This window comes from Arachis hypogaea, chromosome 13, assembly GCF_003086295.3.
Source record: "Arachis hypogaea cultivar Tifrunner chromosome 13, arahy.Tifrunner.gnm2.J5K5, whole genome shotgun sequence".
Lineage (NCBI taxonomy): Eukaryota > Viridiplantae > Streptophyta > Magnoliopsida > Fabales > Fabaceae > Arachis > Arachis hypogaea.
The window spans coordinates 99,997,574-100,069,662 of NC_092048.1; the positions used below are offsets into that span (position 1 = coordinate 99,997,574).

The 72,089-nt window shown below is 36.8% G+C and overlaps 1 protein-coding gene and 1 non-coding gene across 2 annotated transcripts; both read right to left on the reverse strand.

Annotated features, from left to right (window-relative positions):
- Window positions 1–10,469: 10,469 nt before the first annotated feature.
- LOC112732429 (UDP-glucose 4-epimerase GEPI48) lies at window positions 10,470–13,976 on the reverse strand. Its single transcript, XM_025781152.3, has 9 exons — window positions 13,622–13,976; window positions 12,901–12,950; window positions 12,626–12,761; window positions 12,358–12,459; window positions 11,921–12,148; window positions 11,689–11,767; window positions 11,427–11,509; window positions 10,985–11,076; window positions 10,470–10,899 (listed from the first exon to the last, which is right to left on the reverse strand). The coding sequence occupies exons 1-9, from the start codon at window positions 13,805–13,807 to the stop codon at window positions 10,806–10,808; spliced, it is 1,050 nt and encodes a 349-aa protein (XP_025636937.1). The 5' UTR covers window positions 13,808–13,976; the 3' UTR covers window positions 10,470–10,805.
- Window positions 13,977–47,887: 33,911 nt separating this feature from the next.
- On the reverse strand, window positions 47,888–47,991 carry LOC112739942 (small nucleolar RNA R71). The gene has a single exon (XR_003170875.1). It is a non-coding gene; the product is annotated as a small nucleolar RNA R71 (small nucleolar RNA).
- Window positions 47,992–72,089: the final 24,098 nt, after the last annotated feature.

Below are 72,089 nucleotides of genomic sequence, written 5' to 3' on the forward strand. Positions count from 1 at the left end.
CACACCTGGTGGGACAGTTTTAAATCGAAGTGTGTCAAATAAATATTTTTCCAGTAATTTTTAGTGTATGCGATTGCAAAGTGGGAAAATCATTCACATGGCTGATGAATTATTGGGTAGGGCTAAATGTTGATTTTATGAATCAACCTCATTTTGTGTCTACTTTTCCCCAAGTAGTTCAAATGGAAGAAGTACCAAGAGGGGTAAAGAATCCGGAAATAACCACAAAATTTGCTGGAGAAGTTGGAGAATCAACTACTGAACATGTTGCTCGATATTTGGTCGAGATCGGGAATTTAGCTAATGATGAAAATTTAAAAATAAAAATTTTCCCTTCGTCATTAACGAAGAATGCATTTACTTGGTTCTCGAATCTTAGACCAAATTTGATCACAACATCGAATCAGTTAGAAACTGCTTTTCACGCTCAATTTTATCGAGGTGAAATGAATGTAGCAGTTACTGATTTGGTGGCTTTGAAACGTGAAGATAGTAAAACCATTGATGATTATTCAATACGTTTCAAAAACGCTAGAAGTAGATGCTATGTGTCATTACCTGAGAATGAGATAGTGAAAATAGCAACTATGGGGTTGGGATTCTATATGCGTAGAAAACTACTTAATGTGCATATTCCCGATTTAGCCTATCTGGCTGAAAAAGTTCGACAGACTGAACTTATGAAAAAAGAAAAAGAAAAATATAGGAGTGAACAGAGGTCGAAGAGTAAACCATTTACTCGTAAAGAAAAGGTGGCATATGTAACTATGGAATCCTCAGAAGAGGAATTCGACTTCGAAACAGAAGTCGATTTGGCTGAACTTAAGAAAGGTCCTCCATATATTTGCTCTTTACTGAAAAAACTTCCTAGTAATGAAAAGTCGAATGATTCAAAACTTAAAAGTGGAAAGAAGTATAGTTTTGATATCTCAAAATCTAATCAGATTTTCGACGTATTGCTTAAGGATAAATAATTAGTTTTGCCTGAGGGTAGAAATTTACTTTCCATAAAAGATTTGAAAGGAAAGCCTTATTGTAAATTTCATCAAGCAACTAGTCATTAGACTAACAGTTGTGTACGTTTCAGGGATTTGATTCAAGAGGCAATCATGGAAGGACGTTTGAAATTTGATGATGGTAAAAAGGAGATGAAGGTTGATGTAGATCTTTTCGAGGTTGATGCCAGTTGTGTTGAACCCTACTTGGGGGTGAATATGGTCGAAATGGCTTATGATTTCGATGTGGCTCTTGATGATTTTGAGTCACAGGTAAGGTTTGTATACCCCAGAACGGGAGATGGCTTGCTGGACTTTTTGGTTCAGCAGAAGATAAAAGACTGGGACGTATCTCTGTGTTTGTAGTGTAATGTTGTGTTTGATGCTGAAGTGGCAGCAATCTTTGAGAAGGAAAGGATGAAAAAAGAATTGGCTCAAAGGGAGGAGCAAGCACGCCAAAGACAGCCAATTCGATGTGTCGAAGGTTCTAGTTCAAAAATCTCTCAACATGATGTCACTGCACCTTTAAGTCGATCCCAGGCTGTAGGTGTTCAGTGGATTAGAAACTGTCAAGAATTCCAAAGGCGTGATCATATGTATCGACGTAACCCTCAGTTGGGGCATCAGGCACCTTCTCAGAATCAGTATGCCTTCTATCGGGGTCGAACCAGAGGTTATCCAAGAGGCAGAGGTGGAGGAAGAAGTTTCAATCGGAATAAAAAACTTCAAATGGAGACAGGAAAAGAGGTGAAAAAGGGGAAAACGCCTTCTGTGCATTCACGGATTGTCTTTCCTTCTGATGGAGAGACTTACCCTAAGGAAATTCCATCACCAGCAAAGATGGAAAAGGGTAAGGCAGTGGCTCAATCCTCTGGAATCGACAAACATAAGGACGTTGATGTTGATGAGGAATGTTTTGATGAAGGAGATGATGATATGGTAGGAACGATTTCGATCATTCCGACTTAGTACCTTGGGGAATGCGAGAGTAATTCGGATGACGATTATGATCAAGAAGATGAAGGGACTTTCTCTTTCATTCTCATGGAAGATGAGCCAGGTTTCTTTCCTCGTCCTACTGAAAGACAGATGTCTCATCTGCATCCCTTTCATGTTATTGCAATATTGAATGGATTTAAAATAAACAAGGTGTTGATTGACAGTGGGGCAGCAATTAGTCTTTTGCTCGAAAGGATGTTGGGAAAAATAGGAAAGCATCTTGATGATCTGGTCCCTACAAATATCGCTGTGACTGACTTTAGTGGGGCTTTTACACCAGCGAGAGGGCTGGTTACTTTGACTGTAAAAGTGGGGTCTTCAGAGAGACACTCTGTGTTTGTAGTGGTGCCATCGAAGGCTAGTTATAATGCCTTACTGGGGAGAGATTGGATTCATGGTGTAGGTGTTGTACCCTCAACAGTGCATCAGAGCGTGCTTCTATGGACTAAGGAAGGCAAACCTGAAATTGTCAAAGCAGATTCGAGTCTATATGTCGAACACATGCATGTCGATTTTCGGATTTATAATCAAAAATTAAAGCCTTTAAATGTTGATCGATCTCTAAATCCTTATAATTGTGAAGGTTTTTATTTGACTTCAGAAGGCCTTTCGGTAAAGTTGCGTTATCCAGACGTGGGTTTCGAACCGACTGGTTGGGACTGTCTTTCTTGAAGACTTTGAAGACTGCACTATGAGTCAGGGTGATGGGGTTCCTGATTATCTGGTAACATTACATAATTATTTAAATAATTTTCTGTTTTTAGAAAATAAAGATGATTCTTCTGATGAAGTTGAATCGGATAGGGTTAGTAAAATTGTTGATGGTAGTATGTTTTATTCGACGCTTCCAATCGAATTTAGTAATGATTTCCCTACTTCTTGTAATGAAACTAATGATGTGAGCCAGAATGCTGATTTAATAGCAGAGGCCCATTGTGTAGAAAATAAAATTAGTAATGATTTAGTCGAAAATCAAGTTTCTTCTATTTCTCATGATTCTATTGATTTTACTTTCGATTGTATTTACGATTTGGAGCCTTTAGGGATTTGAAAAATATTCAATAAAAGAGGATGATCACTATAAAGGGTTCGAATCTCAAGATCCTTTAGAAGAAATTAATTTGGGGACTCATGATGATGTTCAAATTACATATATATGTAAAGATCTTGTTGATTCTTTTCGAACTGACCTTTTCAATTTGTTGCATGAGTTTAAAGATTGCTTTGCGTGGGATTACCATGAGATGCCTGGTCTCGATCGTTCATTAATAGAACATCGATTAGTATTAAAGCCCAACGCTTGACCTGTGAAGCAAACCCCAAGACGTTTTGCTCCTAAAATCAATGTCAAAATAAAAGAAGAAATAGAACGTTTGATCAAAGCAAAATTTATTCGAACTACACGTTATGTGGAGTGGGTGTCGAATATTGTCCCTGTGATAAAGAAAAATGGGAAGTTAAGGGTGTGTATCGATTTTCAAGATTTAAATAATGTCACCCCAAAGGATGAATATTTTATGCCGATCGCAGACATGTTAATCGATTTTGCAGCAGGAAATGAAGTTCTTAGCTTTATGGACGGTTATTCTAGATATAACCACATCTTTATTGCGGAAGATGACGTGGCAAAAACTGCTTTTCGTTGTCCTGGGACGTTAGGTACGTATGAGTGGGTGGTTATGCCTTTCGGCTTGAAGAATGCTGGGGTGACATATCAGCGTGCCATGAATGCTATTTTTCATGAGTTTATTGGGAAGTTTATGGAGGTGTATATCGATGATGTAATGGTAAAATCGATTTCTGTGAGTCAGCATATAGACTATTTAAGAAAAGCATTCCTCACTATGAGGAAGAAAGGATTAAAAATGAATCCTTTGAAATGTGCTTTCTGGGTATCGGCTGGAAACTTCTTAGGCTTTGTTGTTCATAAAAAGGGGATAGCTATTGATAAAAATAAAACAGATGCGATATTAGCATTATCTGCACCCAAAACAAAGAAAGAAGTGCAATCGTTTTTGGGAAAAGTAAATTACCTTCGAAGATTCATCTCGAATCTTTCATATCGAACTAGGGTATTCGCGCCTTTGGTGAAATTAAAAAATGGTTCAAAATTCGAATGGACTACAGAACATCAATCGGCGTTTGATTCGATTTAATTATATTCATTAAAAGCTCCAATTATGGCGACTGTTTGCCCATCTGAACCTTTAAAAGGTACACAATTATGAGTTTAAGATTTATTTTTAAACTAAGAAAGAAGTGGTTAGTGATGAATGTGTTACCTGAGTAATTCTAGATCTTAGTATTAATTGAGTGCTGGGATCAGAATCGGCTGCATCTTTCGATTGAGAGGAAGCAGCAAGAGAATCCTTGTTGGTTGGTTCACTTTCATCAGCACTTTCACTTGATGATTGCAAAACTAGCTATTAAAAGTCCAGGATCAATTATGTTTCAAAAATGTATAACAGTGATATTCGAAGGATATTTCAAATTTGGAAATAGAGTTATGAATAAGGGAAATTACTCTGCGATAAGTTCTAGTAGGAGTCCTTCTGATCTTATGCGGTGGTGGCCGAGCAGCTTCAATTTTCCTTTTGTGTGTCCTTTTTGGAGAGCTTTCAGTAACAACTGCTCGAATAGCAGTTTGATGGATTTCTTCTAAGGTATGGGTATACTTTGAGTAATAAGCAAGTCACCATTCGAGACAGGATTTGGTGATAAATGAACTGCGTTCATAAATCAAGAAGTTGAAGCGGTCTCTTCGTTTTTTATTTTTTAAGAGACAAGTATTGAAATCTTCTTGTGAGGTTAGAGTAATTTGACAGAATGGTTCACTGTGTCGAGGTTGAGAAGTTGGGATAGCCTGAGAGAATCCCAATTGTCTTGCAATCAAATGAGGGGCGTACAAGGTTATTTTGACCTTTCCTTCTTATATTATGGCAGCCCTATTGGTATTACTTGAACAGCCAATAAGTGAGCCCAAGTTCGATTTGTAAGTTCTCTTTCCTCATTAATGTTAGGAAAGAGCAAACGATCGAGCCAGGCAGGACCGCAGTTGCGACGCAAAAAAGGAGTGAAATTGAGTTGATCATTATTAAAATTTCTGCAAGAATGGAAAAGAGAAAAAATAGTCCAAAATTTGTCTTCATCCGATTGGGCGTTTGGAAAGTTGGGTTTGTAATTAGACAAACGAAAATCCTCGATGTGCTGTTTATCAGTGTGGCCCCCTACAGGTTTTATCATGTAGTTTTCGAAAATGGCATTCAGCCATAATTGAAGAAGCCAAAGTGGACCTCCTATGTTGATTATTTTGTTGTCCCGGAGGTCAGAGACAAGTAGGCTAAGTTCTTCGAAAATGTGTCTGAGAAGAAGCTTGGCCAAGTTGAAAATTTTTCTCTCATGTAAAAGAGCAACTAGGGGAAGGAAAAGTTTTGACATCTGTACGCTTCGGGAACAGAACAGAACTGCATTTAGCCAGTAAAACAAGAAGGCAACATGTTCATCATCGGTGATTTCTGTACCATTTGCACCCATGTTATGGGCAATGAAGTCACTGTATGGGGTGTTGAAGGTGATGTTGTATTGATGCTGAGACTGCATGTCAGGGGTATAGTCTGGAGAATTTATGAGGAGCCCTGTAATAGCAGCTACGTCAATGGGAGACATTCCGATCATTTCACAGGGAAGGTAGAAGTTATTGGTAGTCCTGTTCTAGAAACAGGTCACTGCTCCAATCATCCAAAGATGTGTAGTGAGTGAAAAGTGGGAGAGTCTTAACAGTTCATGTATTCCTAGGGCTCCCCAAGTAGCACCCTTTGTAGGTTCGAGGCGTTGGTACCAAGTTGTAAAATCAAACCCTCGAGGTTTAATTTTTGGATTGTTTCGAAAAGGTTTTTGGTTGATGAAGTGAGAAATGTTAAAATTTTGGTTTATCAATAAATCTTTTGTTTGCCCTTTCAAGAGTTTCAATCGGCCCAAGGAAGCAATGTGTATCTGCACCGATTGTGAAGGGAATTAGAATCCTGGTATCATTGACTTGTAGATGGGGGTCATAAATGATTTTATCATTGATTTGATTAAGAATGCGAAGAGCTGGTGGAGATGGTGGTGCTGTTGCATGACCTTTACCCTTATCTTGAGTAACGGCACGAGAGGAAGAACCAGCCATTGTCAAGGAAAATTGAAGGTTGGGGATTTTGTGGGGAATTATTGATGCGAAGGGAGTTCAGAGAATGAGGAGTTCAAGAGATTCGAATAAAGAAGAAAGGGTGAAATTTAAAAGTATCACTGTAGCTGTTACTGTGAAAGGAATGCAAATAGAGGTAACTTCGTAAAGAAGATGAAGTGGTAAAAAGAGAAAGCGCAAGTCTCGGGAGACGTGTTGAGTAGCTTAGTGGTAATGGGGAGTCTTAAATGACAATTATTACTGGTTTTGAAAAGTAATGTCTTTTGGATTAAGTGTTTTATTGTTCGATAATAATATCGAAAGCAACCATATTAATCCAAGGGGGCAATTTGTTGATCGAAAAAATATTTTCGATAACAGTGAGTTGAATCAAAATGAGTATAGTATGGTTTCTCGAGAAGGTACGCTTGTAAGTCTGAAGTTGGAGGTAATCAGTGTTGATGTGGATTTTGATTATTTTGTTGATCGAGTAAGCCAAATCGAGTAGGAGATTCGATTCGAAGAATTGAGTTAGGCTTTTCGAAAGAGCTGATCGATTAGTTGTGGAAGTGGAAAGTTAATGGCTTTTATTGCACGAGGAGATCATGGAGAATATCTTCAATTATGCGGCGGGAACGGTTACCAAGAGAGACTGCGTTTCAAAATTTGAAATGCCATATTTAATTATAATTAATTGTAAATTAATGAGCAGTTATGTAAGATTAGCCTATAAATATTAGGAAATCTTAGTGAATAAGGGTTGGAACTTTTACTCAGAAAAAACACTCTAGCACTCTCACATCCCAGCGAATTTCTGAGTTTGCAATCGAGTTACATTTTCTTTAAGGTTTCTTTCATCTTCTTCTTTCTTTCAATTTATTCTTTCTGTAAACTTATCATTTCAATTAATTTTACTTTTACTCATCAAGTGTTCTTTATTTTCTTTAATCAATTTATCCTTCTGCCCTTTAAATCTTTTATGTTGAAGTCGTTGAATCAAATTAAAGGCATTTTTATTGTGTCTCTTTAATTTCACTGCAAACCTTTCTATTTGTTATCTATTTGGTTTTCGAAACTTCAATTTCTAAGTCATATTTATTAATTTACAGATTTACTTTATTTTTATTTTCAAATTTGGTCTAATCGAAAACGCTTTTGATGCACTTCTAGAAAACTGGTACTTGCACAGAGGAATAGGTTTCGCTCCCAGACCACTAGATATCGAACCACCATCGATTTGCTAAAAATTGACAAAACACATGGACAAACAATAACACTCTAAGTAGACTGAATAATTGCATTCAAATTTCAAACTTAAGAACTATTAATAGATCTTGAACCATATGTATAATATTCTGAACAATCAGAAACACACATTTACTTGATTATCCAACTATAGCCACAATCATAAAAAAATAGAATAAAAATCATGAGACAACAAACTGAAACAATTAAAAAATATTGCAATTAGTAATAGCCTGATAACAAACAAATGAACAAATTAAGCTTTCAAACCCTAAAATCATTTATTCTCTAATCTCAAATGGTTCTAATTATGATGATTCCTTTCTAACATAATAATCAGAAGTATGCATCAAGCTCCAATTGAATAAAGAAGGGGGAACTGACTTGGAAAATAGGGAAAGTCGATGCCATCTACTTCATGCTCCTTTTTTTCTACTTGCTTGACCTTCTTCTTGTTCCATCCTAAGTCGGTTCTGGATCTGGTTGCAGTGAAGGTACGGGAGCTGGCGGACGCAATGAAGGCGCAAGGACGACGTGATGCGAACGGAAGTGACAAACATGGAAGCGACAATATTGAAGCTGAAGGCGCAGGAGCTGGTGGATGCAGACGAGCCGCCAATGAGACGACGACCATGCAATGAGAGGGAGAATGTTGAGGCGCTCTGTTCTCTCCTTTGCTCATTTTAGACTTCAGAGTAGAAAAGTGACAAAGTGAGAGAGTGGGTTGGGGAGGGGATCCTTCAGTTTTGAAGGGTGGTTATAAAAAAATGGAACTAGTCTGGATTTTTTAAACCTGTCGGTTTGTATCAAAATCGGTCGGGTCAAACTTTTACTATTTCTTCTCCTTATCTGGTCCTATGCTCTATTCGGACCGGTCTCTTAGCCGGTTCACTAATTTTTTATCCGACCGACCGAGAGTGTCTGGTTTTTACAACTATGAATGAGAAATAGGGGAAGGTGTTGTTTTTTCCTCATGGGTTGGGCCTTCTGGTGTGGAATTTACAATCCACAACTTACCTGCAAGTGCACCGGATCGTACCAAATAATACCTCAGGTGAGTGAAGGTCGATCCCACGAGAATTGATGGACCAAGCAACAATAATTGAATTATTTACTTGGTCAAACAAGTACAAAGGAGTGTTTTGGGTTCAAATGCATTAAACAGTACTCAGAGAAATTAAAAAAGCAAACAGTAAACGGGTTGTGGAGATTATATGGGGAAACAGTTATGGTTTTAGAGATATTTATTTCTCCGGATTAACAATTCTTACCAACTACTTTAATCATGCAAGATTTAATTCATGGCAAGCTTTAATTGATTAAACCCTAATTTCTTAGTAATTTAATCTCCTCTAACCTAACCAACCGCCAATTCCTTGGTTACTTAATTTAGATTAAAGGTTTAAATTAGCCACACAAACCCTAAATACCCGAAGATAAGGTGATTATATGTCACATATCACGTTGAGTCCAATTAATTAGAGAATTATGATGAGTTCATTTCAAGCTGTTATTCAAGTGAGTTAACTTTTCCAAGATTCAATAAGAATTCAAGTAGAAAAAAGAGTTATCTTCTAATATACTCTAATTCCTAGGATGAAGAACGAAAGTAATCCTTGCATTTAAATCAATACATTAATCAAAATAGAATGACAATAATGTTAATCCATCAAAATAAACAGAACTCCTAACCTTAATAGAGGAGGTTTAGTTGCTCATGACTCAGAAAAAAGCTAGGGTTTCAAAAGTGTGTAAAGTGTGGAATTAGGAAGAGAGAGAAGAGAAAAGCCCAAAGGGTTGAATCTTTTCTCCTTTTATATCTAACCTAATTGATTTAAAAATAAAATAATAAAATCTAAACCCTAAAAGTTTGTGTTTTGTTTTAATAATAATAAAAAGAAAAGAAAAGAAAATAAATAATAACTAAAGCTAAGCTAACAAATCCCTTCTGTGTAATCCAAATATGCGCTACTAGCACTAAACATTAGGCTCGGCGTTTAGCGCCGCTGAGGCTGAGAAGAATTGTGCGGTTTCTGATTTTCTGATGCTAAACGCCAAGCTCGGCATTTAGGGCCACTAGCATGTGGTCTTGACATATTTTACGAAGCACCTGGCGCTAAACGCCAACTCAACAAAAGGCTTGCACAGCACAAGGTGCATGGCGCTAAACGCTAGGTAGCGGCATTTGGCGCCAGCTCATCAGAGTCAAATTTTCTCATTTTTCTTCTGCACGAACTCTGTCAAACTAGCCTAAATTTTTTTCTGAAATAAATAAAACCACAATGTGCCTCAAAGGTTGAAAACGACCCCGAGGTTGGCGCACAACAGACGCACGACGGGGAGGACTTGCCGTTCGCAATGATAGTTGCCGGGAGAGTGGCGCGAAAACAGCGGCAGCAGTGTTGGGCTGAGCGCCAAAAAGCGAGGCACGTCAGGTTGACCGGCGGAGGTGGAGGCAGTGTCGACGGGAGGCTGCGTCGGTATGGCTGGCGGGGAGTGTAGCAGCACGAGGTGAGGACCGGAGAAGATGACGGCGAGTTTTTTAGACGTGTATTGGAGGTTATGGTGATATTTTTAGATGTAGTGTGAATGAATTTAAATGCTAATCCTAATTTTTCAAATTTTAAAATTTAAAATTAAATAATTAATTAATGATCTGATTTTTAATTTTAATTTTACCTTTTTTTTAATTTATTGTTCACATTATTCATTAGCATTATTTTTCCATATTTTTCTCTATTGTTCACATTGTCCATGAACTTGTTTCCCATACTTTCTCTTAGTTTTATTTGCATGACCGCAAATGTAACTATGGAATGAATTACCTATCAATCATATGCGACTGTCGGCGGGTACATGGATTTTAGATTTACTGAAATTCAACATTTTTGGAATGATAATGCTCAATTATTAGTAATTGATTCCATTATATTCATCCTGACTGAATTTAAAATGGAGAGTACCGAATTGTGAGATTGTCTTCTTCGCGCACCGACGGCTTAAAGGAAATCAGAGAGAAACATAAAGGGAAGGTGATTCGAAACATACGATGCTCTCAGAATAACTTTAGAATGAAATAATGAGGTAAGATTAAATTATAGCTTGTTAGTCACACTTTAAAATGTGTGGTTTAGATTTACAAAAAGATTAAAAAAAAAGGATGCAATCACGCTGAAGGACATGAGAGAATCCTCAATCAATAAATGCCTGTAAGCCGGAACCTATAGAAACTTTAAATTATTGTGAAATAAACCACTACTTATTTACTACGCAACTAGAAATTATATTTATGAATGTACTTTCCACCTTTATAATGGCTATGGGAAAAGGAAAAAAAATTATTATGAAAAAAAAAGCTGAATTAGGCAGGGTCCTATGGTGTCACAGGGTTCGCAATAGGATCAATTCTTAGAGTCTGCAGATCCGTATCCATAAGGATTTTTGCTAGCCCAATTCCATTGATCACGGCACATCTCGTCAATGCCATATTTTGCCCTGCACGGGAAATATATTTGTTAGAGAAGTAATATATTTTTTAAAAAAATGTTACTCATAGAGAGGCTTAAAATAAAATACTTACTTCCAATTGAGTTCTTTTGATGCTTTATCTGTTGATGCATAAACGATTTCAGCATCACCAGGTCTCCGATCAGCCATTTTAAGTGGAATTTTCTGAACAGTAAGACAACAATTATTTTAGTCATGCAAGTCAAGGTCTCAAGGATTCGCCATATAATCCAAACAAATTTATTTCAGCAATGCATCAAGGATATTGGATATATATGCATGACAAGGCAATCAATGAAGCTACCAAGTTGCAGCGTTATTCACAGGTTTTTCATTTCCTGCATCTTATGAATGTGCTTGTTTTTGAGATCCCAAACACCGAAGGGAGAAAATGATTAAATAAATGAGCATGCACCGCTCAGTGGCACCGAATTCAAGTTGGAAATTTCACAAGACAAAAAGAGTAACAAGTTAACAACAGATCATAGAGGAGAAACAGAACAATAGCCTGTTACCTTTCCAGAGGCATTTTCAAAAGCTTTGACCATCTCCAAAACCGACGTCCCCTTTCCAGTTCCCAAGTTATAAACTTCACAACCTGTGAATGCACGGTAAAAAATTTAACCACAATCCACGGTATCATTTCATAAAATGAAAATATAATAAATAAATAAAACTGGATTCTAGTGAAGATCAGTTCCCAACCATTGCTACTGGCAGAGTTTAACAAAGCCAATACACTTAATATAGAACCAAATGATGAAACAAGAAAAGTACCTATTTTAGGATCCTCTAGTTTATTCAATGCAGCTATGTGGCCATCTGCTAAATCAACAACATGAATGTAATCGCGAACCTGAGAAAAAGATACGATCAATATGTAAGATCCTAGGAAGAAATCAAAGGGCAGGAATGGAAATGCATGCCTAACAGGCCTCATGCAATGAGCTCTGCTCGCAATTTTCAAGGGAGAAGATTAGTAAAACAAGCCAAAGATAGTGAGACATACTCCAGTGCCATCGCTTGTTTTATAGTCAGTTCCAAAAATTGTCAGTGCAGGGCGTCTGCCGACAGCTACTTGCTGAACAAATGGCATGAGATTGTTTGGAATTCCACGAGGATCCTCACCAATATTTCCACTAGGATGTGCACCCACTGGGTTGAAGTATCTCAACAATATTATTTTCCATCCATGATCTGATTGATAGAGATCACGGCAAATTTCTTCGATCATAAGCTGAAAGACAAAACTCTTATCAGATATCATTGCTCAATTCCAAGCCAACACTACTATCAGTACTGTAAAGCAAATTACAAACATGTTTTGTACAAGACCCTGGCATAAAAGTTAAATTTAAATCAAAATCAATTTTTTCCCAAGCTTCCCATATTTCCAGTATCACTACTAACAAATGCCTTAACACTTTCTGAGCCAGTTAGCTATACCTTGGTTCGTCCATATGGATTCGCTGCTGACAAAGGGAACTCTTCTGTACATGGGACCTGCTTTGGCCAACCATATACAGTGGCTGAAGATGAGAACACGAGCTGGAACCATTCAAGAAAGAAAAAATCAGTATATAATCACTTTGCCCTGTTCATCTTGAACTAAATTAATGGCTTGATACTTTCTCATTAACAGGACTAAACAAGGTGGCTATAATTCATGTCCCTTCACAGAGTTGAAGCCAATAATTAAAGACCAAAAGCTTACCTTCTTGCATCCATGGGCAGCCATGACTTCAAGTAGCACAATTGTCCCAATCAAGTTGTTATTAAAGTAGTACAGTGGTTTCTCCACACTTTCACCTACTGCTTTCAGTCCAGCAAAATGTATCACAGCATCAAACCTGAAGAAATAGATATCAATACCAGAAACAGTTAAAAGTGTAGGATAAGTGATCAAGTAAATCAATAAGAGAACATGAAGCACAGAATGAAGGAGTAAATAAAATTCTTATACTGGAGAAAATTTAAAAAGGTCCTTACTTTGTGGAAGCAAAAATTTTCTCAAGTCCTTCTCTGTCCCGGAGGTCTAACTGCAGTGAGAAAAATAATTGAAATTTATTTTTATCATAATCATAACGAACTAGATACGAAATTGCCCATATAAACCACCCACGCACACCGAACTTTATTTATGTGTAATATCTCAGAACCAGTGTCTACAACTTCAGAGGGATAAAAAAAAAAGAGTAAAGATAGCTCAACAAAGAAAAAGTTCATGACTGGAATTGGATATAAAAGAGAAAGAGGGGGGAGGGGGAATAAAATCAAAATTGAATAGTGTTTGTAAATAAAATTGGACGTAATAGAAAGCAACAGAGTATGACGGGATCCAATAACGAAATAAACAAAAGTACATCATGAAATTCAATTGTGAAACAGACTTGGGACAAGTTATTCCAAAATAAACACATAATTTCGAAAATTCGAAGCTGTCACCGTCCTTCTATCTACTAAGGCACGGAATAAAGCACCAAAACAAACTTTTTCACTTTTAATTTCCCAGTCGGACCCACCACAATTTTCAAGGTGAAATATGCTCGGCATCTAACATAAAACCAAAATAAACAAATCCAAACCCAAAAAAATTAATAAATAAAAAACACCCCAAAACCAGAATTATCGTCCCCTGGGAAACACAATGCAACAAGAAATCAAAAGTCAGAGCAACCAATCAGAGAGAAAGAGTGGCGGCGGCGAAAACCTTATGGCATGAGAGGTTGGAGGCGAATTGTCCAGCTAGTCCCTTGACCCTCTCGACGGCGATTTCGGAAGAATTGTCGTAGTTGTCGACGATGACGGCCTTGAAACCGCCATTGAGGAGCTGGAGAACGGTGTGGCTGCCGATGTAGCCAGCCCCACCGGTGACGAGGATGGTTTTGGCGGCCATTATGGCGAGATGAGAGAAAAGAGAGGAGAAGAAGCGAAAGCGTAAGCTTTAATGATAGTAATGAAATCGTAACAGAAAGCAGAAAGGGAAGGGAGAGTTATATAGGGTGCCACTGCCAACACCCCGAAAGTTTGTTACGCGCCCTGGACGTTTTCTCGGCAAAGGGCCAAAGGCCTAATTTTTGTGACACGTTCGTTAATGATAAACTTTTTTTTTTCTTTTACTAACTTTAGATTTTAGAATATTAAAGAATCATTATTTTATATTTGAAAAAATATATAGAATAATAAAGAAGATTATTTTTATATTTGGAAAAAATCTAAAATTTTAAAATTTTTATTTTATATTTTTTTAAAAATTAAAAATTTAATTTTAACATAAGATCAGTATAAATTAATTTTATATATGTATTTATTTACGTAATATTACATCATAAAAAATAATTAATTTTATATTAATTACATAAATAATTTTTTTAAAGGACGTTGTAATTAAATATTTATATAGACAGTGTATTAAAATTAAATTCTTTTAAATATAAAAGTTTTTATTCACTTTAAAATAAAAAAAATTAACGAATAAATTAAATGTATAATCATTTTTTTATTTTATCTCGATATAAAATTTTATTAATTTCTTTTATTTAAAATTTTTAATAAATTTTTTTTAAAATAATATTTATATATTAAATTAATTACTAAAATTAGTTATTAATATAAAATATATATTAAAATATAAAATATTTATTTAAGATAAATTAAATAAATATATTTATACAGAAATATATAATGATTTATTTTAGTTATTAATTTTGATGCATGCGTAAGATATTTTTCTTTTCTTTTCACGAAGTAAAATAGAGATCTCTAATTAAGAAACTAAAACACATTTTAAACCGGCAAATTGAATATTCGCTTTTAAATTCTATTTTATTTGTTTTGGGATTAAATTAAAGTTTGCTTTATTTGGAGAAGCTTAATGTTTTCATTGAATATTTATAGTGGGAAACTACAGATCATCCACGTGGATTTCCAGTGCGTATGGTTCTGAAGAATTCTTTGGCATTTTCTTATTCTTTCCACGGTAGTCACATAATTTCCAATGATTTCTATATAATTTTTTTAAGGGACAATTTACTGGTTCAATGATTGGCTGATTAAAAAAAAAGTTTATGACAGTTACACTTACTGGAGTGTGTCTTGGAGTTTTGTGTTTGTTGGTTGGGTGGTTACGGCTAAAAAAGTTTATTCAGCTTGTGAGCTGTTTCTCTTGTCTCTATTAAATAATTATTATCATAGTTTTAGTATCTTACCATAATTTTTAGTACTATATTGGTAATGGTAATAAAAATATTAGATACACACTAAAAATTAATTATTAACTTAATAATTATATATATATATATATATAATTCATATATTTTATTTAATTAAATAATTAGATATTAAAATAATTAAATATATTGTAATAAAATAATTAATCAAACCTAAAATAAATTAATAATCAAATTTATATTATTTACAAATATTTATATATGATAAATAGTTAGTGACTAATTTTTTATATAGATAATTATACGTAACATTATTAGTATGTTAAATCATTTTATTTTAAATTTAAAAATCTTGTTTAACTCTTATTTTTTATCCAAATATCTGACTAGCCAGCAAAATATATATATATATATATATATATATAAAAGCAAGTGTGAAATAAAGTTTATCAATTATATTTTTGCTAAAGTAAAGTTGTTAGACATCTAAACTTTTTGTTTGTTCGGATCAATTTGAATCGAAACACATTTTCTTAACAATAATTTTTTTTTTTAGTTAAGAGATTAAACAAATATTAATTTTAATTAATTATATATTATTATATACTAATGCGCATTTTTTTTACTCTGTTGAGTAGATAATGTATACCCTGCATCATTATACATACTTTATGTGAAATAATTAAAAAATATTATATATATATATATATATATATATATATATATATATATATATATATATATACTAAAAATTAACTATAAAATTAGTTATAATGGTATATGTGTCATTTTATATATTTTTAATATGTATTTTATATTTTAATATATATTTTATATAATAGACTGAATTAGTAGTTGACTTTTGTATATATATAACATGATTAAATAATTAATTGATATCATTTTTATAATAAGAATATCCCTTCTAAGTGGCAATGGAAGAGAATAATGAATTATCCTTTGTAATGAGATTGGAAAATTATTCATTCAAAATAGGGGTTGCAAGTGGGGAAGCTCATCCCGTCCTGCCCCATCCCGTCAGAAGCTCGTTCTTTGACGGGCTGACTCGTTCCGCTTCATCTAGTGAGGCGATTTCAGAATCTCAGTCCATCCCTCTTAACGGCGGGTTAAACCCGCCAAATATTCTCTTTTTTTTTTATTTTTAACTATTAAATAATATATATAAAGGTATAAAAAAATTTCTTCTATTTTTTATTTTTAACTATTATAATTTCTAAAAGTATAAATAAATTATAATTTTTATATTCACAAACATTAAAATCTTTGTAATTATAAATATCTAATAAACATAATTATAAACCAAGTTTTCATTCAAAACATAATTATAAATATTGTTCCCAAAGCAAAATAAACATAATCCAAAACATAATTATAAATATTGTCTCTAAAACAAAATAAACATAATCCAAAACACTCAATTTTCTTCTTCATTCTTTTGTAAGTTGGGTTGGGGAAGTTGGATTTTGGCAAAAAAAAATTATAAAAATATCCTTTGTCAAAAAAATACTAAATCCGGCGAAAAAATCCACTCTGCCCCACCAAAACTCGCAATTTAAGCGGTACAAGTTAGACAGAATTTTACTATTTGACGATTTCAAATTTTCAGCACAACCCATCTTTTTTAACAGATTACACAGGTCGACCCAGCAGATTTAGACCGTTTGCCACCCCCTACATTCAAATGCTATATATGTTGCAAAACAATCTATTACACTTGAATATCCTTTGGATAACAATATAACATGCCCCCAAGACTCGGTCAAATTTTATAGGGATAAATTAGGCAGAAATTTAATGATGAAATTAACATATTTATCCTTAAGGTGAGTTTATATATTTAATTATTTTTAAGGTTAATTTAAAAAATTATTATTTAATAATATAATAATTTAATTTTCTAATTTAATAACAAATAATTATGTATGATTGTAATATAATTTATATTTAATGTAATTAGTAATAAATTAAAATATTATATTTTTAATAATATATTTAAATATATTCATACTATTAATTAATTTAAAGCATTATTACACATATTTTAACTAATAATATATAAATATTTTTTTACTCATAATCATATATTAATATGCACGTTCCTTCTATAAATATAATACTTAGGAAAAAAATATTAATTAATAATATAATAAAAAGTATCAAAATAAAATCATACTCAATATATAAGAAAACAAAATCTCGAATAACTACTTTAAACAAATTAATTATAGAATTTTTAACAGTAAAAAATTTAACGGTAATGCTAGAAAAATAAAAAATATTAAAACTAATTTTATTTAGTATTTATTAATTACTATAATAATTAATGAATGATAAATAAAAAAAATTCTGACTACTTTTGACAAATATTTTTTTATTATTAAATATTTTTAAAAATTTAAATATTATTTTATTCTCAAAATTTAATTTAAAAATTATGTTTCATAGACTAACATATTTACTCCTTAATTAGAGTCTATATATTTAATTATAATATTTTTAAAATTAAAAATAAATTATCAATTAACAATATAATAATAAAATTCTCCAATTTAAAAATAAATAATTTTGTACAATTATAGTATAATTTATATAATTTATATAATTTATATTTAGTATAATTAGTAATAAATTAAAATATTATCTTTTTTCTAATAATATAATCATATAGATTGCTACCATTAATTGATTTAAAATATTAATACGTAGATTTTAACTTTAATAATATATAAATATTATCTTTATTATAATCATATATTAATATTCGCATTTGTTGCTATAAGTATATTACTTTTAAGATTATGAAAAAAATTAATTACTAATATAATAAAAAAATTATAATAAAATTATATCCAATATATTAAAAAATAAAATTTTAAAATAATTTATCTAAAACAAACTAATTAATTATGAAATTTTCAATAATAAAAAAATTTAAAATATTATTTTATTGTCAATCAATTTTAAAATTATATTTAATAGACTAATGTAATTACTTCTTAGTTAGAGTATATGCATTTAACTAGAATACTTTTAAAATTAAAAAATAAATTATCAATTAATGATATAATGATTTGAACAATAGAGTATATGCACTTATTATTATTTTAAATAATTTAATTTTTAATTATTAATAGATTAAAAATATATCAAAATTATATGGCACACTATTATATTAGCAACATTTTTCACTAAATTACTTGGATATATGATAAAATAAATTCATAAATAGTAAAAGAGTAAAATTAAAAATTAATAAATTAAATATTACATATCTAAATTAAATAAAATTAACTAATAAAGTGAGATCAAATTTTAATATTTTTTTAAAACTAAACTAATCAAATCCTAATATTAGAATTAAGTTATTTAAATAATATCTATCATATTCAATTATTAAACTTAGATACATATATATTAAAATTATTTTTGTAACAACTAATAAAAATAGTTTGACTAGATTAAATATTTAGAATTTATGCAAATTTAAATCATCCTTTTGTTAAATAAGCTCTATCATCAGTTATTCATATAATACGGCAAGTTAAGAATAACCACATTTAGCTCAATGATAAATTCACACTACAAGAAATTCGTCGAATACTTTTGGATTTACCAAAAAAAATCGCCCGGTAATATGTTTATCGTCGGCATAAATCCGACAGTATAAACCTTACTGGTAATTATTTATCAGCAGATTTTTTTATCTGCCACTAATTACTGTCGAAAAATTTACGCATGTAATTTTTACTGTCTGATTTTTTTTCAGTAAATTCGAGGTAAATTTAAATTTTAAATTTTTTAAATTTTGTTTAAAAATTAATATATAATTTTAAATATTTAAATTCAATAATTTTTAAACTATTAAATCAAAAAATACAACACTAATTAACTCAAAAAATAATTAACTCGGATAATAATAAACTTAAAAATTAACAACAATAAACAATAAGTCAATAATGAATTCAAAAAATAAACAAAGTAATATTAACTCAGACAATTAACAACAATAAACTAATTGACTCAAATAATAATAAACTTAGAAAATTAACAACATGAGTCAATAATGAATTTAAAAAATAAACAAGTTAAAATTAATTAACTCAGACAATTAACAACAATCAACTAACTAACTCAGAAAATAATTAACTCAGATAATAATAAACTTAAAAAATTAACAACAATAAATAATAAGCTAATAATTAACTCAGAAATAAACAAGTTAAGATTAACTCAGATAATTAACTAAGTAACTCAGAAAATAATTAACTCAGATAATAATAATCTTAGAAAATTAACAACAATAAATAATAAGCCAATAATTAACTCAGAAAATGAACAAGTTAAGATTAATTCAGACAATTAACAACAATGAACTAATTAACTCATAAAATAATTAATTCAGATAATAATAAACTTAGAAAATTAACAACTATAATCAATAAACCAATAATTAACTCAGAAAATAAACAAATTAAGATTAACTCAGATGATTAACAATAATTAACTAAGTAACTCAGAAAATAATTAACTCAAACAACATTAGAACAGAAATTAGAACTACAGTTGAGGATCTTACACTCGCAGATTCAAACAATAATCAACTACTCAGAATAATGCAGATTTTAAACACAGAATCATCAAAATAGAATTAAAAAAATCCTAAATAAAAATAGAATCAAAAAATCCTAAATTTAAACTAATACATGAACTAAATATGAAAAATAATTAAATCTCTAATACAAACATCCTAGTTGTAAATTTTCTAATATATAACAAATTAAAACCAGATAAATTAGGATTTATGGTTTAACTACTCAAAACTAATTATTGAGTTACTTGGAGACAATGACGATGCAGAGGACTTTACTGGTGTGGTGGCAACCCAGACGACAAAGTGGCGGTGGCAGTGACTAACTGACAAGGCTGCATTAGGGTTTTTTTTTAAATAAATTGAAAAAAATAATAAGAAGAAGGAGGAGGAAAACATACCCAGAGGGGAGGAAAGAAGCAGCTCTGGCGACACAGGGAGCAGTGCCGACAGCGGTGGCAACGGCAGCCGTGGCGGCGCAACAGTGGCAGGAGCGGCGAAAATGGCGGTGATAGAGCTACCAATGTGACGAAAGGAGTCCATACAGTCTTTGAACGCTGTTGGTAGTGGTCAACGCTGGTGGAGGGGCTGTCGGAGGTGGTTTGAGAGAGAGAGAGAGAGAGAGAGAGAGAGAGAGAGAGAGAGAGTGGGGTTCAAAAATGAGGAGAAGAGGGTTTGCGATTCGAATTTAGGGCAAGATTTCTGTCGGATTTACCGACGAATAAATCTAATGGTAATACTTTGCGAATGACCAAAACGCAGCGTTGCACTAATTCGGATTAGCATTGGATTTAAATCCCGTGGTAATGATCACACCAATTTTTTTCTCCAATTATTACTAGTAAATTTACTATCGAAAAACTAAATTCGACGGTAATTTGTTTACCCAACAAATTTATTGTCAAATCCGCCGGTAAACCTGTGGCTAATGTCCGACACTAAATCCGATAGTATTCAGCTTTTTTCTTGTAGTGTCAGTTTCCATATGAAAGATAACATCACCTACATTCTATTAGATTGCTTATAGTATATAAGAAGATCCAACCATCTTTTAGCAAAATGAAGTTCACTTTTTTTACTATGCTAAACTCTTATATTTATATAATTAGCACTACACTCGAATCAATAAAACAACTCTAAGATGAAACATGATATATGTGAGGTATTGTAAATGATGCCACTAAAAGACAATTCTGTTGTAAAGACAAAAAAAAAAAAACAAATTGAGTAAAAACATTTATTATATAATTTAAAAAAAAAAATAAGGTTGGCTTTATAAAAAAGCCGACAAAATTCTAATTTATACTTTAAAAAGATCAATTTAGATAAACAAAAAAACAAAAAAAAATTATTATTGTATGAAATAGTTAAGAAAAGAAAAAAAAATTTTGGGTCTAGAATTTACATTCATGAGAATGATAAAATGAAACACTATATATAGTACTAATGGAAATATATGAAAAAATAGTTACAATTATTAAAAATATATAATATAAAATATTATGATTATATTGACAAATCTTACTATAATTAATTATTAAATGCTAATAAATATAATTATTTAAAATTAATACTTTCCAAAAATAAAAGATAAAAGAAAAAGTCAAACATTTTAATACATCAGCATATTTGGAGTCAATGTAAATATCATATAAATGCTAATTATGTATAATTGATAATTATATTATAATGATTGATAATTAATATAATTATTTATTAAATAATAATTTTTATATAATTATTAAAAAATACTTTTTTTAAAATAATTTAAGAAAAAAGAGGCATATATATTGACACTAAAATATGCTATGTCAGTATACTTGATGCTAATATAAATATATATAAATGCTAATTATGTATAATTTATAATTATATTATAATGATTGATAATTGGTATAATTAGAATGATTGATAATTAGTATAATATTTATTAAATATTAATTTTCATATAATTATAAAGGAGATATTTTTTTAAAATAACTTAAGAAGAGATATATGCATACTCGCATTTTTTTTTTGGTGACTATATGCATACTCGCATTAATTATTAGAATACGCCAAGTAAACATTTTTTATATTAGAATACAATTTATTTTTGAATAATATAATAATCATAGGTGAACAATAAATCAAAATAATGAATACATAATATTTTATAATTAACAATAATATCATACTAAGAAATATACAGATATATATTAACGATTCTAATATTAACTATTCTAATAGATCTATTAATTATAAACTCAAGTGAAAACTAACAAGACAATCTTAAATTTAGAATTTGGACACTAAAATTTGAAATTGAAATGATGAACGTTTATGAATATACCGGTAGTATAATAATCCGGAGTCCTAACAACTATGAAACGAATAGTACTAATGAGTTATTATTATTATTATTATTATTATTATTATTATTATGTACTCGATTTAGCGTTTCCAGTTTCAGTGTATTGTTAATTGTTATGGTGGTGGCAAAAGCCTAGAGGGTCGCTTACGTAATCCAATTTTAAGCAAACTAATTTGACTACCACTTATTTAATATAAATACTACTAAATCGTATATTTAAAAAAAGGCACTTTCATTTGCTGATATATGAAGTACATCCAGTGATACAAGGATGATTTCGTGAATGCTCAGGAATTTATATGAAGTTTTGAGTGGAAAGTATACGCATCCCCGAAACTTATACTCCTTTTTAGATTATCATTATCGTAGTATTGTTATTACACAAGCAGTAAGGTTTAGGATAGGGGGATTCTAATGCGAAACATTAATTTATTTGCTTAAAAATTTATAAATTGCCATTTAAAGAAGACAAATTTATTGTAGAGTAGTTGGATGATATAAAAAAATGGTGGAAACTCAAATGTGGTCGATTTTATGTGAAATTGATAGTCGAGAATCGTTAGATGAAAATTTAGTCAAATCAGTCAAATCATCTAACGGCTCTCAATTATCAACTTCACGTGAAGTCAACTGCATTTGAGTTTCTACCATAAAAAATAAATTCTCTCAATTTTTTTTTATTTGAGAGAGTAAAGTGTGATGATTTTATAATTAATTTTATAAGTGATACTATTCTAGACAAATAATAACATAACAGAATGATAATTAATTAACTAAGAATCTGATGTTATAAAATGATAGCGGGTACTACATAACAACTATATCATAAAGTTATGAAACCGCCAAATCATGACATTAAGAGCATACTCCAAAGGCAGTAAATGTCCGAAAAATGGTAATCTCAGAATAGAGGGATAAAAGGAGAAGAAAACCGGTAGGTATACTCAGAATATAACATCTTACCACAATACATTGCTAACTTAAGCATTGGAGTGTCTTGCAGATTGTTCTCCTGGCCTGACTCCCTCTTTGCCGAAGTTAGGATCTCTGATCTCTTCAACCATCCAATTTGGGTTCTCCACTCTTGGTACGAACATCTGGCGCCGTCTGTGGGGATCTTACTTTGCTAGGGATTATGGCTGAGCACAAAATCCATTATTCAACGATCAACTTGGACACTTCATTGAAGGAGCAACACCAAGAAAAAGGGTACGAGACTGATGTCACTCCTCCCCCTGAGGAGCATCAAGTACCTCCTGGATATAAAAATCAAGAGGTACCCAACCCAGAAACTCATAATGCCAGAACTCGATGCTTTGCGGGGTTAGGTGATGATTACCATCACACCATGCAAGAAATGCGACACCGGGTACAAAAATTAGAACGTCATTGCCTAGAGCTGGAAAGGCGGCTGTCCGTACATTCACAGTCTAAACAATCTCGTTTCCGAAGTCGCCCACTCAGGGAATATGATGATCATAATCACGGAATTCCAGAACAACAACAAGATCATAATCAGTAGGATGCACGCTTGCTACGACGACAACGGAGGTCACCACAACGTAACGCCAACCCTGGAAGCATGAGAGGTGGGCAAGAGACAAGTCCCGATTTGGCCAGACTAAATGGCGATGGACTCTGCAGAGGAGTCTAGTCTTAAAAGGCATAGGGAATCTCGAAAACATGTTATAATGGGTTAAACCCCATTTGCATCCCACGTCCTTCAAGTTTGCTTGCTAAAACACTTCGACAAGTTGACTGATTTGAAGTAAGAAGGGATGTCGGATCCTCAGGAGCATATAGATGTCTTTGAAACTCGGATGAATCTAGAAGGTATTGGTGATGCTATTTGATGTAAAGCTTTTCTGGTAATGTTATCCGGTCTAGCCACGGCGTGGTTTAATGCCCTCCCTTCCGGGTCTATTTCCTCATTTGTTAACATCAAAATAAAGTTTTTGGCACGCTTCATTACGACGAGAACCCAAGCTAGGCACCCAATTTTGTTGCTTGGCATTGAGCAGTGGCCCGGGAAAAGCATTCATGATTACCTAAAGATCACTAGCATCCCAATTATGCAGTTCATAGCAAAAGATTTTCAGTATTCCACGATGAATGATGACGAACTGTTAGTAATTCACAGGAAAACTGGGAAATGGTATTGTAAAGAGAATTCTGATTGACTTTTCAGGAATGCTTTTGACGCATTGGGTTTAAGGGATCAACACCTGAAGCTACATCTTCCCGAAGTAGTGGATTTGGAGATCACTACATTAAGCCCGATGGCGCAATCGATCTATTGTTCACTGTGGGGGAAGGTTCCGATGTCCGAGCTGTACAAGCTGAATTCGTGGTTCTCAAAGATTCAACGGCTTACAATATTATCCTGGAAAGGAAGACTTTAAACGACCTTTGTGCCTATATCAATCAAGTTCTCCGTCATTAAGTTTTAACCTCTGAATCGTGAGTGGCAACCATTCCGGGAGATCGGGCATCAGCTCTAAAATGCAACAAGGCAAGTTTGACTTTGAGAGATAAGGCCAAGAATTCTACTAGAGTATTTCTAGTCGACCTAGATTCCCGAATTCAAGAAAAATTGAGGCCGAACCAAATGGGAATCTGGAAAAGTTTCAGATTGGTGATGTACCAGAAAAATACACCTTGATCAACAAGGACTTACCCTATCCCTTAAAGTCGGAGTTATAAGATTTCCTAAGAGGTAATGTCGATTTATTTGCTTGGGAACCTTCGATATGCTGGGGATTGATTCCACATTCATGTTCCATCAACTCGTTATTGACCCTACCTTTATGCCGGTTGCGCAACGACATCGCAAGATGTTTTCCGACCAAGCTACCGAGGTCAAAAGGCAAGTTCAAGGGCTGTTAGATGCTGGTTTCATCGGAGAACTAACATATTCGACACGGTTATCTAATGTGGTGATGGTAAAAAAATCTAATGAAAAATAGCACATGTGCATAGATTATATAGATTTAAATAAAGCTTGCCCAAAAGATTCTTTTCCTTTACCTAACATAGATAATATGATCAACTCGGCATTAGGTTATCGTATTTTGAGTTTCCTAGATGTCGATAGTGGGTATAATCAAATACCCATGCATAAGCCTAATAAGGAGAAAACAACCTTCATCACCCCTAAAGGGATCTATTGTTATACTGTAATACCATTTGGTTTGAAAAATGCAGGGGGCTACATACTAAAGGCTGATGCCTAAGGTCTTCAAGCAGCAAATCGAAAGGAACATGGAGGTCTACATCGATGATATGTTGATAAAGGTCAAACAAGATTCTGACCTGATTACCGATCAACAAAAAATTTTTAGATGCCTCCAACTTCATCAGATGCAATTGAACTGAACGAAATGTGCATTTGGAGTTTGACAAGGTAAGTTCTTAGGATTTATGGTTACTCATAGGGGAATAGAGGCCAATCTTGAGAAATGTCAAGCTATCTTAGACATGTCGAGCCCTCAAACCTCAAAGAGATACAAAGGCTCACAGGTCGGCTAACTACTTTATCTCGATTCTTAGGAGCTTTGGCTGAAAAGGCAAAACCATTTTTTAACTTAATGAAGAAGGGTGTTGATTTTGCATGGACAGAAAAGTGCAAGAAAGCTTTTCAGTATTTCAAAACTTTGCTTTCATCCCCTCCTATTCTAGTAAAACTTGAATCCGAAAGGCCTTTATATCTTTACTTGTCTGTCATTGAAGAAACGATAGCTTCAATTCTAGTTGTAGAAAATGAGAATAAACACCAATGACCTGTCTACTTCATTAGTAAAGTACTCCAAGTGCCTGAGTTAAGGTATTCGAAATTAGAAAAGCTGGCTTTTTCTTTGCTTACTTCATCACGTTGGTTGCGTTAATATTTTCAAAGTTATACAATTATAGTACAAACTGACCACCCGATTAAAAAGATATTGCAAAAGCCTGACTTAGCAGGTCGAATGGTAAGCTGGTCTATAGATTTATCTCAATTTGATATACAATATGAGTCACGTTCAACCATTAAAGCCGAGGCAATGGTTGATTTTTTGGCCGAAATGACCCACCCCGTTCTCGATGTACCGGAATGGACACTCCATGTGGATGGGAATTCTAATATGAAAAATGGAAAAGCCAGTCTTATCCTAACTAAGGGTAATGATATGGTGATCGAAGCATCGATCAAATTTGATTTTTCCATTTCCAATAATCAAGCTGAGTATGAAGCTTTAATTGCAGGATTGGCATTAGCTCGAGATGTCGGGGTAACAACAGTTATTGTGTTCAGCGATTCACAACTCGAAATGTCCCACGTTAATGGAGAATATCAGGCGAGAGGTCCATTGCTACAACAGTACTTAAAGAACCAACAGGAGGTACAACCTTTGATTCCTTTCTTATCAAACATGTGCCAAGGGAACAAAACACACGAGTTGATGTGTTATCAAAACTGGCAAGTACTAAGTCTAGGAGTGGGACAGAGTTTGGTATAAGAAGTTCTCACAGAGCCTTCTGTAACAAAACCCGATATAATAGTTTCACACTATTCCAGCATTAGTACTTGGATGGATCCTATTTGCACATATTTAGAACATGAAATTTTGCTTGATAACGTTAAGGAAGCTAAAAAATTGCGACTTAAAGCAGCCAAGTATACTATGATAAATGGACAATTGTACAAAAGGGGCGTGTCCCAGCCATTGTTAAAATGTTTAATTCCTCAAAAAATGACGTATGTATTACAGGAAATTCATGAAGGCTGTTGTGGATATCATTTTGGGGGGGGGGGGGAGTTAAATCATTAGCTCAAAAAGTAATTCGAACAAAATATTATTGACCTACCCTTATCAAGGATGTCATTGAATACGTGAAGAGATGTGGAAAATGTCAGCTACATGGGAACCTTCATCAGGCATCCCCTCACAAGCTAGTATCTGTGATCCCGACAAGGCCATTTGCCAAATGGGGCATGGATTTATTGGGACCCTTCCCACAGGGACCTGGCCAAGTGAAGTATCTCATAGTGGCTATTGGTTATTTTAAAAAATGAATTGAGGCCATGCCAATATCAAGTATCAGTTGGCTATCACGAGGTTTGGAATTCTGGAGGTCGTGGTCATGGATAATGGAACCCAGTTTACAGATTCTAAGTTTCGAGAACTCTTATCCGGGTTAGGAATTTGGCAAGTATTCACCTCGGTTGAGCACCTAAGGCGAATGGGCAGGCTGAAGTGGCTAACAAAATCATCTTAAAAGGGTTTAAAAAACAACTAGATGCATCTCTGGGTTCATCGGCCGATGAGTTATGGTCAGTATTGTAGTCATATCGAACCACAATACAATCCTCTACCAAAGAGACACCCTTTAGACTCACCTATGGCGAAGAACTAGTAATCCCAGTTGTTGGTGAACCTAGTCCGAGATTGCTCTTAGGAAGTTTGGAACCCATGAAAACATGGATTTAACTGATGAGATAAGAGCTTCAGCTAACTTAGTTGAACAAGCCCTGAAGCAAAGGGTAGCTACGAGATATAACACTAAAGTTCGACCTAGGAATTTTTGGGCTGTTGATTTAGTACCAAAATAGGCTGATGCCGGGACCTCGAAACACCCTTTTAAAATCTTGTATTTCTTTTCATCAATAAATTTCTTTGTCTCTTTTCCTTGTCAAAATTTCTATTATACGTGCAAATTGTTTTAAACGAGATAGCACGTTCTTAAAATCAAAGTAGAAGCACGAACAAATAATATGCAAACAAAATTAAAATGTTCCAAGTGCATTAAAAGACAACACTGAAAAATGGCAATAAACTTAAAGTGTAGCAATCAAGTTCAAACAAAAACAATAAAGGTTGCATAAGTTAATCAGTTTTTGTTTTCTTGTCCAAAAGTATTGCAAATAGTCAAAGGCCAAGGCCAAAGGCAAAGTCATAAAATGTCTTAAAATATATTACTGAATAAAAAAACAATATTACATGATAGAAACGACTTTCCCATCCACCACTTTCTTGAAAGCATTGACTTTGAAGACGTCTAAGTTGGAAGCAATCAGTTTGATCTGATTAAGGATGTTCCGTTCAGCGTCAAAAATCCCATCCACGACAGCACGCTCAGCTTTCTGTACTGAGAGCTTAAGTTGCTCAATCTTCGCAACAAACTCAGAAACTTGCTTCTTTAGATTCTCGGCCTTCGAGTCGGTGGAAGTCTTCACTTACTTCAGACCCTTCACCTCATTTTCGAGAGTAATTTGTCTCTCTTGAAAAGTAGTGACTGAATTTTTAAGTTCAGAATTTGAGCATTAGCACCAGCAATCTCTTTGTCCTTTGACAAAAAACCAGAGCAAAGATTGAAGATCTCAAGCTCCGCATCTTGGATGTACGTGGCTGAACGGAAAAGCATTCTTTGAACTCGGGGCAGGGTGTCCTCAAAAGGCATCTTAGCAAGTACTAATTTGGTTTCCTCACTCATAAGGTGATGGTCCACGAAGTCAGAGCCCGGAATACCTTATGTAACACTTGGCCAAATGAGGGCGAAGCCAAAACATCGACATTCCCATTTCTCGTACTTTTCGATTTTTTCTTCTTTGGAAAATTAATGGGGGAGTCTTCTTCCAAGATTTGAACCTCGAGGCATTGCCTTTACCCACTCTCTTTTCCCCTTCGAGATAATGGTTGACGGCTAATGGTGGCAGAAGAAGAAGCCCGATCACCACTCGTGTTAATTGGTAAAACGGGTTAAGCTTCCAATCTCTTCTTCATAGCAGTAATGGCAGCCAAACCTCTGTCCATATTAACTGGGATAAAAAGTACAAGTTAATAAGAAATATGTAAAAGGGCGTATTAAGAGGAAAAGGAAAAGGGAAAAAGCTTACTAATAGCATTCCGAGCTGCTTACTCGGTTATTATAATGTCTCTCAAACTAAGAGGAAGTTCAGTCTATAGCAGCATTAACATGTTAATACTCACAAGCTCCGAAGCACCAACCCCATTAACTTGGGTTTTCGGAGAGGACACATTGAAATTCTAGAATAAGTTGAATTTCTTTGCACCTTCCAAGGTCAGGAAAAAGGGGTCGTACCTTCAACCCCTTCAATTTTGAAAAACTTCTCTTTAAATTCATGGTAGAACTCTTCAAATAAATTTAAAATTCTCCTATTTAGAACACCCTAGAAAGAAATAAACCTATGACCTTGGGATCTAAAAGGAACTGTCAGAGTAAAGAAATAAAAGAAAACCCTAAGAGAAAGTTGGAGGTCTAAAAACGAACATAAAAGTTCAAAACAACGAACAATAGCCTAGCTATTCAAATGGAGCTGAGAAGGAGCGCTGATGAACGGAAAATTGAAGGTTTAGAATTTCACTAATGAAGTCTCGTTGTAAAGTATAGTTTCTAAACCAATCAATAATCCTTTCATACAAAATTTTTTTTTGTCACAAATACAAACCCCTAAATTTATAAACCGAAGTATTGGAACCTCGGGTCGTTCTCCCTATGAATTGCAATAAAGTGTCTTGTTATTGGTTATGAGGTATGTTATGGGGTTTTTGGGGTAAGAGACATGAAATATAAATGGCAATGAAAATAAACTAACAACTAACAAGGTCTTGGCAAGGTTTGGTGGTCAAAGATCTCTATCCCTATCACTAACCACAACATGAGAATTGGCAAGGATCAATCCCACTAAGTCATCCTCTAACTAGTAGTAAAGGAAAGTCAAGTGAGCTATATCAATCCAAGTCCATAAGTCCTAGCTCTCCACCAATTCAATTAGTGAGACCTAGAGTTAATGGCTCCCAATCATCAATCACTTGGACATTAGAAACTCAAGAGTTCCTAAGTTACCTTCCCAAGCCAAGAGCATAAAATTCTACTCTGACATCCTTCCAAGCATTTCATCAAACACTTGGAAGGTATAAAAGGAAAGCATAGTAAAATTACAAGGAAAGTAAATCTACACTACTCAATTGCAAAGAATTAACAACAACAAATCAAATGAACAATAAAGGAACATGAAAACATAAATTGCATTAAAAGAGAAAAGGAAAGAACAAAAGTGCATCAACATAAAAGTAGAGAATTACAAGAACTAAATGCTAAACTAGAGAGAAGTGATGTAGAAGAAGAAGAATTACAAAAGGAAAAGTAAATCAAAGCATGAAATTAACCTAGATCTAAGAATTCCTAATCTAGATCTAACCTACTCCTAATTCTAGAGAGAAGAGGGAGCTTCTCTCTCTAGAAACTAACTAAAGCATGATAAAACTAAAGTAAAACTCACTAACTAACTAGATGTCTCATCCCTCTTCAATCATTGGATTAAATAGCATTAGAAATGAGTTGGATTGGGCCCAAAATGCTCCTAAAATCGCTGGCCACAAGTTTGCATTTAGTGAATCACGTGCAACATCGGCATGTACGCATATAGTGCGTGTTCGCGTCCCTATACATAATGCAACTATGGCAAATCTTATATCATTTCGAAGCCCCGAATGTTAGCTTTCCAACGCAACTGGAACTGCATCATTTGGACCTCTGTAGCTCAAGTTATAGTCAATTAAGTGCAAAGAGGTTGGGCTTGACAGCTTTGCGATTCCTTCATTTCTTCATGAGTTCTCCATTTCTACATGCTTTTTCTTCATTCCCTCAATCTAATCCTTGCCTCCTAAATCTGAAATCACTTAGCAAACACATCAAGGCATCTAATGGAATCAAGTTGAATTAAATTTAGTTATTTTAAGACCTAAAAAGCATGTTTTCACTCTTAAGCACAATTAAAGGAGAATTTACAAAACCATGCTATCTTAGTGAATAAATGGGAGAAAAGTTGACAAAACCCTCTAAATTCAACACAAGATAAACCCTAAAAATGGGGTTTATCAACCTCCCCACACTTAAACAATAGCATGTCCTCATGCTAAATCAAGAAGGATAAGAGAAGGGGTATGGACATTTATTCAATGCAAATAACCTAAATGCATCTATCTATATGAATGCAACTAAATGCAAAATAATTCTACCTACTTGCTTAAAAATAAATCAATCCTCTAAGAGCATGTATAAACGGGTAGGGCTAAGGTCATATGACGACTCATGAATCCTACCAATTCAAGTATAAAAAATGAAGTTCAAGTAGACTTGCAAGAAGAAAGCTCATGAAAGCCGGGAACAAGGAATTGAGCATCGAACCCTCACCGGAAGTGTTTGCACTCTAGTCGCTCAAGTGTATAGGGTCGATTCTCTCAATTCTCCCCTAATCATGCTTTCCAAGATTTGTTTTTCATCTAACAATCAATAATTATTCAATGCATGCATACATTCATCATGAGGTCTTTCCATAGGTTGTAATGGGGATAGGGTCAAGGTAAGGATGCATATTTGGTCAAGTAGACTTGAAATTTGAATATTTGATCACCTTAAACTTTCCACCGAACCTATATAGCAACCTATACAATTCTAAACAAACCTAACTACCCATTCTTCACTTTTTCACATACTCATGCATTTTTTTCCTTGATCACAACACATATGCATTGATTATTATTGAGCTTCACTTGGGGTATTTTGTCCCTTTTTTTATTTTTTTTATTTTTTCTTTTTCTATTTTTTCTTCTTTTTCTTTTGATATCTACATATATACATTTTTTTATTTTCTCATTTTTTTTCTTTTTGTAATAAAGTATATACAAAAGCATCAATGCATATGGTTTTACATTTAATTAACACATGAGTATGGACCCAATTCTCAAATATAGAAATACGAAACAAAAACACCCTTTTATCCCAATTAATATCCCAAGTTTTTCCACACTTGAATGATACTCACACTCACTAGCCTAAGCTAATCAAAGATCCAAGTAAAGGATATTTATTGTTTTTCGCTTTAAGGCTTGTAATGTGCTAAATTAAAGAACAAAGTGGGTTAATCGTAGGCTCAAAGTTGGCTAACAACGGTTGATAAAAGGTAGGCTATTTGGGTAAGTGAGCTACATGAAATGATGGCCTCAATCATATAAATGCATGAATACACAAAATAATGGACATAGAGAATCAAACAAATCAAAGATTACAATCATAGAAAGAGAATAATGCACACAAGAAGAAAAATAAGTGGTTATAAAATGTAACCACACCATTAGACTCAAATATCACAAGCTTGTGTTCTTAGCTAAAAAACCATGTTCCAAAATAAATTCTTTCAAGCAAGTTTAACAAAAAAATTTTCAAATTGGTAGGGTTCCCTAAAACAATTTTCTTGGAAAAGAAATCATCACCCTAACCAAGTAGTCCTAATATAAAAAGAAGTGGCAAAAATATGTACAAATTCTAACTAACATGCAACCTATCATGCAATTTAATAACTAATCTAACAAAGAAAACTAAGATTTGGTGTTGAAAGGAAATCGTTACCCATGGAGATCGGTCGAACGACATCCCTACACTTGAAGATTGCACCGTCCTCGGTGCATGGAAAGAAGAGCAAGGTGGATGGGTGGAAACAACTGATGAGCTCCTTCAAAAGGTTGTGCGGATGACTTGTTTGTTGCTCCATTTAGAAACTTTCCTTTTTCCTTCTTTTGGTGGCCGACCTAAAGGGAGAGAAAAAGAAAGAAAATTAAGCCTATGATAAAGATATCAAAGCAAATAGAACATAGGCGGGAGCTAATGCCAAGTAAGAATATGGTTCTCTATTACATGGTAGCTACAACATGTGAGTGAGAAAACAGTATGAGCTAATGGCATATCAACTAATACTTGATGCAAGAGTAAAGTCAAAGCATGAAGAGCATATTGAGCATCAAGTTCAAATAAGAAAAAGTGGACCATGAAAAACAATATGAGTTCATATCAATGCACATACAAGTGTCATAAAAGATGAATCATTGATTTAAAAGTTTCATCACCCATCAATATCAAACAAGTCAAGAAGCACCAAAATAATGCAAGAAATTCTCAACAATTGAGTAGGAAAATGCAACACCATTATTAAAATGAGAAACTTAGAAAAAAATGAAAACAGGCTATAAAAACAAAATTGAAATGTAAAGAATAGAAGTATACGAATGTGATAAACAAAAGAAAATGGAAGAGGAAAAAAAAACTTTTTTTTAACGGACGCGGACGCGTCATGCACGCCCACGCGTCAATGTGCAGTTTAGCCGAAGGACGCGTACGCGCCAGGTGCGCGCACGCGTGGGTTAGGTTAGGCGCAGGGCACAGTGTTAGCTCAGGTTTTGCCCAACTCTCTGAAAAATGTACCAGGAGGGCAAGTGGCGCAATCGACGCGCGCGCACACAGCGTGCATACGCGTGCATTGTGCAATTAGCATTAGGGACGCGTATGCGCGGGTTGGTTTGTGCCTTAGGCCCAATGTACGCACAGTTGGTGCACGAAATTACAATCACACTTTTGCAACTCCGCACAACTAACCAGCAAGTGCACTGGGTCGTCCAAGTAATACCTTATGTGAGTAAGGGTCGATCCCACAGAGATTGTTGGCTTGAAGCAAGCTATGGTTATCTTGTAACTCTTAGTCAGGATATCAATAATTCTCAGATTTAATTGTAAAAAGTAAAAGAACATGAAATAAATACTTGTTATGCAGTAATGGAGAACAGGTTGAGGTTTTGGAGATGCTCTGTCATCTGAATCTCTGCTTTCCTACTGTCTTCTTCTTCATGCACGCAAGGCTTCTTCCATGGCAGGCTGTATGTTGGTGGATCACCGTTGTCAATGGCTACCATCCGTCCTCTCAGTGAAAATGGTCCAAATGCGTTGTCACCGCACGGCTAATCATCTGTCGGTTCTCACTCATGCTGGAATAGGATCCATTGATCCTTTTGCGTCTATCACTACGCCCAGCACTTGCGAGTTTGAAGCTCGTCACAGTCATCCCTTCCCAGATCCTACTCGGAATACCACAGACAAGGTTTAGACTTTCCGGATCTCAAGAATGGCTGCCAATAATTCTAGCTTATACCACGAAGACTTTGATCTGAATCAGGAGGCTAAGAGATAAGCACTCAGCCTAAGGTAGAACGGAGGTGGTTGTCAGGAACACGTTCATAGGTTGAGAATGGTGATGAGTGTCATGGATCATCACATTCATCAAGTTGAAGTGCGAGTGAATATCTTAGAATAGAAATAAGCGTGATTGAATGGAAAACAGTAGTAATTGCATTAATTCATCAAAACACAGCAGAGCTCCTCACCCCTAACCATAGGGTTTAGAGACTCATGCCGTAGAAGATACAATATGAAATGTGTAGAGTGTCATGAGGTACAAAATGAATCACTAAAAGTAGTTTTTATAATAAACTAGTGACCAAGGGTTACAACAAATGAGTAAGCTAGAATAGTTACTGTAGAAATCCACTTCTGGGGCCCACTTGGTGTGTGCTTGGGCTGAGCATTGAAGCTTTCACATGTAGAGACTTTTCTTGGAGTTAAACTCCAACTTTTGTGCCAGTTTGGGTGTTTAACTCCAGCTTTTATGCCAGTTCTGGCCTTTTGACGCCAGAATTTCTATGCTGACTTGGCACGCCAGTTTGGGCCATCAAATCTCGGGCAAAGTATGAACTATTATATATTTCTAGAAAGCCCAGGATGTCTACTTTCCAACGCAATTGAGAGAGCGCCAATTGGGCTTCTGTAGCTCCATAAAATATACTTCGAATGCAGGGAGGTCATAATCCAACAGCATCTTCAGTCCTTTTTCAGCCTCTGAATAAGATTTTTGCTTAGGTCCCTCAATTTCAGCCAGAAAATACCTGAAATCACAGAAAAATACACAAAATCATAGTAAAGTCCAGAAATATGATTTTTATTTAAAAACTAATAAAAATATAATAAAAACTAACTAAAATATACTAAAACATACTAAAAACAATGCCAAAAAGCGTATAAATTATCCGCTCATCACAACACCAAACTTAAATTGTTGCTTGTCCCCAGGCAACTGAAAATCAAATAGGATAAAAGAAGGGAATATACTATAAATTCCAAAATATCAATGAAACTTAGCTCCAATTAGATGAGCGGGACTAGTAGCTTTTTGCTTCCGAACAGTTTTGGCATCTCACTTTATCCTTTGAAGTTTAGAAGGATTGGCATCTTTAGGAACTCAGAATTTAGATAGTGTTATTGATTCTCCTAGTTTGGTATTGTTGATTCTTGAACACAGTTACTTTATGAGTCTTGGCCGTGACCCTAAGCATTTTTGTTTTCCAGTATTACCACCGGATACATAAATGCCACAGACACATAACTAGGTGAACCTTTTTAGATTGTGACTCAGCTTTGCTAGAGTCCCCAATTAGAAGTGTCCAGAGCTCTTAAGCACACTCTTTTTGCTTTGGACCACGACTTTAACCGCTCAGTCTCAAGTTTTTACTTGACACCTTCATGCCACAAGCACATGGTTAGGGACAGCTTGGTTTAGCCGCTTAAGCCAGGATTTTATTCCTGTGGGCCCTCCTATCCACTGATGCTCAAAGCCTTGGATCCTTTTTATTACCCTTGCCTTTTGGTTTAAAGGGTTATTGGCTTTTTCTGCTTGCTTTTTCTTTTTCTTTCTTTTTCTTTTAATTTTTTTCGCCATTTTTTTTTCGCAAGCTTTTTACTACTTTTTCTTGCTTCAAGAATCAAATTTTTTGATTTTTCAGATTATCAATAACATTTCTCCTTTTCCATCATTCTTTCAAGAGCTAACAATTTTAACATTCATAAACAATAAATTCAAAAGACATGTGCACTGTTCAAGCATTCATTCAGAAAACAAAAAGTATTGTCACCACATCAAAATAATTAAACTAATTTCAAGGATGAATTCGAAATCATGTACTTCTTGTTCTTTTGTGATTTAAAATATTTTTCCTTTAAGAAGGGTGATGGATTCATAGGATATTCATAGCTTTAAGACATAAACTTTAAATTTTATTAATCATGGATTAAAAATAAGACTCAAAAATAAATATAAGAGCAGATCAATAATAATAGAAGACAGAAAATTAAAAACAGAAAAATAAATGACTCTTAAAATAGATTCCTAATAATAAAGGTTATCACAGAGTTAGGACTCAACAACCTTGATTTTGAGAAGTGGAAGCTCCTTCAATTTGTGGGGTGTTTGGTCCTTCAAGGGAGAGCTTCTGGTGCTTCAGCTCCTGTAGCTCACGCCCCTGCCTCTCTTGTTCCTTAAGCAGCTTGCAGAGCATGCAGTTTTGATTCTGCTGTTCTTCCTTAAGTTGATCCACAGCTTCTTGCAGCTTGGTGACAGATGCTTCTAGGCGGGTCCAGTAGTCAATTTCAGGGATTTCTGGGAAGAACTCCTGCACCCTCCTTTTGATGGAGTTATCTTGCACTTGTTGTCCTTCCATTGACTTCTTGGTGATTGGGTGTTCGATTGGGATGAATTCATCTACTCCCATCCTCACCCCAACATCTTTACATAGCAGAGAAATTAAGCTTGGGTATGCCAGTTTGGCTTCAGTGGAGTTTTTTTTTGCAATTGTGTAAATCTCACAAGAAATCAGATGATGAATCTTCACTTTGTTTTCCAGCATAATACAATGAATTATCACTGATCTTTTGACAGTGACCTCAGAGTGGTTGCTAGTGGGGAGTATAGAATGCCCAATGAAGTCCAACCAGCCTCTTGCGACTGGTTTGAGATCTCCTCTCTTGAGTTGGTTTGGGACACCTTTTGAATTGGTTATCCACTTAGTTCCAGGGAGGTATATGTCCTCTAGAACTTGGTCCAACCCCTTATCTTCTCTCACCATTCTCCTATTAAAGGATTCTGGATCATCTTGTAGTTGAGGCAGTTTGAAGACCTCTCTTATTTTGTCCAGATGGAAGTAAATAATCCTCCCTCTAACCATGGTTCAGTAGGTATGAAAGGCAGTTCTAGTTATTCTCTGCTTATCCGTCAGCCACAGATTTGAATAGAATTCCTGAACCATGTTTCTTCCAACCCTTGTTTCAGGATTAGCTAGAATTTCCCATCCTCTGTTTCAAATTTTCTCTTGGATCTCTGGATATTCGTCTTCTTTCAGATCGAATTTAACTTCCGGGATCACTGATCTTAGACCCATTATTTTATGGTAATGGTCTGCATGTTCTTTGGTGAAGAACCTCTCTTGATTCCAAAGACTCTTTGGAGTATTCTCTTTCTTACCTCTTGAATTAGTTTGTTTTCCCTTAGGATCCATGATCTTAATGAGTCTTAGCTCGGTAATCACGAAAAAACACACCAAACTTAGAGGTTTGCTTGCCCTCAAACAAAAGAAAGGAAAGGGGAGAGAGAGGAGGACAGGCAAATTCGAATAGTGGAGAGGTGGGGATGACCAAATGTGTATTTATAAGTGGAGGGGAGGGATTTCGAAAATTTTGTAAAAGATATGACATAAAGATATGATTGGTGGAAGAAAATAGAATCATGATATAAAAAAGATGAGATTTTTAAATGGAAAAGATATAAAGAGGTTAAATCTGAAAATTTGTTTATGCATCTAAGAATTAAGAGATGATATGATGAGTTGGAAAAGATTTTGAAAGAAATTGAAAAGATACTTGAGCTTTTGAAGAAGATTTGGGAAGGATTTGAAAGAAATTTGAAAAGAGATTTTAGGAAATTGTTGAATTTTTGAAAATTGAGGGTGAATGATGAAAGTTTGAAACATGTTTATGCAGAAAATTATGAGTCAAAACATGGAAATTTGAAAAATTTTGAAGTGGAGAACAAAATCCTCTCCCCCTATCTTTCTGGCGTTAAACGCCCAGAATGGTATCTATTCTGGCGTTTAACGCCCATATGTTGGCCATTGTGGGCGTTTAATGCCCAGCCAGGTACCCTGACTGGCGTTAAATGCCAGAAATCTTTTGTTACTGGGCATTTTTCTGAACGCCCAGGATGCTGTAATTCTGGCGTTAAACGCCCAGAATGGGTTTAATGCCCAAAATGGTATCTTTACTGGTGTTTTCTTGCCAGTGAGCTCCTTTTCTCTGCTTTTTGCGCTGAATCCTTCTGTAACTCTGTGAATTCCTACAATTTGATGATTAATCTTGAAGAAAATTTATATCAAACTTCTATAAGCATTAATTAAAACAAATAACTTGCTAATGGCTGGGTTACCTCCCAGCAAGCACTTCTTTATTGTCTTTAGCTGGACCTTGACTGAGCTTTATTCAAGCCTCAGTTTTGAGCATTCTTGCTCAAAATTGCTTTCAAGATAATGTTTGATTCTCTGTCCATTAACAATGAACTTTTTGTCAGAGTCAATATCCTGAAGCTCAACATATCCATATGGTGACACACTTGTAATCACATATGGTCCCCTCCACCGGGATTTCAATTTTTCGGGGAATAATCTGAGCCTAGAATTAAATAGCAGAACTTTCTGTCCTGGTTCAAAGACTCTAGATGACAGTTTCTTGTCATGCCACCTTTTTGCTTTCTCCTTATAAATTTTTGCATTTTCAAAAGCATTGAGTCTGAATTCCTCTAGCTCATTCAGTTGGAGCAATCTTTTTTTTTTCCAGCTAACTTAGCATCCAGGTTTAGGAATCTGGTTGCCCAGTAGGCTTTATGTTCCAATTCTACGGGCAGATGATAGGCCTTGCCATACACAAGCTGGTATGGAGAGGTTCCTATAGGAGTCTTGAATGATGTTCTGTATGCCCACGGAGCATCATCCAAGCTTTTTGCCCAATCCTTTCTACAGGCAATTACAGTCCGTTCTAGGATTCTTTTTAGTTCTCTATTAGAGACTTCAGCCTGCCCATTTGTCTGTGGATGATATGGAGTTGCTACTTTGTGGCTAATTCCATATCGGACCATAGCAGAGTAAAGCTATTTATTGCAGAAATGAGTGCCCCCGTCACTGATTAATACTCTGGAGACGCCAAATCTGCTGAAGATATGTTTCTGGAGGAATTTTAGCACGGTCTTAGTATCATTAGTGGGTGTGGCAATTGCTTCTACCCATTTAGATACATAGTCTACTGCCACCAGAATGTAAGTGTTTGAGTATGATGGTGGGAAAGGACCCATGAAGTCAATACCCCATACATCAAACAACTCAATCTCTAAGATCCCTTGTTGAGGCATGGCATAACCATGGGGCAAGCTGCCAGCTCTTTGGCAACTGTCACAGTTACGCACAAACTCTCATGCATCTCTATAGAGAGTAGGCCAGTAGAAGCCACATTGGAGGACTTTAGTGGCTGTTCGCTCACCTCTGAAATGTCCTCCTTACTGTGATCCATGGCAATGCCATAGGATCTTCTGTGCCTCCTCTCTAGGTACGCATCTGCGGATCATTCCATCTGTACATCTGGTGCACGAATTGTGAATCACACTTTTCACAACTTGTACCACTAACCAGCAAGTGCACTGGGTCGTCCAAGTAATACCTTACGTGAGTAAGGGTCGAATCCCACGGAGATTGTTGGTTTGAAGCAATCTATGGATATCTTGTAAATCTTAGTCAGGAAGTCAAATATGTTTATCAGTTGAATTGTGAATAACCAAGAGAGCATAAATTAAAGGTTACTTGTTATGCAGTAATGGAGAATATGTTGAAGTTTTGGAGATGCTTTGTCTTCTAAATCTCTGCTTTCCTCTGTCCTCTAATTCATGCACGCACGTCCTCCTATGGCAAGCTGTATGTAGGGGATCACCGTCGTCAATGGCTACATCCCATCCTCTCAGTGAAGAATATGCTCACATGCTCTGTCACAGCACGGCTAATCATCTGTCGGTTCTCGATCATACTGGAATAGGACTCTTCATCCTTTTGCGCCTGTCACTAACGCCCAGCACTCGCGAGTTTGAAGCTCGTCACAGTCATTCGATCATTGAATCCTACTCGGAATACCACAGACAAGGTTTAGACTTTCCGGATTCTCATGAATGCCGCCATCAGTTCTAGCTTATACCACGGAGATTCTGATTAAGGAATCTAAGAGATACTCATTCAATCGGATATAGAACGGAGGTGGTTGTCAGGCACACGTTCATGGTTTGAGGAAGGTGATGAATGTCACGGATCATCACCTTCATCACAGTTAAGCGCGAATGAACATCTTAGATAGGAACAAGCGTGTTTGAATGGAAAACAGAAATACTTGCATTAATTCATCGAGACACAGCAGAGCTCCTCACCCCCAACAATGGGGTTTAGAGACTCATGCCGTCAAAGAGTACAAAGTTCAGATCTAAAATGTCATGAGATACAAAATAAGTCTCTAAAAGTTGTTTAAATACTAAACTAGTAGCCTAGGTTTACAACAAATGAGTAAACTATGATGGATGATGCAGAGATCCACTTCTGGGGCCCACTTGGTGTGTGCTGGGGCTGAGAATTAAGCAATCCACGTGCAGAGGCCATTTGTGGAGTTGAACGCCAGTTTTTGTGCCAGTTTGGGCGTTCAACTCCAGCTTTTGATCCTTTTCTGGCGCTGGACGCCAGAATTGGGCAGAGAACTAGTGTTGAATGCCAGTTTACGTCGTCTATCCTTGTGCAAAGTATGGACTATTATATATTGCTGGAAAGCCCTGGATGTCTACGTTCCAACGCAATTGGAAGCATGCCATTTCGAGTTCTGTAGCTCCAGAAAATCCACTTTGAGTGAAGGGAGGTCAGAATCCAACAGCATCAGTAGTCCTTTTTCAACCTGAATCAGATTTTTGCTCAGCTCCTTCAATTTCAGCCAGAAAAATACCTGAAATTACAGAAAAACACACAACTCATAGTAAAGTCCAGAAATATGAATTTTTCCTAAAAACTAATGAAAATAGACTAAAAACTAACTAAAACATGCTCAAAACTATATGAAATTAACCCCAAAAAGCGTATAAAATATCCGCTCATCACAACACCAAACTTAAACTGTTGCTTGTCCTCAAGCAACTAGACAAATAAAATAGAAGACTAATAGGTTGAGAAGCAATAATATTTCAGAGTTTTTGATTGAAGCTCAGATTCTAATTAGATGAGTGGGACTAGTAGCTTTTTGCTTCTGAACAGTTTTGGCATCTCACTTTATCCATTGAAGCTCAGAGTGATTGGCATCTATAGGAACTTAGAATTCAGATAGTGTTATTGATTCTCTTATTTCAGTGTGATGATTCTTGAACACAGCTATTTTATGAGTCTTGGCCGTGGCCCTAAGCACTTTGTTTTCCAGTATTACCACCGGATACATAAATGCCACAGACACATAATTGGGTGAACCTTTTCAGATTGTGGCTCAGCTTTGCTAAAGCCCCCAATTAGAGGTGTCCAGGGTTCTTAAGCACACTCTTCTTTTTGCCTTGGACCTTGACTTTAACCGCTCAGTCTCAAGTTTTCACTTGACACTTTCACGCCACAAGCACATGGTTAGGGACAGCTTGGTTTAGCCGCTTAGACCAGGATTTTAGTCCTTTAGGCCCTCCTATCCACTGATGCTCAAAGCCTTGGGATCCTTTTTATTTGCCCTTGCCTTTTGGTTTTAAGAGCTTTTGGCTTTTTCTGCTTGCTTTCTCTCTCTCTCTTTTTTTTTTCTGCAAGCTTTGTTCTTCGCTGCTTTTTCTTGCTTCAAGAATTATTTTTATGATTTTTCAGATTATCAATAACATGTCTCAATGTTCGTCATTCTTTCAAGAGCCAACATATTTAACAGTCTTAAACAACAAATTCAAAAGACATATGCACTGTTCAAGCATTCATTCAGAAGACAGAAAGCATTGCCACCACATTTAACTAATTAGAATTTCTCTTATTAAAACTCGAAATTTTATTGCCTCTTATTCAAAAGATCTACTACTTTATTCATGTTTGCTGATGATGAGAAAAATAAACTATAGCTTAATTGGAGATAAAATCAAAATAGATACTAATTACTACTATATGACTCCTAAGGTAAACTTCTATAAGGACACTGTCACAGAGTTAAGGCAGAAATTGAAAATTAACAACCTTTATTCTGGGGGAACGGGGGTTCCTCTGATCCTTGGGGTGCTTGGTCCTACAAGAGAAGACTTTTGGCGCTTCAATTCCCTTAAGTCACACCCTTGCTCCTCTTGTTCTTTAAACATATAGGTCAGCATTTGACTGTGTTCCTTCTGTTCTTTTATTATTTGCTCCATAGCTTCCCGTATCTTGGTAACAGACGTCTCAAGATACTCCCAGTATTCATATTGAGGGATCTCTGGGAGGAATTCCTGTGCTCTCTTCTTGATGGGATCATCCTGTGCTTGTTGTTTTTCCATTGATGCTTTGGTGATTGGCTTCTCAATTGAGATATACTCAGTTATTCCCATCCTTACTCCAGCGTCCTTGCAGAGCAAAGAAATCACGCTTGGATAAGCCAACCTGGCCTCTTTAGAATTTTTGTTAGTAATTTTGTAGAGTTCAGCTGAAATCAGCTGATGAACCTCCACTTCCTTTCCCATCATGATGCAATGGATCATCACTGATCTTTTAACTGTGACTTCAGAACGGTTGCTAGTAGGCAACAGAAAATGCCCAATGAAGTCTAGCCATCCTCTGGCGACTGGTTTGAGATCCTCTCTCTTGAGTTGATTTGGGACACCCTTTGTGTTGGTGGTCTACCTGGCTCCAGGGATACATATGTCCTCTAGAATCTTATCCAGGCCAATGTCTGCTCTCATCATCCTCCTGTTGAAGGAGTCTAGATCATCCTTTAGCTGAGGTAGCTTTAAGATCTCCCTGATTCTGTCAGGGTGGATATGAACAATCTTTCCTCTGACCACGGTCCGATAGTCATAGAAGGCAGTTCCAGATAGTTTCTGCTTGTCAGTTTGCCACATATTAGCATAGAACTCCTGGACCATGTTCCTTCCCACTTTCGTTTCAGGATTAGCTAGGACTTCCCAGTTCCTGATTCGAATTTGCTCCTGGATCTCCGGATATTCATCTTCTTTCAGATCGAATCTAACTTCTGGGATCACTGATCTCAGACCCATTATTTTAAGATAATGGTCTGAATGTTCTTTAGATAAGAACTTCCCTTGATTCCAAAGTGGTTTTGGAACGCTCTCTTTCTTGCCTCTTGGAGTGGGTTGTTTTCCTTTAGGAGCCATGATCTTAGTGATCTCGGATAAACACACCAAACTTAGAGGTTTGCTTGTCCTCAAGCAAAAGAAAAGAAAGGAGAGGGATAGAAGGAGAGCTAGGTGCAATTGTTGATGGAAGAGGAGGGAGGTCGAACCCAAATTTAAAGGGATGGGGGGTGGGTTTTCGAAAAATTGGAAAAGATAAGATAAAAAGATTGAGTTGAAAAAGATAAGATAGAAGATATAGTTTAATTTTGAAGAGATATGATAGATTTTTGAAAAGATAAATCTGAATTTTGAAAAAGATAATATGGAGATTTGAAAAAGATATGGATTAGTTGAAAAGATTTTAGAGTGAAAAAGATAGATTTGTTTTCAGAAAAGATTTGAAAAGAGTTGGATTGAATTTGGAAAGAGGGATTTTTAGAAATTAAGGATTTTAGAAATCAGGGTTCTTAAAATGTTCATGTAAAAATCATGCATTGAAACATAAAATTTGAAATTAGAATGGAAATACGTGTGGAAAAATGGATTTGGCTCCTCCTTGCTATCCTGGCGTTTGAACGCCCAAACACTGCCTGTTTTGGGCGTTCAGCGCCCAAATGCTGCTCTCCTGGGCGTTCAACGCCCAGCTGCTACCATTACTGGCGTTCAACGCCCAGTGGGTGCCCATTTTTGGCGTTGAACGCCCAGAATGCTACCATTAATGGCGTTCAACGCCCAGTGGATGCCCATTTTGGGCGTTGAACGCCCAAAATACACTTTTACTGGCGTTTTCTTGCCAGTGAGCTCTTTTTCTCTGTTTTGTGTGCTGAGGTCTTCTGTAAATGATTCCTCACCTTAGTGTCAGTGAACTTTAAAAATAAAAATAAAAAATAGGGCAAAATGCTTAGAGGATTGTTGCCCCATGGCTGGGTTGCCTCCCAGCAAGCGCTTCTTTATTGTCTTTAGCTGGACCTTGCTGAGCTTTTAATCTAGCTTCAGCCTTGAGCATTCTTGCTCAATGTTGCCTTCAAGATAATGCTTGATTCTCTGTCCATTGACAATGAATTTCTTATCAGAATCAATATCTTGAAGCTCCACATAACCATATGGTGATACACTTGTAATCACGTATGGTCCCCTCCACCGGGATTTCAGTTTCCCGGGGAATAGCCTGAGTCTAGAGTTAAACAACAGAACCTTCTGTCCTGGTTCAAAGATTCTAGATGACAGCTTTCTGTCATGCTACTTTTTTTATTTTTCTTTATAAAGCTTGGCGTTTTCGAAAGCTGTGAATCTGAATTCCTCTAGCTCATTTAGCTGGAGTAATCGTTTTTCTCCTGCTAGTTTGGCATCAAAGTTTAGGAATCTGGTTGCCCAGTAGGCCTTATGTTCTAGTTCCACGGGCAGGTGACATGCCTTACCATACACGAGTTGGTATGGAGAGGTCCCTATAGGGGTCTTGAATGCTGTCTTGTAAGCCCACAGAGCATCATCCAAGCTCCGTGCCCAATCCTTTCTACGGGTATTTACTGTCCGTTCCAGGATTCTCTTTAATTCTCTATTAGAGACTTCAGCTTGCCCATTGGTTTGTGGATGATATGAAGTGGCCACCTTGTGGCGAATTCCATACCGAACCATGGCAGAGTAAAGCTGTTTATTGCAGAAGTGAGTGCCCCCATTGATGCCAAGGCATCTTAGGCTAGTTTCACTAGCATTTTTCTGTTAGTTTTAGTTGTTTTATGCATTTTCTTGAGCTTAAAGTAACCAAGAATGGTTAAATGAATAACAAAGCAATGAACCATCCAAACAGTATGATTTTGATGCAAATTCCATGAGTTTTAGTTATATTACTTGAATGCTATGAATGGAAGATTTCTCATGAAATTTTGCAAGACTTTGATGCAATTGTTTGGATGATTTCAGGGAAGAAGAGGCTAGGCAAGGAAGCAACAAAAATCAATAAAGGAAGCTTGAATATCACATGTGGAGTTTAAGTTCCAGTTTAAGCTTAAACTGGAACTTAAACGCCAGAATCATGAAGGCTAAGAAATGCTGAAACTGAAGTTTAACCTCCAGTTTAACCTTAAACTGGAGGTTAAACGCCAGAATGAGAATTCCACTCAGGAAGCATTTCCACGTTTAACCTCCAGTTTAACCTTAAACTGGAGGTTAAACGCCAGAAATGGGAAATGCACCAGGGAGCCATTTCCACGTTTAAGCTCCAGTTTAACCTTAAACTGGAGCTTAAACGTGTTCGACCAAGTTTTCTCCTCCAGGGTTGCTCTCTCCATTTCCACGTTTAAGCTCCAGTTTAACCTTAAACTGGAGCTTAAACGTGTTCGACACCTCCAGGGCTACCTTTCTCCTCTTCCACGTTTAAGCTCCAGTTTAACCTTAAACTGGAGCTTAAACGTGTTCGACCTCCAGGGCTGCCTTTCCTATCTCCACGTTTAAGCTTCAGTTTAACCTTAAACTGAAGCTTAAACGTGTTCGACTAAGTGACCCTCCAGGGCTGCCTTCTTCCATTTCCACGTTTAAGCTTCAGTTTAACCTAAAACTGAAGCTTAAACGTGCTTCCACAAAAGGCATCACTGGAAGTGTCTGGCGTTTAAGCTGTAGTTTAAGCTTAAACTGCAACTTAAACGCCACTATTAGAAAAGGTTTCTGGGCCAAAAATATTGCAGTTTAAGTTAGCATTTGAGCACAAACATTAACTTAAACTTACTCTGGTATGAAACCCAATTGAATATCATGGTTTATGGATTGGGCCTGAAGGATTGATGAGTCTGGAATTTCAATTTATTGAGTCATGTGTCATTACTTGATTATCACTAAGTTGGCTCAATGAATGTTACAGAATTTGGATCAGCAGCCTCATCAAGATTATGGATCATAAACCCAAAGCAAAAGGAAAGCAGGGAGAGGCCTCAAAGCCCAAGAAACACAACAGAAGCTCAATATAGAAAGTGTATAAATAGGATAGAATTTAAGTTAGGAAAGGAGGACCTTTTTCATTTTGCTAGTTTTCATACCTTTGTAATTGAATTCAGAGCTATGACTCACTAAACCCCTTTCATTGGGTTAGGGAGCTCTATTGTAATTCAATGAATCAATAATAGTTTTATCTTCTTCTTCAATCTTTTCTCTTGAATTTTGTTAGAAAGCTTCTCGATCTAATTCCATTGGGTAGTTGTCTTGGGAAAGAAACTACCCATAATTGGAATCCTTCGGAACCTTGGGAAAGGAATGGAGGATTCATGCTAGAGAAGCTTTCTCACAGTGAATTGGATTGGGGTTTGGATGGATATTGTGACATGTAATCCTACCAAATTGTGGTTCATGAAACTGTGTGGTATAATCAGTGATCGAGCATCATCTCTTCTTATGAACATTTAAACCAAGGGATTGGGAATTTGTTCGTTTTTAGAGAGAATTGGTGAGCCAAGGGATTGGGATCCAATCATATAAGATTGCCAAGCAAAATTCAATGAATGCATTGGTTGAGGAAGGAATAAAAATGTTTTGATTCGGAGATCTCAATATCTCCTAACACCCAATGAATTCCCCATTTCTGATTTCCACTTTCTCTTTACATTCTGCAACTCAATTCATGCAATCACTCCCATTCCCTTTTAATTTCAGCAATTTAGCTTCTGCTCTTTAATTCATGCAATTTAAGATTCCGCCATTTCAATTTCTTGTCATTTACGTTTCCCGCCAATTTTACATTCCGCAAATCTCATCTAAGTCTTGATTCCGCTCAACTAGACACACTTCTAATCCGAATTGCTCATTCAACCAATCCTTGTGGGATTCGACCTCACTCTATTGTGAGTTTTTTTACTTGACAATAACCGGTGCACTTGCCGGAAGGAATTTTGCCGATCGTGCAATTTCCTAAATCGTGGCATAACTAGTTTATGCGCATCAAGTTTATGGCGCCGTTGCCGGGGATTGGTTTTCGATTGACAATTCTTCAATTGGAAGTTAACTAGATTGAGCATTTTTCTTGCTTTGTTAATTCAGTTCAAGTTACTTGTTGAATTTTAATTTCTGCACTCTGTTACATGCTTTCTTTCTTTATGCCTTTAAATTCAAGCAACTAACTCACTGACTCACTAACTGTTTGAATTAATTCCTCAACTGCTCTAACCATACTCTTCCATTAACCAAGAGTATTTCACTTGTTTGGTGCCTGTGCTGTGTCTTGTATGACAGGTAGGAGAGGAGAGACATCAACTCCTCCATATACCGAACCAGAGAGGACCCTTCATAGACTTAGAAGGGAAGCAAGAGGGAAGAGAGTACTGGGAGAAGAAGAATCTGAAGGAGAATCTGAGGACAATTTTGAGGAAGCTCTAGATCTCAACATGGATAGAGAAGTTCACAACCATGAGAGAGCTGATGGAAACAATGCCATTCCCGAGAGGAGGGTTCTTGGTTCATACATAAACCCAACCTCTGGGAATTGTGGTAGCAGCATTCAGAAACCACCCATTCAGGCCAACAATTTTGAGCTCAAACCACAGCTAATATCGCTTGTGGAGAATCATTGTTCATTTGGTGGGAGTGCTAATGAAGATCCAAACCAACACCTCACAAAATTCCTGAGAATTTGCGACACTGTGAAGTCCAATGGAGTCCAGGAAGATGCCTATAAACTGCTTTTGTTCCCATTTTCACTTAGGGACAAGGCAGCTAAGTGGCTGGAATCATTCCCAAGGGGGAGCCTAACAACATGGGACGAGGTGGAAAGCAAGTTTCTGGCACGTTTCTACCCCCCACAAAAGGTCAATAGGCTTCGATCTGAGGTTCAGACTTTTAGACAACAAGATGGTGAAACTCTCTACGAGGCATGGGAGAGATTCAAGGATTTGACAAGAAAATGCCCACCAGACATGTTCCATGACTGGGTGCAATTGCACATTTTCTATGATGGACTTTCTTATGAATCAAGGAAGGCTGTGGACCATTCATCAGGAGGTTCATTGAACAGGAAAAAGACTGTGGAAGAAGCCATTGAAGTGATTGAAACAGTGGCTGAGAATGAGTACTACTATGCATCAGAGAGACACAATACTAAGGGAGTCATGGAGCTGAACCATGTTGATACAATTCTAGCCCAAAACAAGGTGTTTGCCAAGCAACTAGCAGAGCTCACCAGGAAATTAGAAACAAAGCAAGTGGCTGCAATACACACACAAGATCAAGAGGAAGAAAGCACTGAAGGAGGAGATTGGGAAGAGGCCAATTATGTAGGAAATCAACAAAGGCAACCATATGATCCACATTCCAACACTTACAACCCAGGCTGGAAAAACCACCCAAACTTTGGGTGGGAAAACCAGCAAAACCAACATAACAAGTCCACATACCAAAACTCCAACCAAAGATCATACCAAGCCACACAAAACACTTACTCCCAACCATCATATCATGGCCAAAATAATCAACCTACCCAACCTAATCCGAACCAACAATTTCAAGATCAATTAAACAGGATAGAAGGAAGGCTGGCAAACATGGGTCAGGACGTAAGTGAGTTGAAAAGCTTTAGGGATGAGGTGAGATCTACCTTAAGAGACCATGGTGAAAGACTAAAGAGGATGGAGTCTCAAGTAGGAGAGCTATCCCAACAAGCCCCCAAGTCCACTGCAGTGTTCCCTAGTGACACGAAAAAGAATCCTAAAGGGGAACAAAAGGGAGTGAGATGGGAAGACTGCAAGGCCATCACCATATTGAAGGAAGTCTCAGAAGAAGAAGGAATCAGACCCTCAGAACAGGAGCTAGAAATCTTGAAGGAAGGTGTGGAAGAAGCTAAGCAGGAAAGTGAAACTGAGCAAACCAAGGAACTGCAAAAAGGCATGCTGGAAACATACCAACCAAAAGCACCATTTCCTCAGAGGTTAGGAGGAGGTGAAAAAGGGAAAACCTATTCAAGGTTTTTAGAGACATTTAAGTCTCTCCATATCAATATTCCCTTCCTTGAGATTCTCCAGCAGATGCCTACACATATCAAGTATTTAAAGGAATTGCTGAGCAAGAAAAGAGTTTTGAAGGGAGGACAAACTGTAATAATGAACAAAGAATGCAGTGCCCTCATCAAGAAGGACATAGTCTCTAAGAAAACAGACCCAGGAGGTTTTCATATCCCCTGCATCATAGGGGAAACAAAAATTGACAGAGGATTCTGTGATCTAGGAGCTAGCATAAATGTGATGCCTCTGACTCTTATGAAGAGGCTACAACTGAATGAGGTGAGATCCACTGATGTAATCATACAACTGGCTGACAAAACTCAGAAGCAAGCTGAAGGGGTAGTTGAGAATGTGCTGGTGAAAGTGGGAAATTATTTCTTCCCCACAGACTTTGTCATTTTGGACATGGAAGAAAGCCACCTACACCCTATCATTCTGGGAAGGCCATTTCTAGCCACTGCTAGAGCGCTCATAGATGTAGAACAAGGAGAGCTAATTTTGAGAATACATGATGAACAACTCATTTTCAATGCTTTCAAACCTGCATCTGAGCCTGAACCAGAACCTGAAAAGCCTAAGGATGATAGTAGCCATCTGTGTTTGGAGGAAAGCAATCCAGCAGCTGAAATTCTGAAACAGTCCTTGGAAGGCAAACAAGAATTGCAAGAGTTAAAGCCACAAGAATCAATAGAAACAGATTAGAAGGATCCTCCTGACATAAGGGTCAATGAAGAAATCCTCAAGAGAAAGGGAAGAATTGTAAAGAAATTGCCAAGAGGGTGGAGAAACAAGAAAATTCCCACTGAAGGTTTCTCTCCGGGAGATAAAGTGATATCAAGTCATTATCTGCCAATCCCACCTGGCCTCAAAACCATTCCTTCCCAGCTCCCTCAAGTGTTCACAATCAGGAAAGTTCTTTCTATGGAACATTTAGAAGTCATGAAGGAATCAAATGGGGACGTTTTCATAGTGAGAGGAGAAGACATCAAGCACTACAATCCACCCTAACAAGGGGAAACCGTCAAGCTAGTGACGTTAAAGAAGCGCTTGTTGGGAGGCAACCCAACCTGAGGTAATACTCCCTTGCTGTTTCTTTTATTTGTTTCAATAAAAAGGTGAAGTAGTTTCTGTGCATTGCAAAGAATTAAGTTTGGTGTTTCACACCAAACAATGAATTCGTGGATCAATAATTCAAAGGGGAATGTGTGACTCTAAGTTTGGTGTTCCACCATAAAGCTCAACTGAACACAACAACCTTTGAATTATATGAAAGGAACAACCATTCTAAGCAATCACAGAAATGCTTAAAATCCTTAGCAGCAACTTCATTCCAAGGAGAATTCAAGGATTCAAAGAACAGAGAAGTAAGTAGGAGACTAAGTTTGGTGTTCACACACCAACTTAAGACTCAGACACTTGCCCATACATAGTTGAGCTAACCACTCAAGTGCTTGAGAAGCAAGCAACTTCATCACTCTTTGCAGGAAAGGAAACAAGGATCTTAGAAAGAACATGAAGCAACAACTAGGAGAAGAAGGAGAAATCAAATTGTTCCTGGCAACAAAGAGAAAACAAGAAATTTCACAAGGTGGTGTTGTTCCTTGACATTTCTTTAAAATGGGCAAACAAAAGCATGCTTGTTCTGGTATAAACTGAAATTGTTGAATCTGTCTGGAATGTAAAGTTTCTAGTATGTTTGTCTGTTTAGTGCTTTGAATAAAGTGAATGCCTAGATGTTGGATATAACTTCACCTTCTTAAACAAATGCTTGCCATGCTTGTTCTGTTTCCAAAAATAAAAGAAAAGTTTGAACAAAAGTAACTTGGCTCAATTAGTGACAAATCAAGTAGAATTAAGTGGTGGTATGCATGCTTGATTGTTTAGTCAGATCACTGGAAATAGAGTGTAGAATTATCATTTTTTGTGTAGAAATTGAAAACTGTCTATGGATCTTAATGAATAAATGTCTTTGGCCATGAAAAAGAAAGAAAAAGAAGAAGAAAAAGCCACTAAAAAAAGGCAACCAAAAAGCAAAAAAAAAAATTGAGAAAATAAGCTAGGCACCAATGGTTTGAACTTCTGAGACAAATGCCTGTGGTGTTTATGTATTAAGGATATGCTTGGATGAATAGGTTCTGAGGAGTGTTTCAACACTTGGTAACTTGGGTTAACTAACCCGGGATTATCAACCAAAAGTCCATTATCAAGAGCAACCTAAATACAAAACATTTAGTCACACAAAGAGGTGCTGGGCACCAATGTCTCAAGAAGAAATGTGAACTAAAATGCCTGGAGTGGATATGTGTAGTGCACTGATAAGAAAAAGAAAATGCCAAAGGCTTGTGCAACACATGACACTAAGCAAACAAGGAGCAAAGAAGCTCTAAGAAAAAGAAAAGAAAAACAAAGAAGAGAAAAGTGCCAAGGGCATAAGAGTAACAAGAGGCCATAGCAGTGTTTGATGGATGCAATGAAAAAGTGATAATCTTACCTGATAAGAATGAAAAAGTGATGCTGCAACTTTCTGCATAAAACCCTTCTGATGAACTTAAAGTGCTTACTAATATAGCCAATGGGATTGCTTTCTGTTCATGCTTTTTTCTCAAATAACTCAGGACTTGCTTAGGGACAAGCAAGTATTAAGTTTGGTGTTGTGATGCCAAGGCATCTTAGGCTAGTTTCACTAGCATTTTCTGTTAGTTTTAGTTGTTTTATGCATTTTCTTGAGCTTAAAGTAACCAAGAATGGTTAAATGAATAACAAAGCAATGAACCATCCAAACAGTATGATTTTGATGCAAATTCCATATGTTTTAGTTATATTACTTGAATGCTATGAATGGAAGATTTCTCATGAAATTTTGCAAGACTTTGATGCAATTGTTTAGATGATTTCAGGGAAGAAGAGGCTAGGCAAGGAAGCAACAAAAATCAATAAAGGAAGCTTGAATATCACATGTGGAGTTTAAGTTCCAGTTTAAGCTTAAACTGGAACTTAAACGCCAGAATCATGAAGGCTAAGAAATGCTGAAACTGAAGTTTAACCTCCAGTTTAACCTTAAACTGGAGGTTAAACGCCAGAATGAGAATTCCACTCAGGAAGCATTTCCACGTTTAACCTCCAGTTTAACCTTAAACTGGAGGTTAAACGCCAGAAATGGGAAATGCACCAGGGAGCCATTTCCACGTTTAAGCTCCAGTTTAACCTTAAACTGGAGCTTAAACGTGTTCGACCAAGTTTTCTCCTCCAGGGTTGCTCTCTCCATTTCCACGTTTAAGCTCCAGTTTAACCTTAAACTGGAGCTTAAACGTGTTCGACACCTCCAGGGCTACCTTTCTCCTCTTCCACGTTTAAGCTCCAGTTTAACCTTAAACTGGAGCTTAAAGGTGTTCGACCTCCAGGGCTGCCTTTCCTATCTCCACGTTTAAGCTTCAGTTTAACCTTAAACTGAAGCTTAAACGTGTTCGACTAAGTGACCCTCCAGGGCTGCCTTCTTCCATTTCCACGTTTAAGCTTCAGTTTAACCTAAAACTGAAGCTTAAACGTGCTTCCACAAAAGGCATCACTGGAAGTGTCTGGCGTTTAAGCTGCAGTTTAAGCTTAAACTGCACTTAAACGCCACTATTAGAAAAGGTTTCTGGGCCAAAAATATTGCAGTTTAAGTTAGCATTTGAGCACAAACATTAACTTAAACTTACTCTGGTATGAAACCCAATTGAATATCATGGTTTATGGATTGGGCCTGAAGGATTGATGAGTCTGGAATTTCAATTTATTGAGTCATGTGTCATTACTTGATTATCACTAAGTTGGCTCAATGAATGTTACAGAATTTGGATCAGCAGCCTCATCAAGATTATGGATCATAAACCCAAAGCAAAAGGAAAGCAGGGAGAGGCCTCAAAGCCCAAGAAACACAACAGAAGCTCAATATAGAAAGTGTATAAATAGGATAGAATTTAAGTTAGGAAAGGAGGACCTTTTTCATTTTGCTAGTTTTCATACCTTTGTAATTGAATTCAGAGCTATGACTCACTAAACCCCTTTCATTGGGTTAGGGAGCTCTATTGTAATTCAATGAATCAATAATAGTTTTATCTTCTTCTTCAATCTTTTCTCTTGAATTTTGTTAGAAAGCTTCTCGATCTAATTCCATTGGGTAGTTGTCTTGGGAAAGAAACTACCCATAATTGGAATCCTTCGAAACCTTGGGAAAGGAATGGAGGATTCATACTAGAGAAGCTTTCTCACAGTGAATTGGATTGGGGTTTGGATGGATATTGTGACATGTAATCCTACCAAATTGTGGTTCATGAAACTGTGTGGTATAATCAGTGATCGAGCATCATCTCTTCTTATGAACATTTAAACCAAGGGATTGGGAATTTGTTCGTTTTTAGAGAGAATTGGTGAGCCAAGGGATTGGGATCCAATCATATAAGATTGCCAAGCAAAATTCAATGAATGCATTGGTTGAAGAAGGAATAAAAATGTTTTGATTCGGAGATCTCAATATCTCCTAACACCCAATGAATTCCCCATTTCTGATTTCCACTTTCTCTTTACATTCTGCAACTCAATTCATGCAATCACTCCCATTCCCTTTTAATTTCAGCAATTTAGCTTCTGCTCTTTAATTCATGCAATTTAAGATTCCGCCATTTCAATTTCTTGTCATTTACGTTTCCCGCCAATTTTACATTCCGCAATTCTCATCTAAGTCTTGATTCCGCTCAACTAGACACACTTCTAATCCGAATTGCTCATTCAACCAATCCTTGTGGGATTCGACCTCACTCTATTGTGAGTTTTTTTACTTGACGATAACCGGTGCACTTGCCGGAAGGAATTTTGCCGATCGTGCAATTTTCTAAATCGTGGCATAACTAGTTTATGCGCATCACCCATCACTGATTAGTATTCTAGGGACACCAAATCTGCTAAAGATATGTTTCTGGAGGAATTTCAGCACTGTCTTAGTATCATTGGTGGGTGTGGCAATGGCCTCAACCCATTTTGATACATAATCAACTGCCACCAGAATATAAGTGTTTGAGTATGATGGTGGGAAAGGTCCCATGAAGTCAATTCCCCTTACGTCAAACAACTCAATCTCCAAGATTCCTTGTTGAGGCATGGCGTAACCATGAGGCAGATTGCCAGCTCTTTGGAAACTGTCACAGTTACGTACAAACTCTCGGGAATCTTTATAGAGTGTGGGCCAATAGAAGCCACATTGGAGGACCTTGGTGGCTGTTCGCTCACCTCCGAAATGGCCTCCATATTGAGATCCATGGCAATGCCACAGGATCCTCTGTGCTTCTTCTCTAGGCACGCACCTACGGATTATTCCGTCTGCACATCTCTTAAAGAGATAAGGTTCATCCCACAAGTAATACTTTGCATCAGTAATTAATTTCTTCTTTTGTATCCTGTTGTACTCCTTGGGTATGAACCTTGCAGCTTTATAGTTTGCAATATCGGCAAACCATGGTGCTTCCTGAATGGCAAATAAATGCTCATCAGGAAACGTCTCAGAGATCTCAAGGAAGGGGAGGGACTTCCCTTTCACTGGCTCTATCCGGGACAGATGATCAGCCACTTGGTTCTTTGTCCCTTTTCTGTCTCTTATTTCTATATCAAACTCTTGCAGAAGCAATACCCATTTGATGAGCCTGGGTTTTGAATCCTGCTTTGTGAGTAGATATTTAAGAGCAGCATGGTCAGTATACACAATCACTTTTGATCCTACTAAGTATGATCTGAACTTGTCAATGGCGTAAACCACTGCAAGTAGTTCTTTTTCTGTGGTTGTGTAATTTTTCTGGGCATAATTTAGAACGTGACTGGCATAATAAATGACATGCAGAAGCTTGTCATGCCTCTGTCCCAATACTGCACCAATGGCATGATCACTGGCATCACACATTAGCTCAAATGGTAATGTCCAGTCTGGTGCAGAAATGACTGGTGCTGTGACCAGCTTAGCTTTCAGCATTTCAAACGCCTGCAGGCACTCTGTGTCAAACACAAATGGCGTGTCAGCAGCTAGCAGATTGCTTAGAGGTTTTGCGATTTTTGAAAAATCTTTTATAAACCTCCTATAGAATCCTGCATGCTCCAGAAAGCTTCTAATTGCCTTAACATTGGCAGGTGGTGGTAATTTTTCAATTACCTCTATTTTTGCTTGATCCACCTCTATTCCCTTGTTTGAGATTTTATGCCCAAGAACAATTCCTTCAGTCACCATGAAGTGACACTTTTCCCAATTTAAAACTAGGTTGGTCTCTTGGCATCTTTTCAGAACAAGTTTCAGGTGATCAAGACAGGAGCTGAATGAGTCTCCGTATACTGAGAAGTCATCCATGAAGACTTCCAGAAATTTTTCCACCATATCAGAGAAAATAGAGAGCATGCATCTCTGGAAGGTTGCAGGCGCATTACATAGCCCAAATGGCATCCTTCTATAAGCAAACACTCCGGATGGACATGTGAATGCTGTTTTCTCTTGATCCTGGGGATCTACTGCAATCTGGTTATAGCCTGAGTAGCCATCCAAAAAGCAGTAATAATCATGACCTGCTAGTCTTTCTAGCATCTGGTCTATGAATGATAAAGGAAAATGATCCTTTCTGGTGGCTGTATTGAGCCTTCTGTAGTCAATACACATGCGCCACCCTGTAACTGTTCTTGTAGGAACCAGTTCATTTTTTTCATTATGAATCACTGTCATGTCTCCCTTTTTTGGGACGACTTGAACAGGGCTCACCCAGGGGCTATCAGAAATAGGATAAATAATCCCAGCCTCCAGTAATTTGGTGACCTCTTTCTGCACCACTTCTTTCATGGCTGGATTTAGCCGCCTCTGTGGTTGAACCACTGGTTTGGCATTATCCTCCAATCAGATTTTGTGCATGCATCTAGCTGGGCTTATGCCCTTAAGGTCACCTATGGACCACCCAAGAGCTATCTTGTGTGTCCTTAGCACTTGAATAAGTGCCTCCTCTTCCTGTGAATTTAAAGCAGAGCTTATGATCACTGGAAAAGTGTCACCTTCTCCCAGAAACGCATATTTCAAGGATGGTGGTAATGGCTTGAGCTCGGGTTTAGGAGGTTTTTCCTCTTCCAGAAGAAATTTCAGAGGCTCTTTCATGTCCTCTGAATTCTCTAAATCAGGCTGAACATCTTTAAAGATGTTTTCCAACTCTGATTCAAGACTCTCAGCCATGTTGATCTCTTCTACCAAAGAATCAATAGGATCAACTTTCATGCAGTCTTTTGATGTGTCTGGATGCTGCATGGCTTTGACAGCGTTCAACTTGAATTCATCATCATTGACTCTCAGGGTTATTTCCCCCTGTTGGACGTCAATGAGGGATCTTCCAGTTGCTAGGAAGGGTCTTCCTAGAATGAGAGTAGCACTCTTGTGCTCCTCCATTTCCAGCACAACAAAGTCAGTGGGAAAGGCGAATGGCCCAACTCTGACAATCATGTCTTCAATCACGCCTGATGGGTATTTAGTGGAACCATCAGCAAGTTGGAGACATATCCGGGTTGGTTTAACTTCTTCAGTTAAGCCAAGCTTCCTGATAGTGGATGCAGGTATTAGGTTGATGCTTGCCCCAAGATCGCATAAAGCTGTCTTGGTGCAATTACCTTCTAATATGCATGGTATCAGAAAGCTCCCAGGGTCTTTAAGCTTTTCAGGAAAGCTCTTCAGAATGACTGCACTGCATTCTTCAGTGAGGAGAACTCTTTTTGTTTCTCTCCAATCCTTCTTATGACTCAAGATCTCTTTCATGAACTTGGCATAAGAAGGTATTTGCTCAAGTGCTTCTGCAAATGGAATCTTTATTTCAAGAGTCCTGAGATAATCTGCAAAGCGAGCAAATTGCTTATCCTGCTCCTCTTTCCGGAATTTTTGAGGATAAGGTATCTTGGCTTTATATTCTTCAACCTTAGTTGCTGCAGGTTTATTGCCTACAGAAGTGGTTGAAGAAGCCTTTTTAGAGGGGTTGTTATCAGCATTTGTGTGTGTCTGATCCCTCACCGGCAATTGAGTGCCAGAGTTAGAAGCTGGAGTGACGTGAGAAGCCAACTCCTTGTCTGTTCCTGGCGTTTGAACGCCAGAATTGTGCCCATTTTGGGCGTTCAGCGCCGGAATTGTGCCCATTTTGGGCGTTCAACGCCAGATCCTTGCCCATTTTTGGCGTTGAACGCCAGTCCTGCTTTGTTTCTGGTGTTGAACGCCAGTTTTGGCCATGGTCTGGGCGTTCAGCGCCAGCCTTCCACCAATTTTCTGGTGTTTTAGCGCCAGAATTATTTTTCCCTGGGCTCTTACTGTCCTCAGGTGAATTTTGGGTGGTTTGCTCATTTCTTAGCTTTTTGCTGCCTTGAGGTGGGGTATTTAATGTTTTCCCACTTCTTAGTTGAACTGCTTGGCATTCTTCTGCTATTTGCCTTGACAGTTGCTGCTTTGTTTGCTTAAATTGTTCGTCCATATGTATATTAGCCATCCTTGTCTCTTGTAACCTATCTTTAAATTCGGCTAGCTGCTTTGTTAGAAAGTCCAATTGCTGATTGAATTCAGCAGCTTGTTTTACAGGACTGAGTTCAGCAGTTACTGTTTTAACCTCTTCATTCATGGAAGGGTTGCTGCTTAGGTACAGATGCTGATTCCTGGCAACTGTATCAATGAGCTCTTGAGCCTCTTCAATTGTCTTTTTCATGTGGATAGATCCACCAGCTGAGTAATCTTGAGACATCTGCGCTCCTTCTACAAGCCCATAGCAGAAGATGTCTAACTGAACCCACTCTGAAAACATTTCAAAGGGGCATTTTCGTAGCATCTCTCTGTATCTCTCCCAGGCATCATAAAGAGATTCATTATCTCCTTGCTTAAAGCCTTGGATGTCCAGCCTTAGCTGTGTCATCCTTTTTGGAGGAAAATACTGATTCAGGAATTTTTTTGTCAGCTGTTTCCATGTCCTTATGCTGGCTTTAGGTTGGTTATTTAACCACCTCTTAGCTTGATCTTTTACAGCAAATGGAAACAGTAATAGTCTGTAGACATCCTGATCTATTTTCTTATCATGTACTGTGTCAGCAATTTGTAAAAATTGTGCCAGAAACTCTGTAGGTTCTTCCTGTGGAAGACCGGAATACTGGCAGCTTTGCTGCACCATGATAATGAGCTAAGGATTCAACTCAAAGCTACTGACTCCAATGGAGGGTATGCAGATACTACTCCCATATGAAGCAGTAGAGGGGTTAGAATATGACCCCAGAGTCCTCCTGGACTATTCATTTCTGCTTAGGTCCATGATGGAGAAAGGGAGATGATGTAAAATAGAAAAAATATTTTTTTATTTATTTTATTTATTAATTTATTTTGAAAAGAAAATAAATCAAAACAAAATAAAAAATGAGTAAAAGATTTTCGAAAAAGTGAGGAGAAAGAGAGTGGTTAGGAGATTTTGAAAAAGATATGATGATTTTTGAAAAAGGTTTTAAATTTTGAAATAAAAATCTGAATTTTTAAAGGAGAGAGAAAAACAACAAGATAACACAGGATTTAAAATTTTTAGATCTGAGATTCCTTATTTTCGAAAATTTTGGGGGGAAAAACACCAAGGAACACCAAACTTAAAAATTTTAAGATCAAGACACAAGGAAAACTTAAGAACACTAAGGAAGAACACCAAACTTAAAATTTTTAGAAAACCAAAATAAATTTTCGAAAAGCTCAGAAAAATCAACAAGAAAACACCAAACTTAAAGTTTGACACAGGATTTAATAGAAAAATTATTATTTTTTGTTTTTTGAAAAATATTTTTTTAAAAAGAAAATAAGGATTCTGAGATTCTAACACAACAATAAAAAGAGACTCTAAACAAAAAAGAGAAATTTTTCCTAATCTAAGCAACAAAATAAACCGTTAGTTGTCCAAACTCGAACAATCCCCGGCAACGGCGCCAAAAACTTGGTGCGCAGAAATTGTGATTACACTTTGATTATGTAAAATTCATCGCTCTTTCTTTCCCCGGCAACAGTGCCAAAAACTTGGTGCACGAATTGTGAATCACACTTTTCACAACTCGTACCACTAACCAGCAAGTGCACTGGGTCGTCCAAGTAATACCTTACGTGAGTAAGGGTCGAATCCCACGGAGATTGTTGGTTTGAAGAAATCTATGGATATCTTGTAAATCTTAGTCAGGAAGTCAAATGTGTTTATCAGTTGAATTGTGAATAACCAAGAGAGCATAAATTAAAGGTTACTTGTTATGCAGTAATGGAGAATATGTTGGAGTTTTGGAGATGCTTTGTCTTCTAAATCTCTGCTTTCCTCTGTCCTCTAATTCACGCACACACGTCCTCCTATGGCAAGCTGTATGTAGGGGATCACCATCGTCAATGGCTACATCCCATCCTCTCAGTGAAGAATATGCTCACATGCTCTGTCACAGCACGGCTAATCATCTGTCGGTTCTCGATCATACTGGAATAGGATTCTTCATCCTTTTGTGCCTGTCAATAACGCCCAGCACTCGCGAGTTTGAAGCTCGTCACAGTCATTCGATCATTGAATCCTACTCGGAATACCACAGACAAGGTTTAGACTTTCCGGATTCTCATGAATGCCGCCATCAGTTCTAGCTTATACCACGGAGATTCTGATTAAGGAATCTAAGAGATACTCATTCAATCGGATATAGAATGGAGGTGGTTGTCAGGCACACGTTCATGGTTTGAGGAAGGTGATGAATGTCACGGATCATCACCTTCATCACAATTAAGCGCGAATGAACATCTTAGATAGGAACAAGCGTGTTTGAATGGAAAACAGAAATACTTGCATTAATTCATCGAGACACAGCAGAGCTCCTCACCCCCAACAATGGAGTTTAGAGACTCATGCCGTCAAAGAGTACAAAGTTCAGATCTAAAATGTCATGAGATACAAAATAAGTCTCTAAAAGTTGTTTAAATACTAAACTAGTAGCCTAGGTTTACAACAAATGAGTAAACTATGATGGATGATGCAGAGATCCACTTCTGGGGCCCACTTGGTGTGTGCTGGGGCTGAGAATTAAGCAATCCACGTGCAGAGGCCATTTGTGGAGTTGAACGCCAGTTTTTGTGCCAGTTTGGGCGTTCAACTCCAGCTTTTGATCCTTTTCTGGCGCTGGACGCCAGAATTGGGCAGAGAACTAGCGTTGAACGACAGTTTATGTCATCTATCCTTGTGCAAAGTATGGACTATTATATATTGATGGAAAGCCCTGGATGTCGACTTTCCAACGCAATTGGAAGCATGCCATTTCAAGTTCTGTAGCTCCAGAAAATCTACTTTGAGTGCAGGGAGGTCAGAATCCAACAGCATCAGCAGTCCTTTTTCAGCCTGAATCAGATTTTTGCTTAGCTCCTTCAATTTTAGCCAGAAAAATACCTGAAATTACAGAAAAATACACAACTCATAGTAAAGTCCAGAAATATAAATTTTTCCTAAAAACTAATGAAAATAGACTAAAAACTAACTAAAACATGCTCAAAACTATATGAAATTAACCCCAAAAAGCGTATAAAATATCCGCTCATCAACATCTCTTAAAGAGATATGGTTCATCCCATAAGTAGTATTTTGCATCAGAAATTAGTTTTTTCGTTTGCACCCTGCTGTACTCCTTGGGTATGAACCTCACAGCTTTATAATTTGCAATGTTTGCAAACCATGGTGCTTCCTGAATGGCGAAGAGTTTCTCATCCGGAAAGGTCTCAGAGATCTCAGTAGGAGGGAGGGACGCCCCTGCTACTGGTTCTATTCGGGACAGGTGATCAGCTACCTGGTTCTCTGTCCCTTTTCTGTCTCTTATTTCTATATCAAACTCTCGCAGATGCAACACCCATCTTATGAGCCTAGGTTTTGAATCCTGCTTTGTGAATAGATATTTAAGAGCAGTATGGTTAGTATACACAATCACCTTTGAACCTACTAAATAGGATCGAAACTTGTCAATGGCATAACCACTGCAAGCAACTCTTTTTCTGTGGTTGTGTAATTCTTCTGTGCATCATTTAAAACACGGCTAGCATAGTAAATGACGTGCAGAAGCTTGTTATGCCTCTGTCCCAACACTGTACCAATGGCATGATCACTCGCATCACACATTAATTTGAATGGTAATGTCCAGTCTGGTGCAAAGATGACTGGTGCTGTGACCAGCTTAGCTTTCAGGGCTTCAAACGCCTACAGACACTTTGTGTCAAAGACAAATGGTGTATCAGCAGCTTGCAGATTACTCAGAGGTTTTGCGATTTTTGAAAAATCCTTTATAAACCTCCTGTAGAATCCTGCATGTCCCAGAAAGCTTCTGATTGCCTTTACATTGGCAGGTGGTGGTAATTTTTTAATTACCTCTATCTTAGCTTGATCCACCTCTATTCCCTTGTTTGAAATTTTATGCCCAAGGACAATTCCTTCAGTCACCATAAAGTGACATTTTTCCCAGTTTAAAACTAGGTTGGTCTCTTGGCATCTTTTCAGAACAAGTGCTAAATATTCAAGACAGGAGCTGAAGGAGTCACCAAATACTGAAAAGTCATCCATAAAGACTTCCAAAAATTTCTCTACCATATCAGAGAAGATAGAGAGCATGCACCTCTGAAAGGTTGCAGGTGCATTGCACAGACCAAAAGGCATCCTTCTGTAGGCAAATACTCCATATGAACATGTGAATGCTGTTTTCTCTTGGTCTTGAGGATCTACTGTAATTTGGTTGTAACCTGAATAGCCATCCAAAAAGCAGTAATAGTCATGACTTGCTAGTCTCTCTAGTATCTGGTCTATGAATGGTAAAGGAAAATGATCCTTTCTGGTGGATGTATTGAGCCTTCTGTAGTCAATACACATACGCCACCCTGTAATTGTTCTTGTAGGAACCAGTTCATTCTTTTCATTGTGGACCACTGTCATGCCTCCCTTTTTGGGTACAACTTGGACAGGGCTTACCCAGGGGCTATCAGAAATAGGATAAATAATCCCAGCCCTGCACCACCTCCTTCATGGCTGGATTTAGCCGCCTCTGTGGTTGAACCACTGGCTTAGCATCATCCTCCAATAGGATCTTGTGCATGCATCTTGCTGGGCTAATGCCCTTAAGATCACTTATGGACCACCCAAGAGCTGTCTTGTGTGTCCTTAGCACTTGAATTAGTGCTTTCTGTTCCTGTGGATTTAAAGCAGAGCTTATGATCACCGGAAAAGTGTCACCCTTCCCCAGAAACGCATATTTCAGGGATGCTGGTAATGGTTTGAGCTCGGACTTAGGAGGTTTTTCCTCTTCCTGAGGAATTTTCAGAGGTTCTTTTATTTCCTCTGATTCCTCCAGATCAGAATGAACATCTTTAAAGATGTCATCTAGCTTTGATTCAAGACTTTCAGTCATATTGATCTCTTCCACCAAAGAGTCAATAATATCATCGCTCATGTAGTCGTTTGATGTGTCTGGATGCTGCATAGCTTTGACAGCATTTAACTTGAACTCTTCCTCATTGACTCTCAGGGTCACTTCTCCTTTTTGTACATCAATAAGAGTTCGTCCAGTTGCTAGGAAAGGTCTTCCTAAAATGAGAGTTGCACTCTTGTGCTCCTCTATTTCCAGCACTACAAAGTCAGTGGGAAAGGCAAATGGCCCAACCTTGACGATCATGTCCTCAATTATGCCTGATGGATATTTAATGGAGCCATCAGCAAGTTGAAGACATATCCGGGTTGGTTTGAATTCTTCAGTCAAGCCAAGCTTTCTGATAGTGGATGCAGGTATTAGGTTGATACTTGCTCCAAGGTCACATAGAGCTGTCTTGGTGCAAGCACCCTCTAATGTGCATGGTATCATAAAGCTTCCCGGATCTTTAAGCTTCTCTGTTAAGCTTTTCAGAATGACTGCACTGTATTCTTCAGAGAGAAACACCTTTTCAGTTTCTCTCCAATCCTTCTTATGACTTAAGATCTCTTTCATGAACTTAGCATAAGAGGGTATTTGCTCAAGTGCCTCTACAAACGGGATCTTTATCTCAAGGGTCCTGAGATAGTCTGCAAAGCGGGCAAATTATTTATCCTGTTTCGCTTGGCAGAGTTTTTGAGGATAAGACATCTTGGATTTATATTCTTCAACCTTAGTTGCTGCAGGTTTATTCCCTACAGAGGTGGTTGGAGAAGCTTTCTTAGAGGGGTTACTATTAGCACTTGCAGGTGTCTGATCCCTCATTGGTATTTGAATGCCAGGATTGGGTGCTGGATGGGTTTGAACGCCAGAAGTGGGCAAGGAATGGGCATTCAACGCCAATTTTTCTCCCTTTTCTGGCGTTTGAACGCCAGAAGTGGGCATCCACTGGGCGTTTGATGCCAATCTTTCACCCTTTTCTGGCGTTTGAATGGCAGAATTACTCCTCTCTGGGCTCTTGCTGTCCTCAGAGGGATTTTGGGCAGTGGTTTGGTCATCCTCTGTCAGTTGTTCCTTTCTTTGCTTTTTGCTACTTTGAGCTGAATTATTCAATGTCTTCCCGCTCCTTAGTTGGACAGCTTGGCATTCTTCTGTTATCTGTTTAGATAGCTGCTGTCTTGTCTGATTCAATTGTGCTTCCATATTCTTGTTAGCATTTTTAGTGTCTTGGAGCATCTCTTTAAATTCTGCTAATTATTTTGTCATAAGGAGTAATTGCTGATTAAGTTCAACAATCTTTTCTTGAGGATTAGGATCAGTAGTTACTGTCCTAGCCTCTTCTTTTATAGAGGACTCACTGTTTGAGTACAGATATTGATTTCTAGCAACCGTATCTATGAGTTATTGAGCTTCTTCAATCGTCTTTCTCATGTGTATAGATCCACCAGCTGAGTAATCTAGAGACATTTGAGCTCTTTCTGTAAGCCCATAGTAGAAGATGTCTAACTGTACCCACTCTAAAAACATTTCAGAGGGGCATTTCCTTAGTATCCCTCTGTACCTCTCCCAGGCATCATAAAGGGATTCATGATCCTCTTGTTTAAAGCCTTGGATGTCCAGCCTCAGTTGTGTCATCCTTTTTGGAGGGTAAAATTGATTCAGAAATTTGTCGGATAACTGTCTCCATGTTTTTATGCTTGCTGTGGGTTAGTTATTTAACCACCTCTTAGCTTGATCTTTTACAGCAAATGGAAACAGTAATAATCTGTAGACATCCTGATCTACTTCTTTATCACGTACTGTGTCAGCAATTTGTAAGAACTGTGCCAGAAACTCAGTAGGTTCTTCCTGTGGAAGACCGGAATACTGGCAATTTTGCTGCACCATGATAATGAGCTGAGGATTTAGCTCAAAACTGCTTGCTTTGATGGGAGGTATACAGATGCTACTCCCATATGCAGCTGTAATGGGGTTAGCATATGACCCCAGAGTCCTTTTGGACTGTTCGTTCCCACTTATGTCCATGATGGAGAAAAGGGAATTGATATGAATTGCAATTAAATTATATTTTTTATTTTTTTTGAAAAGATTTTGAAATTAGCAATAAAAAAGATATGATTAAAAATTATTTTGAAAAAGATATGATTGAGAAGATATGATTGCAATTAAAAAAAAGATATGATTGAAAAGATATGATTGAAGAAATTAAAAAGATTTGATTTTTGAAAAAGATTTGAAAAGATCAATTTTTGAAATTAGGATTTTGACTTGACTAAAAAAATGATATGATTTTGAAAATCTTTGACTAATTTAATGCAAACTTTCGAAATTTATGAGTAAAATAAGGAAAAGATATTTTTTTTTAATTTTTGAATTTTAATGAGGAAAGAGAAAAATAACAAAATGACACTAAACTTAGAAATTTTAGATCAAAACAAAGAGAACAAACAAGAAAACTTTGAGTGTCAAGATGAACACCAAGAACACTTTGAAGATCAAGATGAACACCAAGAACAAATTTTTGAAAAATTTTTAAGTAAATAAGCACAAGGGACACCAAACTTAAAATTTTTAGAAAATCAAACACAAATTTTTGAAAATTTAAAGGAAAACACAAAGAAGACACCAAACTTAGAATTTTTTAAAGATCAAGAAAGAACTAAGAACATGCAAATTTGAAAAATGAAAAGAAAATAAAAGCATGCAATTGACACCAAACTTAAAATATGAAACTAACTCAAATAAAATACTCAAATTTAGTGACTCCAAACCAACAAAAATAAATTATTCATAATCTAAGCAACAAGATAAACCGTCAGTTGTCCAAACTCGAACAATCCCCGGCAACGGTGCCAAAAACTTGGTGCACGAAATTACAATCACACTTTTGCAACTCCGCACAACTAACCAGCAAGTGCACTGGGTCGTCCAAGTAATACCTTACGTGAGTACGGGTCGATCCCACGGAGATTGTTGGCTTGAAGCAAGCTATGGTTATCTTGTAACTCTTAGTCAGGATATCAATAATTCTCAGATTTAATTTTAAAAAGTAAAAGAACATGAAATAAATACTTGTTATGTAGTAATGGAGAACAGGTTGAGGTTTTGGAGATGCTCTGTCATCTGAATCTCTGATTTCCTACTGTCTTCTTCTTCATGCACGCAAGGCTCCTTCCATGGCAAGCTGTATGTTGTGGATCACCGTTGTCAATGGCTACCATCCGTCCTCTCAGTGAAAATGGTCCAAATGCGCTGTCACCGCACGGATAATCATCTGTCAGTTCTCACTCATGCTGGAATAGGATCCATTGATCCTTTTGCGTCTGTCACTACACCCAGCACTTGCGAGTTTGAAGCTCGTCACAGTCATCCCTTCCCAGATCCTACTCGGAATACCACAGACAAGGTTTAGACTTTCCGGATCTCAAGAATGGCTGCCAATAATTCTAGCTTATACCACGAAGACTTTGATCTGAATCAGGAGGCTAAGAGATAAGCACTCAGCCTAAGGTAGAACGGAGGTGGTTGTCAGGCACGCGTTCATAGGTTGAGAATGGTGATGAGTGTCACGGATCATCACATTCATCAAGTTGAAGTGCGAGTGAATATCTTAGAATAGAAACAAGCGTGATTGAATGGAAAACAGTAGTAATTGCATTAATTCAGCAAAACACAGCAGAGCTCCTCACCCCCAACCATGGGGTTTAGAGACTCATGCCATAGAAGATACAATATAAAATGTGTAGAGTGTCATGAGGTACAAAATGAATCACTAAAAGTAGTTTTTATAATAAACTAGTGACCTAAGGTTACAACAAATGAGTAAGCTAGAATAGTTAGTGTAGAAATCTACTTCCGGGGCCCACTTGGTGTGTGCTTGGACTGAGCATTGAAGCTTTCATATGTAGAGACTTTTCTTGGAGTTAAACGCCAGCTTTTGTGCCAGTTTGGGCATTTAACTCCAGCTTTTATGCCAGTTCTGGCATTTTGTCGCTAGAATTTCTATGCTGACTTGGAACGCCAGTTTGGGCCATCAAATCTCGGGCAAAGTATAAACTATTATATATTACTGGAAAGCCCAGGATGTCTACTTTTCAACGCAATTAAGAGCGCGCTAATTGAGCTTCAGTAGCTCTAGAAAATTCACTTCGAATGCAGAGAGGTCATAATCCAACAGCATCTTCAGTCCTTTTTCAGCCTCTGAATAAGATTTTTGCTCAGGTCCCTCAATTTCAGCCAGAAAATACATGAAATCATAGAAAAACACACAAACTCATAGTAAAGTCCAGAAATGTGATTTTTATTTAAAAACTAATAAAAATATAATAAAAACTAACTAAAATATACTAAAAATATACTAAAAACAATGCCAAAAAGCGTATAAATTATCCGCTCATCAACAATGGAGGCCTAACTCTCGGGTTTTTGACTGGGGATGGAATTTTTGCATCCACGCGTACGCGCCATGTACACGTGCGCATGGATGGTCGAAAATGCTTGGGTCACGCGTACGCGCCAAGTGCGCGCACGCGTGGATTGGTGCTCTGTTTTTCATAATTTTTTTTCAAGTTCTTGCACCAAACCAAGCCTTCCAAACCTCCAAACAGCTACCAAAACACTCTAAAACCTTATTTAACATATTATACTACCAAATAAACTCAACAAACAAAACAAAACATGAAATCAAACCTATTCTACCAATATTTACAAAAGAGAAAAATGAAAAGAGTTTACCATAGTGGAGTGTCTCCCACCTAGCACTTTTGTTTATTGTCCTTAAGTTGGACTTATGGGGAGCTCCTCTCAAGGTGGCTTGTGCTTGAAACCATCCTTGAACACCCACCAATGCTTGCATTTCCAATAAGCTCCATTCTTCAAGTTCAATTTTCCCAAGCTTTGATGGAGTTCTTCATAGATTATGGGCTCCCAAAATTGATCCTCATGTATTCTCGGATCCCATATCTTGTTGCCACACCCATCTTCAAGTTGATCATCATTATTCCATCCGGGTGGCAAGTAAGGTGAATTCTCAATAAAGTGACCAACAATCCTTCTAGACCATCTATTTGAGCACTACTCCAATCTTTATATTTCATGTTTGATGTCTCAACCCTAATGAGCCTTGATTTGCAATGCCAACCACAAAACCTTTTTCGCTTACGCTTCATCCCACAAAGTTTCCTAAGTTGGCCATCCGTTTCAAGCAAACCATATTCAAGTGGGATAATAAAGCTAATAGAAATAAATTTCACCCACTCAAATGAAGGAGTAGATGGCAACCTAGGCAAAGACGATTCCAAGGGTTTTGACAAAGTGTATCCAACTCCCATCCTTCTCTTTCTAAGGACTTCCACCTCTTCACAAGTTTTCTCAAATGCAATCCTTTGTTCAACAATTCTATCTAAGCCTTTTCCCTTACTCAAATCATAAATGGGAGGATGAGAGAGATTTACCTCCACAACGTTTTCAAATCCAACGGGAGAAGGTTCTTCATGCTCAAAGGATTCTTCACCACTAAGACTTGATGCTTGATCTTCAATTCCAAGGGAACTCAATTCTTGCTCTATCCTATCCAAGTCTTAATAAGAGATATGCCTTGGAGGTTGTGCACATTCCTCCTTAGCATCAAATTCAATCATCTTGGAGGGGTTTTCTCCAATTCTAGATTCCCAAGGTGGTTCTGCATCTCCTAAGTCTTCAACCACTTCTTCCTTGTCTTCAACAATTAAAGCTTCCTCCAATTGTTCCAATACAAAGCAACATCCCTCATTCTCTACCAATCTCTCCTTCATGTTATGCTCTTCATTTAATTCTCCACATGTTGCCATGGGAGTTCCTTGAGTGTTCAAGCATTGGGATGCTAACCGGTTTACCACCTCGTCCAAGGCGGCCGTGAATTGTTCCACATCCCTTTTCATCTCCTCTTGTCCTTGAACAAGAACATCAAGGATGTCATCCATTGGAGGTTGGGGTGGATGGAAGGGTTCATCATTTTGAAGGAAGGACTCGTAGTAGGAAGGTAGTTCCTCTTGGTAGAGTTGTGGTGGTTCAATACTTTCTGCTCTTTCCACTTGTTGCACAACACGCTCCATGGTTGCTTGAAGTTAATTCAATGTTTCCTTGAGACGATCTCTTGACTCTTGTTCCTCTTGGATAATATGATTAGGATCATATGGCTCTTGGATCGATGGACATGAGCATTCTTCCATGGGAGGTTGTGATGGAAAGTAGTATTCATCTTGTGGTTGAAAATTTTCATACATTGGAGGTGGTTCATCTTGATAATAATATGGAGGGGGTGGTTCTTGAAAAGATTGATGTTGGAAGGGTGGTGGCTCATATGGCTCATATGGTTGTTGGAATGGTGGATATGGATTAGGGTCATATGAAGGTGATTGGTGAAAAGTGGCTTGTGAGTATGGTTGAGGGTTATGTTGATGGTATGGTTCATAGGCATATGGTGGTGGTTCTTGAAAATCACAAGGAGATTCACCATAGCCATTGGATTGATATGCATCATAGAATGACTCTTGTTCATAGTGTATTGGTGGAGGTTGTTGCCATGAAGATTGATCATATGCATATGGCTCCTCCCACCTTTGATTGTCCCATCCTTGATACACATCTTCATTGAAGCTCTCATTTCCTACAACATAGTTGGAACCAAACTCATAGCCAAAGTGAGAATTCATAATGAAAAGAGAAAATAAGAAACAAAAGCTAATAAGGAAGAATGAAACAAAATCTTAAAACTAGCAAAAACTAACAAACAGTCCAAAAATCAAGCTATTCACAATATTCACATATATACAATAACCAATAACATAACACCATTGTAATTCCCCGGCAACGGCGCCATTTTGATGAATGGAAAATTGACGATTTAGAATTTCACTAATGAAGTCTCGTTGTAAAGTATAGTTTCTAAACCAATCAATAATCCTTTCATACAAAAATTTTGTTTGTCACAAGTACAAACCCTTAAATTTATAAACCGAAGTATTGGAACCTCGGGTCGTTCTCCCTAGGAATTGCAATAAGGTGTCTTGTTATTGGTTATGAGGTATATTTTGCGGTTTTTGGGGTAAGAGACATGAAGTGTAAATGGCAATAAAAATAAACTAACAACTAACAAGATCTTGGCAAGGTTTGGTGGTCAAGGATCTCTATCCCTATCACTAACCACAACATGAGAATTGGCAAGGATCAATCCCACTAAGTCATCCTCTAACTAGTAGTAAAGGAAAGTCAAGTGAGCTATATCAATCCAAGTCCATAAGTCCTAGCTCTCCACCAATTCAATTAGTGAGACCTAGAGTTAATGGCTCCCAATCATCAATCACTTGGACATTAGTAACTCAAGAGTTCCTAAGTTACCTTTCCAAGCCAAGAGCATAAAATTCTACTCTAACATCCTTCAAAGAATTTCATCAAACACTTGGAAGGCATAAAAGGAAAGCATAGTAAAATTGCAAGGAAAGTAAATCTACACTACTCAATTGCAAAGAATTAACAACAACAAATCAAATGAACAATAAAGGAACATGAAAACATAAATTACATTAAAAGAGAAAAGGAAAGAACAAAAGTGCATCAACATAAAAGTAGAGAATTACAAGAACTAAATGCTAAACTAGAGAGAAGAGATGTAGAAGAAGAAGAATTACAAAAGAAAAAGTAAATCAAAGTATGAAATTAACCTAGATCTAAGAATTCCTAATCTAGATCTAACCTACTCCTAATTCTAGAAAGAAGAGGGAGCTTCTCTCTCTAGAAACTAACTAAAGCATGATAAAACTAAAATAAAACTCACTAACTAACTAGATGTCTCATCCCTCTTCAATCCTTGGGTTAAATAGCATTATAAATGAGTTGGATTGGGCCCAAAATGCTCCTAAAATCACTGGCCACGAGTTTGCATTTAGTGAATCACGTGCAACATCGGCGTGTATGCGTACAGTGCGTGTACGCATCCCTATACGTGATACAACTATGGCAAATCTTATATCATTTCGAAGCCCCGAATGTTAGATTTCCAACGCAATTAGAACCGCATCATTTGAACCTCTGTAGCTCAAGGTATGGTCGATTAAGTGTGTAGAGGTCGGGCTTGACAACTTTGCGATTCCTTCATTTCTTCATGAGTTCTCCATTTCTACATGCTTTTTCTTCATTTCCTCAATCCAATCCTTGCCTCCTAAATCTGAAATCACTTAGCAAACACATCAAAGCATCTAATGGAATCAAGGTGAATTAAATTTAGTTATTTTAAGACCTAAAAAGCATGTTTTCACTCTTAAGCACAATTAAAGGAGAATTTACAAAAGCATGCTATCTTAGTGAATAAATGGGAGAAAAGTTGACAAAATCCTCTAAATTCAACACAAGATAAACCCTAAAATGGGGTTTATCAAGTGCATCTAGTGTGAGATAGAACGGTCACTTGGAAATCAAAAAAAGAAAGTCAAATCCCAACTCAGGAGAATAAAGTCTCATACATCCATAACCAATCGGGGGCAGTACCGGCATGCTCGTTAATATGGCACAACCAATTCCCAGATCTAGGAATAGAAAAAACATACATATTGCTCAGATCAGAACTAAAAATAACCCTAGCTTCTCGCAAGTTATCAAGTTCCTCTTGTGCGATGGTAGAAGGAGTGGCCTTGACCTCCTCAGATAACCAGGAATAGATATCTACTTCGAGTTCACTGTTCATTGGAGGAACGGGAGTAGGTCGGGGTCTCAAATGGTTAGCAGCACCACCTCGTTCATGATTCGTAATAACCTTTCTCCTCAGCGTCTCAGAAAAAACCTAAGGGGGCACCACCACTATCTTACGAAGGATTGGAAAACTCTAAAATCTACTTAGAAAATTCAAAAACCTCACCACAATTCTAGAAAACTCATAAAAATATTGAAATGGGGGACAAATATAAAACCATCGCTATCAAAATAGGAAACTTAAAACATTTGTTTCCCTGCTATGTTAACCTACGGTAACAGATATAGAGATATAGTACAAAATGCATGGAAAATGACTAGAAATATAGCAAAAGATGCATGGACAAATGACCAGAAACATCACAAAAGATGCATGGAAAAGGACCAGGAGCATAAAATAAGTGCACAAAATAGTAAAAAGGAAATGATTGAAGAAGAAGAAGAAGGGAAAAGGAAGAAGAACCCTTACTAGAATGTGCTTATCAAAAATTGGAAATGCATGGTCCTGAAAACACTTGCAGAAAGCTAATACTTTACTTCTGAAATGGAAAATGGAAGAAGGAGGAAGAAGAAATGGTGAAAGAAAGAGGATCCCTTGGAGAGAGAAGAAAGAGTATTTTTGGAAAGCAAAAGTTAAGTAAAGATTATTTAACTGGAAGGTAATATAGCATTGATTGATGGAGAGAGAAACCATAAATTACTTGCTGGTTTGTAAACCAAAGGGAATTATAACCGTGTAAAAAAGGCTGAAGAAAACTATTCAGTTTCCTTACGACTTCAGTTGAAGGGAACTCCTTCATTTACAACTTCAATTAAAGGGAAATCCCTTAATCGACAACTTCAATAAAAG

Coding starts and splice junctions, on each gene's coding strand:
- LOC112732429 (XM_025781152.3), bottom strand. CDS start 13,807: ATGGCCGCCAAAACCATCCTCGTCACCGGTGGGGCTGGCTACATCGGC. Junction 11,077..11,426: donor TTGAAAATGCCTCTGGAAAG/GTAACAGGCTAT, acceptor CTTACTGTTCAG/AAAATTCCACTTAAAATGGC. Junction 10,900..10,984: donor TCAAAAGAACTCAATTGGAA/GTAAGTATTTTA, acceptor TTTCCCGTGCAG/GGCAAAATATGGCATTGACG.